The sequence below is a fragment of the Choloepus didactylus genome, chromosome 9 (assembly GCF_015220235.1).
Source record: "Choloepus didactylus isolate mChoDid1 chromosome 9, mChoDid1.pri, whole genome shotgun sequence".
In the NCBI taxonomy this organism is placed as follows: Eukaryota; Metazoa; Chordata; class Mammalia; order Pilosa; family Megalonychidae; genus Choloepus; species Choloepus didactylus.
Window position 1 is genome coordinate 112,932,275 of NC_051315.1, and position 72,089 is coordinate 113,004,363.

At 41.5% G+C, this 72,089-nt stretch overlaps 1 pseudogene; it reads right to left on the minus strand.

Moving 5' to 3' along the window:
* Positions 1–8,567: 8,567 nt before the first annotated feature.
* On the minus strand, positions 8,568–11,667 carry LOC119543834 (annotated as a pseudogene).
* Positions 11,668–72,089: the final 60,422 nt, after the last annotated feature.

The following is a 72,089-nucleotide window of genomic DNA, read 5'->3' on the forward strand; positions in this document are numbered from 1 at the left end:
CTATTGAAAAATAAAAATGAATGAACTATTGATATATACAACATGGATAAATCTCAAATGCATTATGATTAGTGGAAGAAAGGCTACATACATATGATTCAATTTATTTGAAATTCTAGAAAAGGTAAAAGAATACTGATAGAGGTCAATGATTTCTGGGGGCTGGCAAGTGGAAAGATGGGATTTACTGCAAAAGAGCAGAAAAAAATGTTAGGGTGATGGAAATGTTCCATATCTTGATTGTGGTGATGGTTACACAGTTGTAAACATTTATTAAAACTTACCTAATTGCACCCTTAAAATTGGTGAATTTTATCATACATAAATTACAGCTCAAAAAAGCTGATTTAACAAAAACAATTTGTCAGTCAACTTGTATTTGGAGAGATGCTAAATGTGCTGCTTTTGTTAGGTGCAGTGGCATGAAGCTTGGGTCCTTGTCAGGAAAGAAGGAACTTGCGGTCTTGTTGTGGGAAGACGACTTTCCCTCCTGTTCCATGAGAGAGCATGATCTTCTCTTAGAACATGACAACTTCATGCATTCATAAATCCATTTATCCAAAAATGATATTGAAACAATACTAAAGCCCAGCATTAACTAGAACATAAAGTATTTGCTAAATATACAATTGGTCTTCAAAACAAACTGAATTGAATTGAATTGAAAATTTAGGGGTTTTGTGAAAATAATGCACAAGACCCTAAGAAGTGGATCCTTCTTGGATTGCTGGCTATATTGGTGTTCTGGTTTGCTAATGCTGCCTTTTCGCAAAACACCAGAAATGGATTGGCTTTTATAAAGGGGGTTTATTTGGTTACACAGTTATAGTCTTAAGGCCATAAAGTGTCCAAGGTAATGCATCAACAATAGGGTACCTTCACTGGAGGATGGCCAATGGCATCTGGAAAACCTCTGTTAGCTTGGAAGGTATGTGGCTGGAGTCTGTTCCAGAGTTCTGGTTTCAAAACGGCTTTCTCCCAAGATGTTCCTCTCTCAGCTCCTGTGTGTTCTTCAAAGTGTCCCTCTTGGCTGTAGCAAGCTCGCTCCTTCTGTCTGAGCTTATATAGTGCTGTAGTAAACTAATCAAGGCCCATGCAGAATGGGCGGGGCCACAACTCCATGGAAATTATCCAATCAGAGTTATCCCCCACAGTTGGGTGGGGTGCATCTCCATGGAAACAACCCAATCCAAACATTCCAACTTAATCAACACTAATATCTCTGCCCCCACAAGATTGCATCAGAGATAATGGCGTTTTGGGGACATAATACATTCAAACTGGCACAACTGGGTTCAAATCACTGGATTTGGGGTATTTGTGATAATGAGAAAGCACTGACTGAACTCTCGCTTTCAGTTCCACTCTTAAGTCAGAGAAAGGAATTCTTCCCTGATTGCATTTCTCTCTTCCCTGTAGGAGAGCCATTCTGATCAATGACAGCATGATGTGGATGTATTTTCATGGTGTATATTCTTAGAACTTTCATGTTGGTTTGCAATGTGATTATATAATCTTCATGAAAATGCCATCTGCCTTGTTTGGCGCTTAGGATAAAATATTTGAGATATTTTATTCATTTTGCTTGAAAAACAGATTTGGAGAAACCAGACCACTCCCTTCCTGAGAACACAGCTCTGTGGAACGTGTGTATGGGTTCTTCCATGCATGACTGTGATTTCTGTTTTCATCCATGGCTTGGGTTGTATACTTGGTTTAAAATTTTAGTTGAAGTTTCGTTTGCCATTTTGGAGCCACAAATTTAAAAAATCAACTTTGAGGTTTACCTGCTTTTTGTTTTCTATTGAGTATGAATTTTTACTGTTCTTTTCAAAGGAAGTTTGCACATTTAGAATGATACAATGAAGATTAACTTCCATATTTAGGTGATTGACATTTCAAAGAACCCCATAATTATCTAGACAAAGAGAAAAGTGATTTCCCCCTACACATTTTGTCCCTGATTCATAAGCATTTGATTTTATAGCAACCAATGCATAAAATTATTGATCCAGTCATTCAAACAATTGTTGGCTTTCCCTATCCCTGTGTTATTTTCTTCCTCCCATTCTAGGGTCATGCTGGAGTTGGAGAGGGCAATAAACCCAAAAACAATGAGAAAAATTCCTGAATATCTTGGAGAACCTCTGAGTTCAGAAGTAGAGGAAGAAATGAAAAAGTCCACCAAATTAGGGAACAGGATCTAGGGGAGCTATCAGGCCAAGCTGACTTCCCCTTAGGGTGGATTCATGAAATAAGAATACTGATTTCCTCCACATTACCCAGAAGATTTTACTTCACTTTTACCCCCTACTGGTTGTAATTTTATAAATCAGGACAACTATGAATTTAATGAATAATAAGGGATCTGCTTAAAACTTTTAAATAACTAGAAAGAGCTGAGAGATTGTTAGCCAATCAGATATCAGTGTAAAATAGTTTCATTAGATTGCCTCCTATCCTCAACCAATTGAAGGTTTTTTTCCCCTCCTAATTTCCACATTTTATCCTGAAAATTTCCAAATATACAGAAAAGTCAAAAGAATTGTGTGGTAAACAGCCACATACCTATGCACGAGATTCTGACTGCTGCTCTAACAAACCACTCCAAACTTAGTGGCTTAAAAGAACACAAATTTACTATCTTGCTATTCTGAGACTTATGTGGCTATAATCAAGGTGTTGACAGGGCTGCATTCCTTCTAGAAGCACGAGGGGAGGACCTAGTTCTTGCCTCTTTCAAGTTCTAGGGGCAACTTTGGCTCAGGGCCACAGCACTCTGCCCTATGCTTCCGTGGTCACTTAGCCTTTACTGGCTCTGATCTCCTGATTCCCTCTTCTAAGGACAGTTTCAATTACTTTAGGCCCAACTGGATAATCCAGGATAATCTCCTCTTCACACAATCTTCACACTATCTGCAAAGTCCCTTTTGCTATGTAAGGTAACATATTTGTAGGTTCCAGGGATTAGGATGTAGGCATCTTCAGGGGACCATTATTCAGCTACCAAATTTGCCACCTACCTTCCTTCTACAATTAAATTTTTGCTGTATCACACATCTATCCATCTAGTCTTTCTTCTATGCATCCATCAATTCATCTTTTTTCTTTTGCTGCATTTTAAAATAAGCTGCGGTCATGACTACACGTCCCCCTAAATACCTCAGCATGCATATCTTAACTACTGTTCAATATTTTTAATGGTTCTATTTATTTTGTATGGTTCTTTTTATTTTTCACTATAAATTGGTACATAGTGAAATAGACAGATCTTAAGTGTACTAGTCAATGAATTTTGGCAAATGCATACACCTGTGTAATACAAGCTCCTATTGAGATATATAATATAACCATTCCCTCAGAAATTTCTCTCATGCTCCTTTTCATTCAAATCCTGTCCTATCCCAGTGTTGGAATTTTTTTTAATGAATGAGAAATATAGTGTCTTCTAGAACTTCACTCAGCATATTTTTGAGATTTATTTATGTTGTTGCATGTATCTTTACTACTTTTCCTTTTATTTTTTGAGTAGTATTCCATTGTATAAATATATCACAGGTTGTTTAGTCATTCTTCTGTTGATGTACACCTGGGATGTTTCCAGTTTTTGACTACTATGAATAAACATGCTATGAATGTTTTTGTGGAATTCTTTTTGTGGACATATACTTTTGTTTCTTTTGGGTAAATACTTAGGAGCAGATACCCATTTGCATTATTGTTATTTTTTTTAGTGACTACTTTAGGGTTTACAATGCATACCCTTCACTTTCCATAGTCTACTTATGAGTTAAAATTGTGCTATTTTGCAAAAAATATGTAAGAACCTTGCAACTTTTAAAGTCCATTGGCTCCCACCCCTCCATCTTTTATGCTTTAGTTGTCATATGTATTGCATCTCCGTATGTTATAAATCTCACAATACAATGTTATAATTTTTGCTTTAAATGGCCATATGTATTTCAAAGAAATTAAGAAGATAATTTAATTAATAAATTTTTCTATCCATATATTTACTATTTCTGGTAGTATTGATTCGCTCTGAATATTCAAGTTTCAATTTGGTGTCACTTCCTTTCAGTCTGTAAAGGAAAAATTTCCTGTAGCATTTCTTGTATAGAAGGTGTGATGGTAATGCTTTCTCTTAATTTCTATGTAACTGAAAATATCTTTACTCGGCCTCATTCTTACAGGATATTTTTTGTGGCACAAAATTCAGAGTAGACAGATTTTTTTTCTTTCTGCACTTTAAAGATGCTGTTTCACTGTATTTTGGCTACCATCTTTTCTGATGAGAATTCAGTGGTCATTCAAATTATTATTCCCTATATGTAATGCACTGTTTTCCTCCGGCTGTACTTAAGGTTTTCTCTTTATCTTGGTTTCAGCAATTTGACTACAGTGTGTCCAGGTGTTTTCATTTTATTTATTTATTTATTCATTTGTATTTACACTGCTTTGATTTTCTGGGCTTCTTGAATCTGAAAATCTATCTTTCCCCAAATTTGGGGAATTTTTAGTCATTATATTTTCAGTATTTTTCTACTCCATTTTTCTCTCTTCTTTCTCTCTAGAACTCCAATTACATGCAAGCTAGGCCTTTTGACATTTCAGTCATTTTTTTTTCTGTTCTTTAAATGGGATTATTTCTATTGATCAGTCTTCAAGTTCACTGACTCTTCATCCTAACATCTCTAATCTTTGGTTAAACCAATCTAGTGACTTTATTTCTGATGTTGCATTTTTCAGCTATAGAATTTTAATTTGGTTCTTTTTCTTTTTAAAAATAGTTTGTATTGCTCTACTGAAATTACTCATTTATTCAGTAATCATGAGCCATTTTTCCTTTTCATCCTGGAGCATAGTTAAAGAAACTGCTTTAAAATCCTTGCCTTTTAATTCTAACATCAGGATCATTTTGGGCTCAGTCTTTTGTTTTGAGTATGGGTCACATTTTCTTAGATCATCATATGGCTAGTAATTTTGGATTGTGTTCTGCATATTGTAAGTAACACGTTCTAGAGTTCTGGATTCCATTATGTTCCTTTGAAGAATACTGATTGTTTTGTTTTAGAAGCATAGTTAGACGGAAATTCCAAACTTCCTCTCCTCTGGTGTAGGCAGAGTTCTTTTAGCCTTAGCTGGGTTCCCTGGAGTCTGTGCTGTACATGTGTAGTTCAGGGGTGAGCCAGAGATTTGGGCAGCATTGAAACAAAAAATTTAGGGCTCCTCCTCTTTGGCTCTCTTTCCAAGAATTCCCTTCTCACTTTCTAGCTGCTGTGATTACTTCAAATTTTTTCCTATCGACTGTCAGCTAGTAGACCATCAGTTTTCTATCCTGTTTTTTTTAGCTGCCTGACCTAGCACTGTATTTTTTTTTTTTTAACTTTTTTTTAAAGCAGTTTAATTGAGGTAGAGTCACACACCATATAATCCATACAAAGTGTATGATCATGGCTCCTAGTATATTCACAGAGTTGTGTATTCATCACCACAATCAATTTTAGAACATTTTCACTACTTCAAAAAAGAAAATCCCTATACCCCTTTGTGCCGGTTTGAATGTATTATGTCCCCCAAATGCCATTATCTTTGTGGTCTTGTGGGGCAGATGTTTTGGTGCTGGTTAGATTTGCTTGGAATGTGCCCCACCCAGCTGTGGGTGATGATTGTGATGAGGTGTTCCCATGGAGGTGTGGTCCCACCCATTCGGGGTGGGCCTTGATCAGTGGAGCCATATAAATGAGCTGAGTCAGAGAGAGGGAACTGAGTGCAGCTGGGAGTGACGTTTTGAAGAGGAGCAAGCTTGCTAGAGAGGAACGTCCTGGGAGAAAGCCATTTTGAGGCCAGAGCTTTGGAGCAGACGCCAGCTGCCTTCCTAGCTAGCAGAGGTTTCCCAGACACCATTGGCCATCCTCCGGTGAAGGTACCCGATTGCTTATGTGTTACCTTGGACGCTTTGTGGCCTTAAGATTGTAACTATGTAGCGAAATAAACCCCCGTTTTATAAAAGCTTATCCATCTCTGGTGTTTTGCATTCTGCAGCATTAGCAAACTAGAACACCCTTATACTACCTTATTATGGATGTTTAGCATTGGTGTGGTACTTTGTTACAACTGATGACCAATCTAGCACAATGTTTAATAACAGTGGTGACAGTGGGCATCCTTTTTCCAGATCTTAGAGGGAAAGCTTTCAGTCTTTCACCATTGAGTATGATATTAGCTATAGGTTTTTCATATATGCTCTTTATCATGTTGAGAAATTTTCCTTCTATTCTTATTTTTTGAAGTGTTTTTATCAAGAAAGGATGCTGGATTTTGTCAAATGCCTTCTCTGTGTCATTCAAGATGATCATATGGGTTTTCACCTTCTAATTATTAATGTGGTGTATTACAGTAATTGATTTTCTTTTTTTGAACCACCATTGCATATCTGGAATAAAACCCATTTGATTATGGTATCTAATTCTTTTAATGTGCTGTTGGATTCGATTTGTAAGTATTTGTTGAGGATTTTTGCATCTATATTCATTAGAGAAACTGGTCTACAATTTTTTCTTGTAGTATCTTTTTCTGGCTTTGGTATTAGGGTGATGGCTTAACAGAATGAGTTAGGCAGTATTTCTTCCTCTTCAATTTTTTTTTAGTAGAGTGTGAGCAGGATTGGTATTAAATCTTCTTGGAATGAATTGGTGGAATTCACCTGTGAAGCCATGTGGTCATGGGCGTTTTTTGGGAGATTTTTGATGACTTATTCAATCTCTTTACTTGTAATTGGTTTGTTGAGGTCTTCTTTTTCTTCTAGTGTCAGTGTAGGTTGTTCATGTGTTTCTAGGAATTTGTTGATTTCATCTAAGTCATCTAAATTGTTGGCATACAGTTGTTCATAGTATCCTTTCATGATACTTTTTATTTCTGTAGGGTCAGTAGTAATGTTCCCCTGTTATTTCAGATTTAATTTATTTACATTTTCTATCTTTTTTCTTTTGTCAGTCTAGCTAAGGGTTTGCCAATTTTATTGATCTTCTCAAAGAACCAACTTTTGGCTTTGTTGATTTTCTCTCTCTTTTTTTTTTTTATTCTCAATTTCATTTATTTCTGCTCTAATCCTTATTATTTCTTTACTTCTGCTTGCTCTGAGATTAGTTTGCTGTTCTTTTTCTAGTTCCTCCGGGTGTGCATTTTGGTCTTTGATTTTAGCTTTTTCTTCTTTTTAAAGGGAGGTGTGTAGGGCTATGAATTTCCCTCTCAGCACTGCCTTTGCTGCATCCCACAACTTTTGGTATATTGTGTTCTGATTTTCATTTGTCTGCAGATATTTACTGATTTCTCTTGTGGTTTCTTCTTTGACCCACTGATTGTTTAACAGTGTATTGTTTAACCTTCATATATTTCTGAATTTTCCAGTTCTCTGTCTGTTATTGATTTCCAGCTTCATTCTATCATGGTCAGAGATAGTGCTTTGTATAATTTCAATCATTTTAAACTTATTGAGACTTGTTTTGTGACCTAACATGTGATCTGTCCTGGGGAATGATCCACAAGTATTTGAGAAGAATGTATATCCTGCTGTTTTGGAATGTGATGTTCTGTATATGTCTGTTAGGTCTAGTTCATCTATCATATTATTCAAGTTCTCTGTTTCCTTATTGATCCTCTGTCTAGATGTTCTATCTATTGATGAGAGTGGTGTTTTGAAGTTCCCAAAACAATTATCATAGAGACATCTATTTCTCCCTTTGGTTTTACCATTATTTAACTTCATGTATTTTGGGTTACCCTGGTTAGGTGGATGAATACTTATGGTTGTTATTTCTTTTTGGTGGATTGCCCCTTTTATTAATACATAGTGTTCTTCTTTGTCTCTTCTAATAGTTTGCATTTAAAGTCTATCTTGTCTGATATTAGTGTAACTACCCCAGCTCTTTTTTGGTTACTGTTTGTGTGGAATATCTTTTTTGCAAACATTCACTTTCAACCTATTTGTGATCTTAGGTTTAAGGTGAATCCCTTGTAAATAGCATATAGACAGATCATGCTTTTTTTAAAATCCATTCAGCAAATCTGCATCTTTTGTTTGGGGAGTTTAGTCCATTAACACTCAATGATATTACTGTACAGGCAGTACTTCAACCATTTTATTCTTTGGTTTTTATATGTCATATCTATTTGTCTCTCTTTTTACTCTTTTAGTTACCCTTACTGGTAACTTTCATTTCTACACCTTCCTGCAAACCTTTCTTTCCTGTTTTTTTTTTCTTTCAGCCTGCAGAACTTCCTTTGGTATATTTTATTCCTAGTTCTTAAAGTACATTTATTTACCAAGTTCAAACTGAGAGCCAGTGGAATACTCTTGCTTCTGTTTCCACAAAGAAAAGGGGAAGGGGTGACTTCTCTGAGAAGGCAGTTTCCTACAAATATGTAGTGTTTTGACTATTTTGCCTTTTTGAAATCACTGCTGAAGAAACTGTAGTTTCCTGGGGATGGGGCAACAGAAACCAAAGAGAAATTCCAAACATATCACGGCATATTTTCACTGACTGGTCCATGGGACAGGCTGCTGTTCAAAAGGTCCTGGGGCTGTTGCAGAGTGCCAACAGCCTTCTTTCAATACTAGATTTATATTTATGTACATTCTTGTAGAATCTTAGTGAGGCCTCCAAAAGAAGGGCTGCCTTATGATAGCAATACACAATATCTTCAGTCTGCTGAAACATCTCATCCGGGACTGCAGACTGAACCATGTCTACAGCAATTATACATGAGTTTCTCTGCAGTTAAATTGTTGATTTCATCAATAAATCTCTGTTTGTCAGAGAAGAAGCAATTCAACTTTTCTGTAAGTGTCTTGCACATGGTGATGCAGAATTTATATTGTTCATTCCATTTTTGACAACTTGTTTCACATCTATGGTTGGGCTCAGGTTCGCAGACTTGATCTGGGCTTTGGCGAGATGCAGAGAAGCTGCGAACAGCTGTGCTGCTTTCATGTATAACACCAGCTGTTTCACCCACCCCCAGTCTTTGCTCAGCTGGCTGATCTGGTTCATGACCACACTCTCCTGGATCTGGTAGAAGTAGACCATGCTCTTCTGGATCTGGTACAAGGAGAAAGCAGACGTGCACAGCTCTGGGTTCCTGGCCCACATGGTTGTGAGGTCCAGCACACACTCAGTGAACATCAGCATCACATTCAGGTGCCACAGGGTGTCTGTGTGTTCTTGCTCCATCAGTGTCTCCTCAGGCAGTTTGGGGGCTTCGAAGATGCCTGAGCCCCTCTAAGCTGGGGGGTGAAGAACCATAAAGCATGTATCTCAGGCTGGGAGCTGCCTCATGTCTGGAGGAGATGACCCTGAGCACAGGCTGGGTGGGGAGCCCACACACACTTGCTCACTGGCTGGGTAGAGGGAGACTCCAGAGCTGCTGGATCCCACTGAAGTTGTTCTTGGTCAAAGGACCATACGGATAAAAGTGTGGGATATCTGTGGAGGGGACCCCATGTTGAACAGGACAGCCCTAGAACTTGCTTCTGTTCTGACAGGAGGTGCCAGCACCATGCCACAGGCTCCTGCAGGAGCTATATCCTTAGGTCATTCTGTATTTAAACTCTCCATGCTACTGTGATGTAGCTGACCACTCAAGAATGACTTTACCTATTGATCTAAGTTCCCAGTACTGACAGATCCTGCCAAAGAATGCTCTGTGCTTCTCATACTGTTGCCTCTCACCTCCAGTGAGGGACAAGGGGTGCACTCCAATGCGTCACTCCCGTCCTTGGGCTGACCTTCAGCTGGCCCCTGGTGTGTAACCAAGGCCAGCAGGTTGGAAGACACCTGCATTTTAGGGATTTTGAAAGGATCTGTGGCCTTAGTGGGAGAGCCATTATTGTTTAGTAAAGGAGTTTTAAAGAACCAGTCAGAACTCTGTGGAGAGGATCCCATGTGCTTGGTGGGAGAGGTCCCAAGGCTGCTTGGCCAGCTGGGCTGGGGAGAGGGGCTGTACCTGGTCCCAGCATGGGAAGGACACACAGGGTCAGAGTGCTGCTTTCTGAGCTTCTGCTTGTTCTGGTAGATGTCGGTGAGGGTGGGGGCACTCCGCAGTCTAACATCCCACAAGAGATACTATGGTGACAGAGACTGTGGCACTGGAGAACCTGGGGAGTTCCCTATCCTGGACTCATAGCCCCGAGAACACCCATGGATGCACTGGGCAAACTTCTATGGAATGGCACCTACCAAAGGAGAAGGAGAGTAAGTCCTGGAGAACCCAGTGGAGAGCCTTCATCCAAATGTTCGTACTTTGTCTGCTGGAGCTGTGGAGTAGGATCCCAGTTGGAGGAAACCCATAGGGCTGGTGTTAGACCTTCATGCCACGGCAGATCTTGGAGAACTATGTGGATTTGTGCCAGAGCTGGCAGGAGATGTAAGATTCTGTTCCATGAGCTGATAGTTCCCTGAGTAGGAACTGGAATGGTGCTGTCTCACTGTGAGGCCACATGGTAGGCTGGCATTGCCCTCCACGCACCAAGAATTCATTTGAAGCATGTCTGCCGGCAGTTACCATTGGTATATTGTATGAGTGGTCTGAGGAGATGTGTGGGACCAAAACAAAGTCATCCATGTCACATGAAGAGTTCTTACTACTAGTACTGGCAGAGTCTTTGGACATGTGCAGATAGCTGGGAGGGCCCAATGGTGGGGAAGATAAGCTTTCTTTCTGGATATGCTGCATATCTGGAAGGAATGGTGGGGAAGCAAATCAACACGATGGAGAGCTGTCACAGGAGCTTCCAGAGACAGAACCAGCATACACGGGGACTGGAACTGGGCAAGATTTTTTTACTGGAAATTGTTCAAGAAAAGGATGGCTAAAAAATACTTGAAAGTCCATTCTATCTTTTTGATTTCTCTGAAGCAAACCCAAAAGAAGATTAACCAAATAAGGTGATGTTTCTCTGGGAATACTAGGCATTAAGATCCTGTTTGTCTCACAAATATCCTTAGGTCTTGAGGACTATGGGCCTGAAAAGGCGGTTTTCCAACCAGACACTGATATATCACTGTCCCTATGCTCCACAAGTCCATCTTGGCATCATAATGTTGAGATATTATAACTTCAGAAGCCATGTACATCAGGGAGCCACACAGCATTGCAGCCATCGTGTTACTATGCAGGTAATGAGAAAAACCAAAATCAGCTATTTTAATGTGAATACCACTGACACTTGACTTCCTGAGATTAGTGTAAGATGACAAGATGTTCTGAGGTTTAAGCTCCCTGTGGATGATACCTTTGCTGTGCAGGATCTTCATGGCAGCTGCAATCTGATACAGAAACACTGCTGGTATCCTCACTGAGAGTCCCCTTAGCTTGCAAAAAATCTGCCAGGTCTCCCCCATTGCAATACTCCATCACCAAAATGAAAGAGCTGGGTAATTCCTGAACTCCGTAGAGAGCTACAATACTTCCATGCTGAAGTTTCTTTAAGATTTTAACTTCCTTTCCAAGCAGTGATTGTGATTTTGACAAGTTCTTTTCATTAATACTTTTAATAGCCACCTCCCAATCAGTTTTCTGGTGGTGCTGCCCCTGGAAGACCACAACAAAGGCCCCATGTCCCACGAGGTTCCTTTTGCTGTACTTGAAGTCACCCACCACCTCCATGGTGGGGCATAGGGCGTGCGGGACTGGATCAGCACCACGGGCTCATGGGCCCTGAGGGTGCCCGTGGGCGGCTGGACTGGGGGCAGTTGAGGCCCCAGGCCTGGGCGCACACTCATGTCGAGAGGCTGCCACATGGGCCCAGGGTCAGTGAGGCCTGGCCCAGCCCCAACTGCTCCTCACGGCCTGTCCTGCTACTGGCTGTGGGCTCCCTGGCCAAGCGGCCTTGCTGCCACTACCACTGTACATCCCTGGAGTCGCACGCCCGCCTGGGAGAGGTGCGGATCCTGGACCTCCCCATGCCTGCCTTGGTGGCTCTCACTGCTTGGGGCGCTGGTGAAGAGGTGGCCACTGCCCTTGGACCAGCCCAACCACACTGCCTGGTCCTCCCTGCCTCCCTGGCCGAATGCACACGAGCACACGGTCTGCCCCGGGAGACTGTCCCCTTTGGTATTTCTTGTAGGGCAGATCTCTTGTTGATGAACTCTTTCAGTTTCTGTTTATTTGTGAATATTTAAAACTCTCCCTCATTTTTGAAGTACAATTTTATGGGATAAAGAATTTTTGACTGGCAGTTTTTCAGTGTCTTAAATATATTGTACCACTGCTTTCTTGCCAACATCGTTTCTGATGAGATATCAGAACCTAGCCTTATTGTAGTTCCCATGTATGTGATGAATGACTTTTCTCTTGCTGCTTTCAGGATTCCCTCCTTATCTTTGGTGTTTGACATTCTGATTAGTACGTGTCTTGGAGGAGGTCTATTAGGATTTATTCTGTTTGGTGTACATTGCACTTCCTGAACATGCATATTTACATCTTTCGTAAGAGTTGGGAATGTTTGGCCATTATTTCCTCAAATATTCTATCTGCCCTTTTTCTTCTTTTGTCCTTCTGGGACACCGATGAGGTGTTTGTGTATATTTGTGCAGTTTCAAATCCCTGAGACCCTCTCAATTTTCCCCATTCTTTTTTCTATCTGTTCTTCTGTCTGTAGGATTTCAACTCTCCTGTCTTCTAGATTGTTGATTCTTCTGCCTATTCAAATCTTCTCTTGTATGCCCCTGGTGTACTTTTAATCTCTTCTATTGTGTCTATCATTACCATCATTTCTGTTATGTTTCTCTTTATGTTTTCAAATTCTTCTTTGTGCGCACACAGTATTTTCTCAATATCCTTTACCTCTTTAGTCATATTTTCCTTCATCTCCTTGAATTGTTTTAGGAGACTTGTTTGAACATCTTTGACTAGTGTCCCAAATTTTGTGTCTCCTCTGAAGTTATAATTTGTTCTTTTGACTGGGCCCTATCTTCCTGTTTCCTAGTATGGCTTGTAATGTTTTTGCTGGTGTCCAGGCATCTGATTATCTTGATGGGTTTACTCCAGAGGCCAGTTTCTCTCTCTTGCCTAGGGCTTTCTTGTTGATTGGCTTTGTGACTTGCACTTCTTTGACACTTGGTTCAACTTTTTATACACCATTAGAATAACTTGTGTTTAACTGCTCAGATTTTTTCAGCTCTTACTCATCTGATCCTTGCTCTAGATATACAGTAGAATTTTTGAGATTGCACTATTGTGCATTTGTTTCACCCTCAGGAGGAAGCTTCCTTTCACCTGTTCCTTCTCTGGGAATGTTGATCTGTTCTATTTGTTTTTAATTTTCCTCTGCAGTTTTTAAATTTTTTTTAAATTTTTTATTTTTTAATATTCCTTCCATTGTCTCTAGCTTCTTTTGCCTGGAGGGCAAATTCTAGGAGGAAGGTCACTCTGGAGAGGACTTTCCCAAATCACTATTTCCAGTCAAAACAGGGCCAGAGACCCATGAAGGGGACGTAGATCCGTTCCAAAGTACCCTGGGGAGGACACCTGCAAGGAGGCCAGACTTCTCTCTGATGGCTCCCTGGATCTGGGCTTTCCAGGCCTGTCCAGTAGATGGCTCTGTTCAGCAAATTATACCCGGCAGTCCTAAGGAGGTACTGTGCTTTAAGTCTCATTGCCAGCTGCTTTTGTCTAGGGTGGATTGAAACCCTAGCACAGAGCCAGACCCACTGATCTGAATTTGCTAATCAAAAGCTGTGGACAGAGCTAGGTGTGTCCCACACACCCTCCCCCACCCCTTTTCTTGGGGGATGAGCTGCTCTTCAGCAAACTGTTCCCTGCAGCACCAAGAAGGCACTGCGTCTCTAAATTGCCCCCACTTCCACTCCTATCGGGGACAGGGTTGAAACAGAGGCTGCCAGATGCTTTTTTATCCTGGGCTGATTGAAACTATGGCCACCCTCAGATCTGGGACCCAGTGTTGGGATTAATCAAAAGCCATGATTGGTGCTCTGCTGTCCCCCCACCCCCATTCTTGGAGAAGGGGACTTTTATTTCCAGTAAGGGACGGGATCCCTGGGTGGCCTGCCGCAAGAGTGGGGGATGCACCAGCCCCCACAGCATGGAGAGTTTTACTCACAGCTCTTCACCACAGGTTATCTGTCTCTTCCTTCTGCTCTTCCCTGGATAGAGTACAGTGGCCTTCTGGTCTCCAGAGCCCCTAAACAGTTGTTTCAGACAGTTCCTGACTATTTAATAGTTGCCCTGGAGGACGAACTGATTCTTGAAGCTCCTTACTCTGCCATCTTACCTGGAAAATCTCTGAATATTGGTATTTTGTGTCTCTCTTCTCTAGGTGACAGAACTATAGTTTTCTCTGACTGAATCTTCAGGCAAGAAACTAGAAAAGCAAGTGGTGTTCTTCTCCTGTAAGAGACTTCTCTCACCCTCTTCTGGTTTCTAACTATTTTGGTTGCTTGCTAGGGGATTATTTTGTCAAGAATTTATAGTCATTATCTGTGGAAGGTGTAGTCTGATAGGAGCTCCTCCTCTATTCCTAATGGAGCTCTGATTTAAGTCAAGATGAGTTCTTAGCACTTAGTAGAGAGACTACAGGCCTCAGTGTTAACTCGGGGAAGTATTGGGAAAGCAGTTCAGAAAGCTCTCAGGTGGAGGAATATCAAACATAAATATTTATTAGTTTCGAATTTTGTTTCAGGCCAACATATCTCTCTCTTCCTCTCCACTTCCTACTCCTCCTCTAGCGCTATCTTCTCCTGTGGGTATCACATGTAACGTCTCTTATCCCAGGATCCAGACCTCAGCAAAGCTAGCATCTGTGTGACCCCTCAGGTACATTTTGGGTTAGATAAACATTTGTAGGCTGTCCAGGGAACTGAACAGTCATCTCTGAAATTTTGAGTTCTGCACATTTAGAAATCAGCCTCTGAATGAAGACTGCCTCGGCTTTTCATTTCACCTTCTCCTAAGGTTTAGCCCAGTGGCGGGGGTTTATTCTGTATTCCATCCCTTTCTTTCACCAGTAGCTCCTGAGAGGTTATCTCTGTTAGGGCCTGAGGCTGTCACAGCTGCAGCTGGTTGCTAATTTGTAGAATAAATTACTTTTCAGTTCTCTTTTTAAAGGAACATTCTGTTCTAAAGTTCTTTTCCTGTATTTCTCTGCCTATGGTGCTACCAACTAGACCATTTTCAGCTCATTTAGGCTTTTTCTGTGTTACTAACAATGGAGTACAGAACAATGAATTGAGTTTGAGATGGTCCATGCTATTATTTTAGCCAACCAAATCACCCCAGCCATCAGTTGACAGTTGGCCAATCTGCCACAGTGAAAGAAAATTGAATACAGAAAGGCCATTTAGAGATGGAGAGATGTGATCTTAAATCCTATTAGGTTCAGACATTCTTCTAAGAGGAAGGTAATACTCAAATTTTGCAACTGGAAATTGTAGAAGAAAGAAACAAAATTTCTTTATCATTCCTATTATTATTATTATTATCATCATCATCATCCTTATTTAAGAGAGCAGATTTTGGAAGGTTATTACTTCTACCCAGAGCACTTATTTTCTTAAATCTTCTTTGATTTACACACACATTCTTCGGAATATGTGTTGGAAACTGATTCAATCTACCGTGAGGAAACCAGCTCTGCAAAACACCTAAGTCACAAAACAGCTACATTACGAGGTCTATGTCTTTGGTACTAAAGGGTTATTTCTTTCAAAAAAGAAGTGTTTCCTAAAAATACCAAATTCCCTTAGGGCCTTTAAAATGAGAATCACATTACAAAAATCCTATTTAACAGAGCTTTTCGGGAACATACAAGGTGTGATTGTAAAAGATTATGGCTGATTTTAAGAAAAACTCCAGAACTTATAAATTCAAAGGAATGCTGTTCCCTTCAAAACAATCACCGGGTAGGTCTTCACGCTTACCTCATCTGAAACGGGGACAACAGCGCCTTCCTCGCAGTGTGGCTGAGAGGATTTAAATAAGATAACGAAGGAAAGTACCCCGAGGTAAGGAGTGCTCAAGAAATAGTAGCTTTTGGCTCCCAGCTCCAAAAAGGCTACAATTACTCAAGTCATTTATTACGAGAGCTCTAATGTGGAAACTGTTTTCTGAGTCTTGGTGATGGTTTATCTTGGGTCTATGGAGTGAATTTGGAGTCAACCGTGGAGAGTAAGGTGGCTGGTGGAGTGTGTGTGTGTGTGTGTGTGTGTGTGTGTGTGTGTGTTGCAGTGAGGCACAGATGTTGGGGTTTGTTTACTCATTTTTCTGAGCCCCTTAAATTACTGATCTCACAGGACTGACACACTCACACAGACGAACTCATTTACACACACAGATATACGTAGCCCATATAATTAGGTAGTTAATTATGTGTCTCATTTGTTGGGGTGGTGGGGTAAAGGAGGAGCAAATGGAGTATGTCTGTAGTGGAGAAATAAACTCAAATGCCTGCAATAATGGTTCTCAATTTTTGCTATAGATTCAATCACCCAGCAAACTATCAAATACCTGCTGCTCAGCCACTCCTCATACCAATTAAGTCTGAATCTCTAGAGGTGACATCAGTAGTTTTTTTTTTTTTTTAAATTCTGTTTTATTGAAATACATTCACACACCATACAATCATCCACGGTATACAGTCCACTGTCCACAGTACGATCACATAGTTATGCGTTCATCACCACAATCTATCTCTGAACATTTTCCTTACATCAGAAAGAACCAGAACAAGAATAAAAAATAAAAGTGAAAAAAAGAACACCCAAATCATCCCCCCCATCCCACCCCATTTGTCCTTTAGTTTTTATCCCTGTTTTTCTACTCATCCATACACTAGATAAAGGGGGTATGATCCACAAGGTCTTCACAATCACACTGTCACCCCTTGTAATCTATATTATTATATAATTGTCTTCAGGAGTCCAGACTGCTGGGTTGGAGTTTGGTACTTTCAGGTATTTACTTCTAGCTAGTCCAATTCATTAAAACCTAAGAGGTGTTACCTGTATAGTGCATAAGAATGTCCACCAGAGTGACCTCTCGACTCCATTTGAAATCTCTCAGCCACTGAAACTATTTCATCTCATTTTGCATCCCCCTTTTGGTCAAGAAGATACTCTCAGTCCCACGATGCCGGGTCCATATTCATCCCCGGGAGTCATATTCTGAATTGCCAGGGAGATTTACACCCCTGGGAGTTGGGTCCCACGTAGGGGGAGACATCAGTAGTTTTTAAAAGCCCCGGGTAAGAGAAATGTGCAGCTAAGCTTGAGAGCCAGAACCCTGAACAGGTATCCTCAGTTCTGCATGCACCTGAGAATCACCTGGGGAGCTTTTAAAAATTACCCATGGCTGGGCACCACCTTTCACATATTTTGATTCAATTATCTGGGCTTGGGGTATTTTTGGAAAGCTCCCCAGTTGATTACAATTTGTAGCTGAGTTTGGGAAACAGTGGCCTCAGGAACCTGGCTGGTAAGGTAGATTAGTGAAGTGGGTGCTGGTGGTGACCAAACTAAACTGGAGAACTACTCTCTGTCTTAGGGGACAGCTGCTGTACAGATCCCTGTAGGAATATGGGCTCAATATTATCAGACTTTCTATTTTTCAAAAGACAATGGGAGTCTATATATTTATGTGGGACCTTCTAATTTTTAAATGTTTGCAACTAATTCTAATTTAAAACCAACAAAAAATAACTAGTCTGTTGGATTGCTGCTTGGTGATCTTGAGAGTCTGATGTAATGCAACCTCTTTTCTTGAAAGGTTCGTACGACCACAGTCACTTCTTACTGGGCTTCAGTTTCTTCACCTGCAAGACGAAGAGACTAGACGGGTGTCCCTATGGTTTCGTTTTGCTTGAACAGTCCCTGATTTCTGAGTCAGTTAGATTCAGATTTGCCTGCAGTTTTTATTCTTGCTTATGGAGCTTGAACCTCAGGACCAGCTTTCAGCATTCTTGAGGTTAAAGCACAAAAACGCACATGATCCCAGCTGTCTAGATAAGATAGAATCAGACCAGACACATCGTTTGGGTCCAATCTAACATAAGAAGAATCTAAATCAGCCAAGATAAAACCTGTTTTCTCCAGCCACAGAGCAGTCAGTGTGCCTTTTTAAGGAAAGAATAATCTATTTTCCAGTCCCAACGAATTTCAAACACATTTGAACAGAAAAGATCGCATTTCCAAGCTGTAGGTAAAAGACTCCTGTGGTAGTAACATGATTCTTTGTGTATTTGTGACAATCTCTTAGCAGGAGCTCCTGCTTGGTTTTTGAGAGGAAGACGTAGGTCCAGGCTTTTGAAAGTTTGTTTACTTAATTTTATGACTACTTAAGTTACTAACCTCGCAGGACTAAAGATCCTAGCACACAACTGCTCCCAAAGTCCTTTGGTTCACCCAAATGCAGGCAGACTGTCTTTAAGTGTTCGTGTGCCCAAAGGGATTCAGAGTGTGCCTTAATGCTATTTAAACATAGGAATACAGCTTCTCCAACCTCCTGTTTTTCTCCCCCTTTCTACTCTTAACTGGACTCTGATTTTTTTCATAAAATTTTCACCAAGAGGAAACAGATTTTCATTCCCTTAAAAAACGCATAACAATTTATTGGGTGATGCCAGGGTTTCATGCCATTCAGGACTCATGTCCACAAATGATGTTGATTTCTATTGATCAGGGACTTGTTGATCCTGGAGTGGAAAGTGTAAGCCAGTAGACCTGGCAAGACTAAGTCCACCTAAGCCCTGCCATTTACTAGCTCTTTGGCTTTGAATAATGGGGGCCTTTGGCTTGGCATTTGTCAAATGGGGACTCCCCCCATATTCTAGGTAAGTTATGAAGATCAAATTAACAATATACGCATAGAACTTGGGGGAGCGGGGTTGACATATCACACGTACTGAGTAAATGGGAGCCACTATTAATAATATTTAACCCTTTTCTAGGTATTGAGAAAGAAACCCAGGGGGCTGGGTATTGGGAGACGGGCTGATTCTGTTACTAATTAGTTGTGTAATATTGGGCAAGTGAAAAACTCCCTGGGCATCAAATTCTACATTATTTATTTAATAAGCCCACAGTGGTTGCCTACCAGTAGGCAGGTTCTGCGGAAGGAGCAGAGGATAGAAAATGAATGGAACGCATCCTAGCTGTTTTGATTTGCTAAAGCTGTTGGAATGCAATATACCAGAAATGGATTGGCTTTTACAATCGGGATTTATCAACTTACAATTTACATTTCTTAGGCCATGAAAATGTACAACTTAAGGCATCAGCAGGACAATAACCAGACTCTGAAGACAGGCTGCCAGCATCTGAGATACCTCTGTCACATGGGAAGGCCCATGTTCAGCGTCTGTTAGTCCTTCTCTCACGGGTTTCATTGCTTTCAGCTTCTGGCTTCAGAAGCTTCCTCTCTCAGCTTCTGTGGGTATGTCCTTGTCTCTCAGCTTCTCTGGAGCTTTTTCCATGAGCTTCCCTCAGTTTCATCTCTCAGCTTCTATTTGTGTTTTATCCTCTTATAAAAGACTCCAGTAAGGGAATAAAGACCCACCTTGAATGTCATATCTCAGCTGAAATAGCCTAATCAATAGATCCTACTTACAATAGGTCTGCACTCACAGCAATGGATTAAAAGAACATGGCCTTTTCTGAGGTACATAGCAGCTTAAAACTACCACACCAGCTCTCAGGAGCTCACCAGCAAATTAAAGAAGACAGGCACCCAAGGTTGTGGACAGCAGTTAGAAGGTCTGGATGAAGCTTTAGGTGAGAGCATCAGGGACCAGCAGTGCTAAGGTGCAGGACCATTTCCCTTGAGTTATGACAATTTTAGGTAGAGGCAGTTATGGGGCTCTGGTGAGCTTTAGGACTTTTGTTACCATTTTCTAATTGGCATCATGTTCTGTGTGTACGGTGCATTCTACTAACCTCTCTAGTAAGGCAGAGATCCCCAACCCCCACCTCTTGGCATCATGGCAGAAACAGGGTTGTGTACACACTGCAATATATAAACTTCTTGTTGACTGGCTCTGAGAAGGAAATACTACTATTCCCCCAATGCTCTGTTATTTACTTTGCAGCAACTTTGCCACGGAGAGTGACTGGTGGGGTGTCTGGGGTTCATTTCTGCTCCTGGTTGAAAGAAAACAATTCTTTGTTAATCATTGTATTGTAATTGTGAAACACCATGTTTGGGGAAGAGAGGCAGAAATAGCCTTGAGGTCTAGTTCTCTTGTTTTTAAATTTAGAATGAAGGAAATTCTCTCACCTGAATTCCCTTATAGCCTACAGGCATTAGCATTCTAAGCAGTGGCACACAAGAAAACATATCACACTTAAAAAGGTCATCTTTCTCCCACTCCATTTACCCCTGTACAATTCAAGGGAATGTGAAAAAAGGGGTATCTTTTATTTTTTTATATGCCTTAAAAAGTAACATATTAACATCAGTCTTTGCCATTTCCCATTGCCTGGGGAATTGGCACGTCTTCAATGCTAAAAGAATGTTCTCTTCATGTTGCTTTGCATTGCAAATGAGCTTCATTCTTGGAAGACTTCTCAGAGAAGGGGTGGCCTAGTATTTTCCTGCTGCCCGGGGTGGCTGTCTGATAGGATACTTGGGGCCAGAAAGTGGTGGCTCACGCCTTCCCCTCCTTTTTAAGACCCCTGGAGAACTTTGCACTCACCACACCTGCAGGAAGCAAGCAACCAGGGCCAGGGTAGGGACAGGGGCCAACCACCCCCTCTAGGTCTAGACCAGGAAACTAAAAGGCAGGCGTGTTCCCAACAGAGAGATATAAAATACTTTGAAATCATCGGTAGCGATTGAAACATCAAGACATAATTTGTTTCTTGCATCATTTTGAAGTTATTTAGTTTCCAAAGGCCACTTCTCTATGGAGCCTTTTCTGAATTCCCCCTGACCTTCTAGCCCACCCTTCCTCTTGAGGTCTTTCCCCTTGTGCTCCTTTTGAGGGATGGACACTACTTGTGCTTCTGTTTCCAGAGGAGTGGCTGGGCCCTTAAACCCTTGTGGGGATCTGGCTGGAAATGGGCCCTGGCAGAGGGCTGCCCTGGGGTTGAGTGAGTGAACCAGCTGGGCCAGTTCCAATCTCTGGCTGTCTCTGTACATGTCTTCAGGTCTTGCTTTCACACTACTTCCTTTAACATTTTTTTCTTCAGAGTCCTAGCAACCGTCATGTCTACGTGATAACTTAAGATACATGTTGAAAAGGCATTGCCTTTGGAGCTGGGCTGCAGCTCCTCTGCTTCCTCCCAGCCCTGCCTTATGTTATAGTCATTAGTTGCCTGTCCAATTCCCCACCTGTGTGGCTTGGCTGCCTGACAGCATGTCCCAGTCCCATCTTTCCTTGTTATGTGTTCTGCAGGTCTGTCTGTCTCTCCCACTAGACTGCAAGCATCTTGAGCAATGGGCCCTGCCTTTAGCTCCCTAGTGCTGGCACCCCCCAGTAACAAGCCCTCAGTAGGCATCCGGTAAACACTTGCTTCACCGGGCTGCACATATGGTTCACGTTTTCTAGGAATGTCTGTTTGTTCTGATTATCTGCCAGCCAAGTGTACTTTTGGGTAGAGAAAGGGAAATGGACTAAAAGATGTGGTTCAAGGAGTAGTTAATAGCCGGCTCATAATTACTAGTGGGAATGGAATAAGCATAAACTTTCTTGCATAATTAATCAATATCTTAATATATCTCCATTAGTGAGGTTGTAGTTTGTGTTATTGGTATTAAATATCTACCTATTGTGTCAGAAAGGTTCGAGGTAAATGTTATTGTTGGTTAAAACTTGGTTGGCTGCTGAATGTAGATTTTTTTTAAATGGATGATGATTGGCCGAGATTTATTTTTTCTGTATTGTTAGAAGCCAGATTCTTCATTAAGCTATAAAATATTATGATACACTTGAAGCAATGTAATGTGATCCAAACACACAGTTATAACTCATTTTCATTATTAGTCATATGTGCCAATATATTAGCATAGCAGTTAACTAGCACTGGGATAAGTGTGGTGCTCAGGAATTTTTTTTAAACAATGCAATTGCATTAGTGCCAGTTGTAGTTTTATTATCTGATGATTATAATCACATGCCTAATGATAATTGGGCAACAGAATGACTACTGACCAGGATTTTTGAAGGCAGAATACCTATTTTAGCTGCACATATGAAAATCCAATCTAGAGACCAGTGCACTCTCTGCCATCATTTAGAGGGTTTCGGATTGTTAGATGAGCCTCCAGTTCATCTGAGTGTTGCCTTGTGGTTGGTAGTTACCTGAATTGTACCTATTTAGAGAGGGATTTCTGGGAAGGTTCAAATATTCTGTGCTGTTGTCATATCTTCTTGAACTGTCTCAGAGGTATGAAACCACATCAGCCAGGCTGTCTTTCATATCCAAGCATAGTTCTGAAATCCAGTTTGTCTGAGCTGTTCTCCTGATTTTTCTTTTAGGCACTCATTATTTCTCCCATGGAATGCCGCTGTGGCAAAGTATATTAATGGCCCTGATTCTTCAACCCCATGGCCATTTTGCAGTTTCTGCCTCTAAAGATTAGTGATGTTTCTCCCCTTTTTGACTTTGGTTTGGCCACATGACTTTCTTTGGCCAATGGAATTTTAGAAGGTGTTGTGTGACCTGCCCTCCACTTCCCCAACTCTCCCCACCTTATGTTCCAGCTGTATTAAATTCTGGGAGTTACAAGAATGTATCATGCACTCTTGCATTCGATATTCCCTCCATCTGGAACATTCTCCCTTGCACTGCCATTCTCCACCCCCACCCATAGGCCCCTTCTCTTTCTGGGCAACACGACTTATTTTTTAATCAGCACCGAGGTCAAGAGGAAACTTCTCTGGGAAGTTCCCTGCCCCCTACCTCCCATGTTCCCTGCTGGCCTTCCCTGTAGCTGTCCTACTATAGTTGTTGCCTTCTATAGTAATTACCAGCTTTTTTGACTGTGGGTTTCTGGACAAAAGGGATCTTCTCTGTATCCCCAGTGTCTAACACAGTACCTGGCACTTAACAGGCACGTAAATCTTTTTCCCATCTTTGGTTCTCACTTGCCTCATTCCAAAAGAAGATTGAGTCATGCTAAAGAAATAGACAAAAAAAAAAAAAAAAAAAAAAAAAGATGAAAAAAAGTGGGAGAGAAGGGAAATTAAGGGCTAGAAGAAATGATGAAGCCAAAGTTTGTCCAATACAGTTGTCATATTTACGTAATTTAGCATGAAGCTTCCAAGAAGTCAAAGCAAGTAGGAAACAGGAGTAGTTAATTAACCACAGTTTTAGACATTTCACAAAATATGCACATGAGCTAATAAATATGTGGTAAGACGCTCAACATCATTAGACATCAGGGTAATGCAAATTAAAATCACAATGAGATATCACTTTGGACCCACCAGATTGGTTTGAATTTAAGACTCACAATACCAAGTGCTCATGTGGCTATGGAACAACTAGTACTGCTGGTAAGAATGTAAAAATTTTGGCTGTTGCTTATGACGTTAGACATATATGTACCCCATGACCCAGGACATCCACCCCTAAGTATTTATTTGAGAGAAACATGTACACAAAAGACTTGTACATGAATGGTAATCGCAGCTATATTCATAATAGCTCAAAACTGGAAACAGCTTAATGTCAAGAGACACATGGATAAACAGATTTATGGTATATTCATATGATGGAATACTACTCAGCAATAAAAATGAACAAATTTCTGATGCATGTGGCAGCATGGATGCATTTCACAGACTTTACATTGAGAGAAGGAATCCAGACACAAAAAGACATATAGTATATGATTTCATTTATATGAAGTTCCAGAACAGATAAATCCTATCTATAATGATGGAAATCAGATCAGTGGTTGCCTAGGTGGATATATGGAATCTTCTGCAAAGAGAATTCTCTGGTGTGATGGTAATATTCTAAATCAAAAGGTCAGCTTTTTCTGTAAAGGACCAGGTAGTAAATATTTTAGGCTTTGTGGGTCAAACTACCTCTGTTGCAACCACTCACCTCTGCCATTGTAGCACAAAAGGAGCCATATGGCTGTGTTCCAGTAAAACTTTGTTTGTGGACATTGAAATTTTAATTTCATATACATTTCATGTGTCATGAAATATTCTTCTTTGGATATTTTATTAACCATGCAAAAAATATAAAAACATTCTTAGCTTGCAGCCTGACAAAAACAGGTGGTAGGCCAGATTTGGCCTGTGAGCCATAATTTGCTCATTCCTGTTCTAAATCTTCACTGGAGTGGTGGTTGCATGGGTATACTTGTTTATAAAACTAATTGTACTATACTCTTTAAGTCTCTGCATTTGTTTTATACTTAATTTTAAGTATAATGTACATTATACTTAATTTTAAGCATAATGTACATTATACTCAAGAAAAGAGTCACAGTTTTCATAAGATAAAAAAAAAATCTGTTAAATCAGGTGTATCTGTTAAAATAATCCAATTGTTCAGGATAAAGAGAAATTTCTCCTTTGGGTTCTAAGAATGGTGGGAGTTAGGTGATTGCCCTATAGTCACCCTGGGACTGGCTCTTGTCTGCAGGTAGGTTTTGCTTGGCCTATGGAGTGTTAAAAATTTACATCTGAATTTGACTAGACCTTGCTAGGATCCCTCTCAAGTTACATAGGCCCCACCATTCTCTATTTTAATTGGACCCTTTTTCATCCTTTTACTTTTAACCTCTTATTATTCTCATATTTAGGTTGTTTCCCCTGTAAGCATTGTCTATTTGGATAGTTCACTTACGTGTCTTTAATTTTATTGCATGCACTTTTTAGCATATTTAAGTCATTTTTGTAATAAAACATGAGGGTAGGGACCTTGTCTGTTTTGCTCATCACTGTTTTCCCAGAGCCCAGCAGAGTGCCTGCACATAGCAGCATCTGAGTGAGTAAATGAGTAAGCACCTACATAAAGAAATGTCCTTCAGCCAGTCCTTCACTCTGCTCATTTCTTGCAAGGAGTTTTGATAAGAACTGAGAAGTAATGCATTTCAGATGATATTTTCTGGCTGGAAATTAGAGTGTTAAAATAAGTAGTTGTACCCTGACTAGGCGTGGATGATGGAGAGTGTAGAAATAGCCCATGCTGTACACTTGCATTGTCCAATGCAGTACACATGTGGTTATTTACATTTAAATTAATTAAAATAAAAAAGATAAAAATAAATGGAGTTCTTCAGTTGCACTAGTCACAGTTCAAGTGCTTGATACCACTTGTGGCTAGTGACTACTGAATTAGATGGCACACATATAGAACATGTCATAGTTATCGAAAGTTCTATTGGACAGCACTGATCTAGATGTGGGTCAGTTGTCACCAACCATTACAGACAACAGAAATAATACAGTTAAGTAATTTCTACAGCTTCAATGTTAGATATTGATATACAGTCGGGATTGGCAAACTGTGGCCCCCCATCTAGCACTCTCCCTGTTTTTATAAATAAAGTTTTATTAGGACACAGCCATACTCATTCATTAGTGTATTGTCTATGACAGAGTTGAGTGGTTGCCACAGAGACTACACAGCTTTTGCAAAGCCTAAAATAGTTACCGTCTGGCTTTTCACAGAAAATATTGGCTGATCCCTGATATAAAGCATGAGATTATTCTATATTTATGGTGTTCTCATTTGTTTTAAGTGTCTTTTGGCACAAAACCTACCTATATACTGAAAAGGAAATAAAAATCACCCATAAATTTCAATCCAGAGATAACCACTGTTTACCTGTTTGTGTGCATCCTTGAGGTCTCCCACCAACCATGTTTCTATTTATTCTAGGCTCTAAAATACATAATGTATAAAATATTATGTTTTTAAAATTAGGATCACAGGGTGCACACTTTTGGAAATTTTCCCTCCTGCTTCCTATGTTTACATTTCCCAAGACAATGTATTCTAAGATGTGATTTTTATCTTCTCTGGAGCAAACTCTGGGTTTCATCTCTTAGCTTAGCATCCCCAAATGTCCTTCTGTCTGCATCTCCAAGCATCTCCAAGCGTCAGCATCTGTGTCCGCTCTTGAACTCTCTTAAGTACTCCAGTGAACTAATCAAGATCCACTCTGAATGGGTGGGGTCTACACTTCCATGGAAATAATTTAATCAAAGGTATCACCCACAGTTGAGTGAGTCACATCTCCATGGAAACACTCAATCAAAAGGTTCCATCCTAAGATTGTGTCAAAAGATCATGGCTCTTCTGGGGTCCATAATAGTTTCAAACTGGCATGGGCAATATATAATTATACCCTCTAAGAAATATTTTATGCTGCATTTCACATAAAAGACAAATGGGTTATTCTCCTTAGAACTCTGTGGACTTTACTTAATTATTTTCTAGGAATTAGTGGTATAGAAGAGAAGTGACTCATTTATTTATTTTTATAGGTAGTCTGTTGTTTTCTATTTGGATGTTTAAAGAATGCTCTCTTTATTCATATTCTTTTTAAAAATTGCCAAAAATTAATCTAGGTGAAACCTTTTCATTGATTTTTAAAATTTTCTGATGTGTGATAAATCTTTCAAACTAAATACAGTATAACCACATATTTTTTTCAGCCTAAGATAGTTTCTCTTTAGCTTTATTACTTTTGTTTCATTTACTGTGGTGTTTTCTTTAGAGGCACTAATTACTCATATCTTTACTTTTCCTTCTTTATTTTCCCTCTTCCATTTTTTTCTTCTATCTTATCTCACATTGTTTTTCATCTCTTTGTCCACTGTATTCTGAGAAAGCATCTCAAGTTAATTTGGTGATTCATTGATTTTACTTTTTTGATTTTACTATTTCTGTTCTGTATTACTATCGTTGTGAATATATTCTCACTGTCAATGTATTACCCTGCAAGCTTTCATCACCTCACCTGTCTTTCTCTTCAGATCATTCTGTAATGGGCACCTTCACATGCTTTCAAACAGAAGCTTTGTCGTATAACTGTATGAATTTCAGCTTTCTTTTTCTTCTATATCTTGAGGTAAAATATTTTCAGAGTCATATCAGATATTTTCAGAACACTATCTCTTAGTATTCATGATGCTAGCCCCTTTCTCTTGGCTGGCTGCATTTTCCCGTAGATCCTATATTTATTTTCTTTCCTCTTTGAATGAGCCAAGATCCATACAGACTCAGAATTTGCTAAATGACAGTTGATTCACCTGCCATTTTCTCTGTCCATTGGCAGAGGGTGAGCAGTCCTCATTCTTCAGAGTGGCGGCATGCTAAAGGGAAGAAGTCTGAGAGCAAATCCCTGAAACTAGCAGGCAATTCAGCTCCAGTGAGTTCTCTGAGGTCAGAGCCTGGTTCTCTGATGCTTTTAAACAACACAGGGCAGGAAGAAAATGACAATTCCCAGAACACTCTATGTGGGCTCCTCTTACCCTTTCCCTCCCCCATAGCACCACTTTACCTGTGGAGATACACTTCCAGGATGCAACGCACCACAGGTCCGTCTGTTGTATTATTTGAAGGGGATATAGAAAGTCAATGTTTTGGAACAGAATTTTATTAGCTTCCTAGAGCTGCCATAACAGAATACCACACACTGGGTGGTTTAACAGAACAGAAGTTCATTTTCTCAGTTTTGGAGGCTAGAAGTCTGAAATCAGCCTGTCAGCAGGGCTGTGCTCTCTCTGAAGGCTCAAGGAGAGGATCCTTCCTTGCTTCTTCCCAGCCTTTGGCATCCCTGGCGATCCTTGGCAATCCTTGGCAATCCTTGGCAATCCTTGGCAATCCCTGACTTGTGGCTGCATCGCTTCAGTCTCTGCCTCTGTTTAACACACTGTCGTCACCCTGTGTTGGTCTGTGCTTGTGTCTCTGTGGCCACCCTAACCCAGTATGACTCGTCTTAACTAAAAGGCCTATTACCAGATAAGGTCCCATTCACAGGTATTGGGAGTTAGTAGTTGAACGGTCTTTTTGGTGGACACAATTTAACCTGCAGCAGGGACATAGAAATTTGTGAGAAGGCCACACTGTGGCCCTGTGAAGGAGCTGTACCTACACAGTTTTCTGGGTCATACAGACCCATGACTTATGAATGGGGGGGAAGATATGGAGTGTTATCCTGTATCTTTTCAGGCAGCCCCTTCCTTCTAATCCCTAAAGTCTCTCGTTTCACAGAGGTGGATCCTGTGAAAGTTGGGTGTGTTTCCCCCATCAGTCTAGTCTCACACACAGTGAGACTCTTTCTGTATTCTGGACTGTGGTTGCCCTCCACCTTGGTTTGTGCTGTTGGGAGTTTTGGCGTTTCCCAGTGCCACTATAGTCTTCTAGTATGCAGTTGGGAGAGGCTGCCCTGGCTGGGTGATTACTCGATAACCATTTCAGTCAGATGCTTGACTTATTTTTCAAAATTATGGTTTCTCAGGCAGCTGTGCTGTTTATCACTCCATCGCCCCTTCCGATGCCAGCAATAGTATTGCTGAGATGCTCCGTGATTTCAGCTTTCCTTTCCCTGGGCCTCGGCCTAGGTTTGCCTCTAAAGGGGTCACCCATTTCTTTCCGCTCTGAACAATTCAAACCACATTTGAAAGGAACATTTAAAAACAGGGTTATATAGTGATTTTCTGAAATCTATGGTTCTTGGTGAGGAGGTATAAAAGAAACCTTAGATAGTAAGTGAAAAAGCAAATCTCTCTTTCCTTGTATACTTTGGCTTGACAAAGGGATTACGAATCTATTGTTGGTCCCACTGGCAACTCACAACTAAGAATTTTCTATTTGTCCTGTCGAATTTTTGAAGGACTTACTGAATCAGAAAGGTCAATTTTGCATTGAGGCCTTGCTATTTATTTTAGAATTTAATTACACAGTCTAGTGACATCTTGGCTCAAGAGATCTAGGTAGGTATAACCAATTTTGAATAAAGTGGGAAACCAGTGAAGAAGAAAAAAATATGGTGTGAAAACTGAACTTGCAGCCTTTATTTCATCACTACAGAGTACTTAGAAGAAACCATTTTCTCATTGAGGAACTAATGGTGGGAGATGTTAACATATGGCTGCCAACAGAGAGATTCCAGTGAGGCTTAGTATTTATGGAAACATATATTATTAATGAGAAATTTGAAGTTATTCACACATAGCACTACTTACTGAAAAGCCTTAATGGTGGTATGATACTTTATTTCAAAGTGGAGATGTAAGTCTAATCAGTGGATATGCTTGCTGTTCTCATTTTACCTGCAGGCATTTATTTTGTGGTTATGACAGAAACAGGGCAAAAATAAGTTTGAACCTAACATCCAACTCGCTGTGCTGCGCTGGGAATTCACCTCGTCTCTCTGGGCCTCCTTTCCTCACCTGTAGAAAAGGGCTGTCTCTAAGGGCCCTTTCAGCCGACCTTGTCTGATTCCTTGTTCAACATGCTTTGCACACACAAGGTGGCTTTTTCATTAGGCGGAAAGTTTTACTTTTATGTGGTCAGTCCCCGTTAACCAGCCCATGAGCAGCAGGGATCTAGAATTATTTGTTGTGCTTGTTCTCTGGGGCATTCTAATGAGCTATGGCAAATTGGAGCTATTGAATCTTTTAGACAAGTCCTGTTCCCCCAGTTGTATGTCCTGAGCTAGCACATTACAGAAATGAAGATGTGTTCGCATGAACTCTATGCTATAAAATATTTATGCTCTTCCTTTGGTTATATAAAGGATTTTGCAGTGTAGGTCACCTCAGCAAAATGTTCTGCTACGAGAACAGCTCTCTCAAGCCCTGTGGTTCTTTAGGGCAGGTGCCTGAGACAGCCCTACAGAATGAGAAACTGTCAGCTCTGTTGCCTGAATATAAATGGATCATGCATGATTTAACCCTAAAAGAAGATGTGGCATGAATAGAATTTCAAAGATATATAATTAACTCTTTTATATTAATGAAAAATATAACCTCCAAAGATGTTAGCTGTCTCAGGATACATTCTACTAAAATTTAACTCATTCCTTCCTCTGAATGGAGGAATGCTCCACTGTTCAAATTGCTTAGGTATAATGGGGGAAGGAAGGGTTAAACTTTCTGCTCCCTTTGCCTTGCCCTCTGTCTTCCTCCGTGTACCTGTTATGGGATGCTTTGATGTCATAACTATTTATGGGGTGTTGTATTAGTTAGGGTTCTCCTTGGAAACAGAATCAATGAGAGATGTGTCTGATTATCAAATTGTAAAAGTGACTCACGCAACTGCGGGAGCGCATGAGTCCAAATTCTGCAGAGCCGTCAACAAGCTGTCAACTCCAAGGAAGACGTCCGACGAACTCCTCGGGAAACGAACCGACAACTTTGACGAACTCCTCAGGAAATGAACCGGCAACTTTGACGAACTCCTCAGGAAAAGAACTGACAACTTTGATGAACTCCTCAGGAAACGAACTGGCAACTTCGACGAGCTCCCCAGGAAATGCTTCACTGAGCAGCTGAAGAAGAAGTGAAGGTTCTCTAACCGTCCGGCTTATAAGCCTCCAACTGATCACCCGGACCAAATCCAGCCAATTGCATTCTCTCACTGTGGAAGCACGCCCCTTGATGAGTCATCAGTCAGCCGCAGTCAATTGACTGATGATCCGACAAACCAGCCCGTTGGTTTATTAACTAGCCTCAAATATCCTCACAGCAATCATCAGGCCAGTGCCTGCTTGACCAGACAGCTAGGCCACCTAGCCAAGTTGACACATGAACCCAACCATCACAGGTGTCTTCACTGAATTTGCCAATGTTCTCATGACCATGCTGGAGGTGTGCAGAAAAATATAACATGATTTATGCCTACTAAAGGCTGATAATTTAGTTGGTGAGTTAAGACATGTCCTAAAGAAAGAAACATTTTAAAACAGCGTAAGTTGGGATATAATGTGCTCTGTGCAATATGGTTGATTTCTAATTTATATAATAGTAGTAAATATGCTAATCATGATAATAAAGAGTAAAGATTAATGCCCGCTGGGGAAGTTAAGGAAAACGTTTTGGGCAGTTGGGGTTTTAACTGGCTTGTGAAAAATGGGAAGGATTTGGGTCAATGGGAAAAGAGGAGAGTTGATGTGGCTCACTGGCCGAGGAGATTTACCAGCTGCTCATGTAAAGGAGAGACTCTAGTTGGATGCACCAGTCAGGCTAGACTGAGTTATGCTGAGTAACAAACAACGCTGAATCTCAGTGGCTTCAGTTTACCAAAGATTATTTTTCACTTGAGTTACAAATCCATTGCAGGTTGGCTGAGGACTCTCTGCTCATTGCACTGGCCCAGGGATGCCGCTGACAGAGCCGCCACCATCTGGAATGTCTCTGGTCACCGTGGAGGAGGGGTGGGTGAGCAAAGGGCAAATCACACACTGGCTCTTAATGGCTTCCAACTGGAAGTGACACATGTCACTTCTTTTATTTTATTAGTCAAAGTAAATCAAACATGCATGCTTAACTTCAAGGGCACACGTGTTCTTCCTGTGTGTCTGGAAGGAAGAGAACAGGAAATATCAGTGTCCAGCTCTAAGCACACCAGTCACGTGCTGAGGACAAGAGTGGCTCTGTGGAACAGTGGACAGCACAAGGATGATGGAGACAGATGCACCCAAGTTTGAATGTTCTTTCTGTCGCTTACAAGTTGGGTGACCTTTGGCAAACTCCTTAACCTCTCTGTAAGAAGAGATCTAGCAAGGTTGTGGTGAAGACTATATGTGCAAACATGCCCTTGTAGCTCGGTAACTGTTGATTTATTTAGTTATTGCCTTTCTCTCCTGGAAGTGTTCCATGTTTTGTTCTAGTTCCACATGAATTCACTGCACCTCTTGCCCTTGGTTTCCAAGAAATATACCTATAACCTCGCAACAAATTGCATAAGCCAGTTCAAGTGAGTTCGTAGGATGCTTTTGCAAAGTAGTAGAAGGCACCTCCTCTAAGTGAGGCTGTATGGCTCGCTGGAATATGGTGCCTTCGTGTAGATTAGAAAAAGGTTTCCTTCCTTTCTCTGGCCCTATGCCAGGTGCATGGCTTGGTTGGAGAGCATGGGCCAGATTTCAGTCCCAAATCTCTTTTTGGTGGTTTCCCTTGTGCAGTGAACATTCTGTACAGCCATATCTGACTAAGTAACCCCTGAGTAAGACAGTAGCCCATTTATTGTCTGTTTTCCCTTCCTAAGGGGAGAGAGACTGTTTAAATGGTGTGTCTATCTATTCTTCGAAAAGTGTGCTACACATAGATTCCCAATACATGAATTCCCAAAGAAAGAAACTAAGAAGCATTATGCTCTTGTACTCTTTGAATATCCTCACTTATCTGTGATGTTTCAAATCAATGGTATCGTTATTTATAAGCAATTCCTACTGATTTTAATGAGTTTAATGAATAAAGAATGAGCATAATAACTGAGCTTAACGTCCCCAAGAAATAATTTCTTGGACAAAAGAAGTTTGATATTAAACTACCACCAAATATAATATAATTAGATCACATTAATTCTCTTAGGTATAATGCAATTGTCTGCACTCTGCATAGATAAGAAGCTCAAAGCAAGTTTCTGATATGCCTTTGAGGAGAATTTGTGTAACTTTAAAAATAACTCAGAGGAAAACAGGGTCAGTATTGAGAGGGTTTTCTAAGCTATAGGAGTTATTTTCATTTACATTTCTTACTGGACCAGTGTCTAGGCTGAGGTTAGAGGGAGGATGTGAAAATACTAACCTGAACTTCCCCTTGCTCTGTGGGGGTGAGGTGGGGTACTCCCACAGGAGGGAGTGGGGAGGGGGGATCACACTCATTGTGTAAACACAAGGTCCATGTACTGAGTGGTAGCACCTTCTCTTGCACGCACTGATGATGGGAAAGCCTGAAGGCCACTGTGGCTGGCTGAATCATGGCCCCCGAAGATGTCCATGTCCTAACCCAGGAACCTGTGATCATGGTACTTTACATGGTAAAAGGGACTGTGCAGCTGCGATTAAGGTAAGGCACTTGAGATGGAGGGACGATCCTGGTTTATCTGGTGCACTCAATGGAATCACAAGGGTCCTTATAAGTAAAAGAAGGAGGCAGGAGAGTCAGAATCAGAAGACATGATGACAGAAGCAGAGATGGGACTGGTGTGGCCACGGAGGCCAGTAGCCTTTACAAGTCAGAAGAAGCCAGGAACAGATTCTGCCCTGGAGTCTCCAGAAGAGCTGGCCCTGCTGCCACCTTGATTTTAGTCCCTTAAGACTCACGTTGGACTTCTCACCTCCAGAACTGAAGAGAATAAAGGTGCATTGTTTTAAGTCACTAGGTTCACGGCAATTTGTTACAGCAGCAAAGGAAACTAATGCAGGGAGCAAGGATAGAGGCTTCATTTCCTAGGACCGCTATAACCAAGAACCACGCATGGAATGACTTAAAACAACAGAAATGATTGTTTCACAGTTCTGGAGGCCAGAATCTGCAATCTAGGTGTCAGCAGGGCCCTGCTCCACCTGGAGCCAGTCGGGGAGGCCCCTTGCCTCTTCTACATTCTGGTGTTTGCTGGCAGTCCCTAGTGTTCTTGCCTGTAGATGCAGCACTCCAACCTCTGCCTTCTCCATCTTCACATGGCCTTTTTGCTGGTGTCTGTCTGCTGTGTGTCCACATTTCCAAACCCTTCTGATTAGGACACCAATCTGAATGGATTGGTGTTCTAGTTTGCTAATGCTGCTGGAAGGCGAAATACCAGAGAAGGATTGGCTTTAATAAAAGGGGGTTTATTTGGTTACACAGTTACAGTCTTAGGGCCATAACGTGTCCAAGGTAACACATCAGCAATCGGGTACCTTCACTGGAGGATGGCCAATGGTGTCCAGAAAACTTGTTAGCTGGGAAGGCACGTGGCTGGCGTCTGCTCCAAAGTTCTGGTTTCAAAATGGCTTTCTCCCAGGACATTCCTCTCTAGGCTGCAGTTCTTCAAAAATGTCACTCTTAATTGCTCTTGGGGTGTTTGTCCTCTCTTAGCTTCTCTGGAGCAAGAGTCTGCTTTCAATGGCCATCTTTAAACTGTCTCTCATCTGCAGCTACTCTCTCAGCTTCTGTGCATTCTTCAAAGTATCCCTCTTGGCTGCAGCAAGCTCTCTCCTTCTGTCTGAGCTTATATAGTGCTCCAGTAATCAAGGCCCATGGTGAATGTGTGGGGCCATGCCTGCATGGAAATTATCTCGTCAGAGTTATCACCTACAGTTGGTTGGGTCACGTCTCCATGGAAACACTTAAATAATTACAATCTAATCAACACTAATACATCTGCCCACACAAGATTGCATCAAAGATAATGGCATTTTGGGGGACACAATACATTCAAACTGGCACAACTGGACTCACCTTAATCTAGGGTGGCCTCATTTTAACTAATCACAGCTTCAACGATCCTGTATTCCAATACGATTGCATTCATAAGCCTGGGGAGCAGGACTATTGGGGGACATAATTCAACCCACAGCAGGTACCATGAAAGTAAATCAGTTTTTCTACTTATTTTGGACCCAAGTATTCCATCTGCCCTTCCTTGTGAGGTTGTGGTGAACATCTAATGAAAGACTATGTGAAACTATTTTTTAAGTCAGAGAGTGTTATGCCAATATAAGACTTGGATTAGATTATACCAAATAGAGTATATTCTTATTTCAATGAAATTTATTTAGTTCCTTACAGGTTCTTAGCTCTGTGCTCTGGATTCCTGGAGGACTATTAAGTAGCACTGGCAAGTACTACAAATTCTCTTTGCTATTGTTCGTGTTTTTGTTTTTCTTGTATGATAGAGAAATCATATTTAATGTCACTTTGGCCTGACTTTGCTGCTGAGTCTGGTTCATATATTTGGGAAATGTAATCTAGCAAAGGGAAAAGCAGACATTTGTCTTCCTGAAAATTCTGTAGGTTTGAGGCATTGCTCTGAGCAATAGTGGTGGAATTTCCAAATTCCTATCAGTGAGGAACAACTTGGGGAGAAAAAGAGACTGAAACAGAACACAAATTCTGCATGTCTTTACTACAGCTCTGCTGATTTGTGCCTGAGAAGAGTAGAAGAGGATTCTTTGTAGGGACATTGCTTTAGTAACCTGGTTTTGAATCCCAGCAAATAAGATCATCCGTCCAAAACAGCAGCATCTGGCTTGACCCGGGAATTGAGGCATATTAAAATATTTATGGGATGTTTAAAGAAGAAAACAGATGTAGTTCTAAAATTGGGATGGGATCCATTTGGTGAATTACTGTTTACATGGGTGTGGTCAAATCAGACACGCTTGGAAGGTTTGCTTTCTATAATTCACCACAACTTATTAAAGATGGCAGGGCTGGGCCAGTATTGGTATGGCTTGCTTTGAGAAACTCTAATATTTATAAGCCCACACATTTACAACCAGATGATTTAGGGGATGAGTATTTCCATTATAAATGGACTAACTTATGGGGTTCTTTTCTAGAATATTTAAAATTTGAATTGATTTACAAACATGGTTTACCTATGGCTTTTCAGAAATACATCTGGGGAAAGTAAGAATACACCACACACACACACACACACACACACACACACACACACACACACACTCTGCTGGGTTTAGATTCTTCATAGAGTTAGGTAAAAAGGTCGCTATGTCTCAGGTTGATTATACCTGCCAAAGGCTTCTCCTTTCTGCAAATAATCAGCTCCCTTAACAATCAAGGACTAGCTGTTATTGAGAAAGATAATCTGCCATGGGCTGTTCTTTACCTGGGCCATTTCTCAGAATGGTATTTATGGTGATCACACTTGAAGGCTGAGATCCAGTCTCTGGGACAAGTAACAGGTTTGCTTACTGCTGACTCTACCATAGTAGGCTCCCCAAGCTCCATGTTTCTCATCTGTGATGCAGAGCCCCTGTATGCACAGCATCCACCTGGGCCCATGGCATCACTCTGACTGGGCTTGGGGAACCAACAGACATGATGATACTCAGACTTCCTGCTGTGTCTTGAGTACTAAAGTCCACTGTCTTTGACCCAAGAGTCTCATGTTTTCAGTCACCATCCATGAAACTGTAACCAGCTAACTTATTACCTTGTATGTAGAGTAAAATCAAATCCCAGCCGTGACACTTATTTCAATTAGATTGTGCTGGGCCTAGATCTGTGAATTTTAGGTTATCTTAGTACTTTATTGACTTGGCATGAAAGACATTGACTGCTTCATTTTTCCATCTTTTCTTTGCTTAGGCTTGCATGCTAAAGTAAATAGTAGTTACTGTTTTATTGTCATAGGTCTAAGCTGCAGCAGCTGGTATTTGGCTTAGATTTTTGTTGTTGTCACATAGAAGGGGAAAAATCGTTGGTACTATTAAACTCGCATCATACTCTCCAAGTGCAACTCTTGAGTTTACATGGAAGAGGGGGACTGGTGATTATCGATAAATTTGCACACTGAGGGAGAGACATGGGAAGAGAAATGGGAACTGAGCTTGTATATGGGATTTACTAACTGACTGCATATATAGGATGTATATTTAAGAGGTATCCGTTGTGTACCTGTTGGGTACATGAGGTGTATGTTACTAGGATGTATCTACCTGGACCATGTTATAGACAGTGCTTTGAGTTCTGAAAATTTGAATTCTAGCTCCAGGAATAGGCTTCTCTTTTGCTCCTTTGACCGGGGTCAGGTGCCTCATTTCTTAGACTTCTCTGCTACCAGAACATCTGGGAAGCAAAAAGACACTACTTTAGGGTTATAATGCAAGTGTGGGTGTATGGATGGGTGAGTTTGTAGGTCTGAGTTGATGCCTATATTCATGAATGGACATGAAAACGAGCTGGATTTGTTTTAAGCAAACTTATATGAAGTTACCCAAATGACGTTTTCCCCTTGAAATTGTAACCTTGGAAGTCTGCATGTTATTTCTAAGTTATCACAAATATCATGGCTCAAACTTTTCTGTAACTCCTTTTATGGAGGTGTATTCAGAGTCTGAGGCACATTCTTTGGAATATGTCCAGTAGTGATAAAACTTAGTGTTTTTTTTAAAAATTGACAAATATCATTTAGAAACAACTCTATAAGTAAAGTGGGTGGTCAAATGGGGTTAAAAACTAAGACATGTAAAGTAATGAAACTGATTTTCTTATGTAATTTGCAAACAGACCACAAAGGCTCCTGCCAAGAGAACTTCCAGAAATTCCTTAGGTGACGGCAATCTCAGGAATGAGTGTATGGCTGCCCAAAGTGGTGAGCATGAAGGGGCTAATGGATGTGTTTATCCTATCACATTGAACTTCATGACTCAGCCTACTGGCATGCCAATCCCGCCATGGGTCAGTGTGGGCTTGGGGCGGAGTGTGCGCTCCACGGCCAGCTGTACAACCTGATTAGGATTACTCTCAACCAGTTCATTTTTACTATCCAGAGCTGCCAGCTCTGTGAAAAGCCAAGTCCTTTAATGCCATTGAAGCTATTTTAATGACTGATGATATGTCGCTTTCAAAATTCTGCCATGTTTCTGGTGACATGGCCTGTTTCTCACTTCCATGGCTGTCAAGCAGGCACAGGAAACTTGGACATCATCTGGTCGAGTGTTTCCCAAAATTCAGTCATTTTGTGTCATGATTTTGCAATAAATGTGTTCTAACTGTGCTATTATTTACTTATTTTCTTGAAATACACTTGAAAAAACATAAATTTATTTTAAAAGGAAACTTTGTATTGTTATTATAAATGAAAAACCAGTAGCACTTGACATGAATAGAAGATAACCATAAAATACATGGAAAATGAAATAAAATTGTTAAAGTATAACTAGATGCTGACCTTATGAACCTGAGATCTGCTTTTTATTTCCTAACAAGGGAGATTAGCAAGTGCTGCGGAGAGGTTTGATATATTAAGCCTGTGATGGATTGTTACACCACAATTTGTTCACACCTCCCTGTAGCCACACTTTTGGATAATCTCCTCCCACACTGAGTCTGGGCTTGGCCACATGACTTGCTTTGGTCAGTGAGTCAATAGCAAATGTGATGCTAGCAGTGACTTGAAAACTGCTTATATTTTGGGGCTTTCCCTCTCTTGCTGTTCTTGAACTTTTGACTGTCATATGAACAAGCCCAGTCACCCTATCACCCTGGCCAAAAGCTGTCCAATCACAGCACATGTGATTGATGCCAACATAGACCAGTTATGAGGAGTCAGTCTGCTAGCTAGCCCCAGCTGCAATGATGAGCTCAAGCAAGATCATTTGAGCTCGGCCCCGGTAGGCAGAACCACCCAGAAGACCCAAAGACTTGAGAGCTCTAAAAAATGATTACTTCTGTGCCACTAAATTTTGGTGTAGTTTAACTCATGCAAATCCCAAATTAAGAGTTTTCATTGACCCAATAATCTTTGTGCCCTGCAATTCATAGCATGAAAGTTTTCACTACAATTCTTCAGTGTTGAATATGAATACAACTACCATGTCCACAACTAATGCTACACATCTCATACTTCAGGAAACACTAATTTAGTCTAAGCCCTTTAAGATTTGAGAATTGAAGGCACAGAGAGCTGAAGTGACTTTTCAGGGCCTTATAGTTATGCTACTGACAAGGATGGAGCTAGACCTCACATCTCGTGTGTGCAGTCTGAGTTTTTCTCCAGACCATCTTGCTGCCTTCTTCAGGACTGGCACGTTCAAGCATATAAAAGTGACGAGTAAGGCTTTAGGAAGTTATTGTGTCATTATCTTTCTTTATCTTTAAGCACTCATGAAAGCGAACAGAGATGAAGATAACCAAAGAATTATTAAAAATTCTTCTAAAACTTTGGATTATAAAATTTTGAATTATCTGTTGTTGCTTAAATAATGTTCAATGTACATTACATCCCAAATAATATGGGCAGTTGATAAAGTGAAAGACACACTTGGAAGGCCAGGGTTTCAAAAACAAAAGCCAACCCCTTCCATCTCCTACAAATAAGCCACCAAACAGAAAATGTCTTCCTGTCTGAGAGCTGAGTGTGTATAGATGATATAGATGATATAGATAGGTTTCTTTTTATTTCCCATTAACAAAGGAGGCAGTAGGCTCATCACATTCCCTTTGGTGGCTCTGTCACAGACTAGGTCTATCTCAGACCATCACATTCCCTTTGGGTAACTCTATCACAGACCATGGGCAAAAAAGCAGGATCTTTCCCGAGTTCATAAAAAATGTAGACTTTCAGTCTTTGTGGGGAAGTTTACATTCAGTGAAGCATGCCCTGTAAATTCATTTCATGTGGGGCATGTGGTGGGTTGAATTACGTACCCCATGTATCTTAATCCATTCCTATGGGTGGGAACCCATTGTCAACAGGATCTTTTAAAGATGCTATTTTTAGTTAATGTGTGGAAAACTGAATCAGGATGGATCTTAATCCTATTACTGGAAACCTTCTAGAGAAGGCCACAGAGAGAAAGGCATGGGGAGGAGCAAGAAGCTGGAAGTTAATGGAACTCAGAAGAGAAAGAAGAGGATATTACGTATAACAGAAAAACCAAGGACCAAGGATTGCTGGCAGCCAGTCCTGAATGGCACAGTCTTCAGGAAGAAATCATTGCCTTACTGATGCCTTGATTTTGGACTTTTAGCCTCAAAACTGTGAGCCAATAAATTCACCTTGTTTAAGCCAGCCCACTGTGTGGTATTTGTTTTAGCAGCTGGGCTAAACTAAGACAGGGAGCAACCAGCATCTATATCTCTGTCAGTGAAACCATCCTTTAGGAAGGAAGACACACATTCCAAAAGTTGACATTCCCTCCCTTCTTACTCCTAATTATATTCTGATCTTAATGCTGGTGTTCCCACATAGGACTAAGTAAGGTTAGTGCTCAGCGAATATCTACCTTCTTCTCTTTCAGCAGACAGAGCAGCACCTCCTTTTCTTGGTTGCATTAGTCATAATCCATTAATAGTCATTTGCATTTTAAAATCCTTATCCTGCTACATCAAAGTATTAATGGGGATTCAGGGCAGCGGCCCAAGGCAGTTTGCTTGGCTTCTGAAAGCCTCCTCCAGATAATCCAGAAAAATCCCTCAGTATGAGGACCCCAATTTGTCTGATTACATTTTTCGAACAGATGCTAGGCTCATAGACTTAGACTTTTATTTTTGTTGCTCTCATTTGATTAATTCTGTTAGTGGCTTACTTAAGACATGAAAGTCATTTGCAATTAAAAACAACTGTTGTCATCTCAGAAGGAAAATCTCAAGGCCTTTTTTCCTTCTGATTTCCCCACAACAACAGAGTTGGTGTTCAAATCAAAAGCATTGCATTAATTGTCTTCTATCCACCCATAGCTCTTTAATATTTTGGAAAAATGACTCAGAGTGAAGAAGAAAAAGAAGTCATGATTAACACTGGGGGCACAATGAAGTCAAAACAGTCTCTCTGGACCTGAATGGCAAAAACAAATCTGAAAATTTGGTTGGTGAGCTTGTCAGCGACTGCCACCTGCCCCACAAAAGCCTTTCACCCCTTCTTCCTTAACAACAGAACGCTAATTCATTGGGGCCAGCAATGTGCTCTTCTAAGAAGCTACATTTCCCAGCCTCCCTGCAGGGAGGTAGCCATGTGACACAGCTCTGACCCGTGAAATGGAAGTAGAAGCCTGCTGGGGATTTCTGGGAAATTTTGCTTTTTGAATACAGGAATCCTTCCTCCCACCTTCTGACCCCTTTCTCTTTCTCATTTCCTGGACAGCTGATGCAATGTCTGGAGATGGAGTAGCCATCTTTGACCAATCAGGAATTTTCTACCTCTGGACTTCTTCTCTCTTGAGGAAAAATAATCCCCATTTTATTATCACTGTTAATTAATTGGGCTATTTCACGCAGCTGAACTCAATCCCTGGCTGATACAGTGGGATTTCCAGGAGCCCAGTTCTCTGGAACCGGAAGGAAGTGTGAGTCAGCATTGGGATGCAGAGCCCAGCGGAGCAGAGAGCCCTGGAATTCCCTGCATGCTTGTCAGACTGAGCTCCCAAAGCTCTTCTCCTCTGTTCAGTTCACCTAAGGCCTGAGGGCTTTACTGGTGCTCTGGATAACTTGTCGGATGGATTCCCTGAGTTTCCATGCCCTTTTGGGGAATTGCATTTAATGAACAACTGCCTTGTTTATTTCTTCACTACTTTTCCCTTGCTTGAGAGAAAAAGGAAGTTTGGACTGAGATGACGATATCCTAGTGCCCTTTAGGAAAGAACTGTGCACCTTCAAATAAATTGGGGGCATGGAAGCAGGATATATTTTTGTGAATTGAAAACGTCAATTTTTTACACAAGAAATCATTCCAAGTAAGGGCACACATACTCCCCCAACAAGAGATGTGGCTTGACTGGATCAGCTCTTTTCTCTGAAAAGAAAATGTTTCAGAATGTTCAGGTAATTGCTTACCAATGTGGGCTGAAGACTGGGTTCCTCTGGGCCCTCTTGAAATAGTTCTGCCTATCTCAGAATATAGGCAGAATATTCTGTGGGGCTGGGAGTTCCAGTGGGGGTGGGGGTTAGTTCTGCTACTGCAAGGTGCCTTGGGGAAGCTTCCTGTCTTTAGGAAGCTTCTGTGGAACTCCCTCAAGACCTTGGACCCAGATTTAGAGAATGAGAGCTGGTGTGGGCAGGACTTCTGGAATGTTGCCGTTCATGCCTCACCTTGAGAAGAGCAGGGAGTTTCTCTCTGAATTCACACTCAGCATCTCTCTGGCCAGGCCCAGAGACTTCTTGTTTCCTTTTTTTTTGTTCTGGCTATTCTCTTCACACAGCTTGACACACACTTTCTCAGACAGCAAGTAAGAGGCAGGAGAGTGAAATGATTCAGAATCTAGCCTCAAGTTTCTGGAAGATCTGGGTTCTGCCCTAATTCTGCCATTTATATGCTGGTTCACCTTGGGCAAGTTACTTGGCTTCTCTCAGCCTTCGTTTCCCCATCCATACAATTAATTTTCAACAGTACCTACTATTGCTGCATGACAAATACCAACAAAAATCTCAATGGCATACAACAAGCATCTGTTTCTCACTCACAGGGCTGCAGGTCAACTGAGGCAGTGTTGCTGCAGGTAGCAGAGTTGCAGGCTTGGGTTCAGGCTCTGGGTCTGCTCCATGTGTGTTACACTGGGGCCCAGGCTGGAGGTCAGGGGCTACCCAGAGCATGTTCTCTCAGGGGAGAGTTCTGAAGCTTGCAGATGGGTGAGTGGGAACCTGAGGTGCTTTTTAGGCTTGGAACTTGCACACCACCACTTCTGCCCTCATGCTATTGGTCAAAGCAAGTCACATGGCCAAGCCCCATGTCTAAGGAGTGAGAGGAGTATTCCTGCCTGGAGGGAAGAGGGAGTGAATGCTTACTGAACAACACTCTAATTACTACACTCAACTTAAACAGATGTTTTGGAGACTTAATGAGATAATGAGAGGCATTTAGCATGGAGCCATGCACATAGTAAGTGCTTATTAAATGTTAGCTGCTTTTTGAGCTGCTGTTGAGTTGCTGTTTCATCTATTACTACTATGCTCCCATCTTCAGCATGGAGAGATGGGAGCTCTGGAGAGGAACACGTGTGAACAGGTGCTTCATGGTTTAAGGCCTTGCTGGCATGAAGAAGCAAAACTCTCTGGCCTTAACCCCAGCATGCACTGTTCTCCTTTTTACCTCAAATGGGCCCATGGAAACTTCTGTAAACTTCGGGCCATTGCAATGCTCAATTACTTTTGTACATCCAATTACATTTAAAGCATGTTCATGCCCATTCTCATTTGACCCTTTCAATTATTCAGTGAAGTAAATTGAGAAGCCATTGCTACTGCCATGTTATGGATTATGGGGAAGGAAACAGGCTGGGTTTATCCCAGGCACCATCTGTCCCTTAGGCCTTCCAGTCTTGAGCTCAGATGGCAAAGTGTCATTTTGATGACAAGGAATCAACCATAAAGATTTGTAACTTCAGCATTTATTTCTTCATTCATTCATTCATTCATCCCTCATTTCTTTCAGTCCTTCATCCCCTTGTTTAACAGAGCAGACATTTATGGGCCCCAGTCATGTGCTCCAGAAGCACTGTGGTGAGTGCCTTAAATATATTTTGTAAGGAGTGGAGGGCTCAGCAGACTCTGGTAACTCTAGGCCCATCTGGGAATCAGATATTGGCAAGGATTTGGTGGGAGGGCTGGAGTTAGAGAGCCTGAGCTTGCTCATCACTCTGCAGGCTGTGTCTTATGAGTAATATGCCATCTCTTCCCATGTCTCCTTAGCCTAGACTAGGTCCAACTAAACCAGCCCTTCAGGATGCGCTGGAGAAGTTCCAAGTCTCAAGAGGGTCCCAGACATTTCTTGCTCCCTAGGACCATATATTGGCCTACTTGGAGGTGCACAGAGCCTGCTAGTCTAATGAAAACCCTGTGATGATAGGGGCAACAAGGTCTGATGGCTAGAGTTGTCACTATGACTCTGTGGCCAACCGGGAGCTTGGGCAGGCCATCTACCCTACCACTTCCCACTCTCTTCCCATAGAACTTAAATCCCATAGAACCCAAATCCCACAGAACTCAAATTCCATAGAACTTAAATCTGTGAGTTCAATAGGGACTATTTACCCCATTTTACTAGTGAAGAAATGGGCTTAGAGAGAGTAAGTGACTTGTTGACTGTTCTATTAAAATCCCAGCTGAACTCCCAGATCCCTTCTAGTCTTTAGATTCCATAATTCTTTTTAATCCACAAACACTTTTTGTGTGTTGTTCTCTGTAGTAGTCTGAGCTTGCCAATGCTTTACTGTCTGTGGTGCTGTGAGGACTGCTAAGATAGGAGGGGCAAACTAGGAAAGAGACTCTTCCCTTCTCCTTCCCAGTGAGTCCTTACCATCCATCAGAACGTCCTTGGCTCTCCACTAGTCCCACAACTCTGGATTTTGCAGGGGAAGAAAGGACCAATCTAGAATTTAAGCCCACTGAAGTCAATCGAGTCCTGGGTTGGCCCAAGCATTGACAGAGCATGGCCACTCTGTGCTGGGAGGGCAAACTTACAGAGCCTCTTGGCCTTCAGTCATCTTTGGCCTTGGCCTGCTGTGGGCCTGGGGTCTTCCAGTTGTTTTATCAGTTCCTCTTCCACCCTCTTGTTGAAGGTTTTGACATCTGTAACGTGTTGAATAGTGTTGTTTCCTCCACCCCCATTCATGTTCACCCAGAACCTCAGAAAGTGACATTATTTGGAAATAGGGCGTTTGCAGATGTCCTTAGTTAACATGAGGTCATACTGGATGAGGCTGGGCCCTAAGTCCAAGATTGGTGCACTCAGAAAAAGAGAAGAGACCCAGACACAGAGGGAAGATGTCCAGGTATAGACTGAGGCTGACAACCCTCAAGGATGGCTGGCAACCACCTGAAGCTAGGAAGAGGCAAGGAAAGCATCTTTCCTAGAGCCTTCAGAGGGAGTGTGGCCCTGCTGATAACTTTTGGATTTCTAGCTTTCAGAACTAAATTGTTTAAAGCCACCCAGTTTGTGGTAATTTGTTCTGGTGGCCACAGGAAATGAAGACAACTTCAGTGGCTCAGGACTGTTCGTAAATAATAAAGGTATCTGGGCTGATGGGGTGCCCAGTCTTTGCCAGCCCTCTCCAAAGCACTTTGCATCTGTTATTTGCTCCGATTGAATTTATTTCCTCTCTTCCTATATTATAGAGGGTAGTTTCTTCATTGTGCAGACAAGGAAACTGGAAGCTCAGAAAGGTCATTTGTCTTTCTCAGGGTTACACAGCTGGCAAACGACGCTTGCTCCTATCACATAATTTTGTCTCGTCAATAATAGCTGCTGATCTGGGCTAGAGACTTGGTATGCATCATTTTCAATTCTTATAACAACTGTGCCTTTTCATTCTCTCTTTTTATAACCAGGTGGTAAAAACAGACACAGAGAGGTTGAGTAACTTGCCCTAGGTCACACAGTTAATAAGTTATGATTATATGATTTAATTCTGGACTTGTCAGTCTCCCAAACTCCTTTTATTTTCATTCTTATTGAGACCTATTGGACTCCCCCATTTTCTCACTGAGCCCACTTCAAACACCTGTGCGTGGTAGAAATCTGGTTCAAATAACATCAAGGACAGAGGTGAAGGGAAAATGCATCTCATTTAAAGGGCAGCCTGAGTTTTTGGCTAACAGCCTTTTCCCCCAAGGACTGGCTGTCTCCTGGCTGCACCCTCTGACCTCCACCTTCCCTCTCCCAAACCATTTGAGCATCTGCTTTATCCAGTAAACCAGCAAATCCTTAGAAGAGAAGAGGATCAGCCCAGGTCTCTTACACTACCAGGAAGTGAACCAGTGTCTTGTCTGGACCCCAGCCCAAGCCCAGAATATATGGCCAAAAGGCAATCACTGGAAAAGGGTATTAGCTCATTGCAACCTAGGGTTTCTCTCCTACTTTGGGAAAAATTGCCTATGTTTTTCTGTCTGTTCTCCCCTTCCCCCATCATAAACTGAGATTGGCCCAGGGCCAAAATCTATCAGGGTAAAACACACCTGGCTCAGCCTGTGCTGTGAGCACTGCTAGACTGTGTGCATCTTCTAATCTGATTACATTTCTGGTCCAAACCACCCTCACTTCTCACCCCCTAATTGATTTCCTTGCTTCCGCCCCTACAATTTATTCTTTACTCAGCAGCCACCCTGATTCTTCTAAATGGTGAATCTGATCATGTCACGCCATTGCTCAAAGCCCCTGATGGTTTCTCGTATTCCTCAGAGAAAAGCCAAAGTCCTTACAGAGCTCTCTAATGCTCTAGGGTTGGGGTCAGCATACTTTCTTTTCAAAGGGCCAGATAGTAAATATTTTCGGCTTTGTGGGCCATTGGTCTCTGTGGCAGCTACTCAGCTCTGCCTTTGTAGCATGAAAGCAGCCACTGACAGTATGCAAATGAATGGGTACGGCTCTGTTCCAAAAATCTTTATTTACAAAAACAGGCCACTGGTTGGATCTGGCCCAGGCGCCATTGCCTGCAGACCCCTGCTCTCGGTGATTTGGCCCTGGGTACCTCTTAGCCCTTATCCCTTCTGTTCTTCCCTCTCATTCTTGATGCTTCAGCTCCACTGACCTCACAAACGCCCTGCAGTCTTGCTCAGCCTTTGTGCTAGCTGCTCTCTGCCCTCACTATTCTTCCCCTATGTCTCCATGTGGGTCACTTCCTTCAAGTTGCTATCTAAAGTCATTACCAGAAAGCCTTCCTTGGCCACCCTATCTAAAATAACCACCCTCTTCATTTTCATGGCATCCCTGTCCTCTGCCCTTCTTTGTTTCGCTCCATAGCCCTTGTCATCACCTGCCATGTTTTTTATTGAATGAATGAACGATTTCTTCAGCAAATCTCACCGAGTGCCTCCTTAGACAATCCTCTGGGTGCTGGAGTTCCATGAAGAACCATCACTGAATTTAGTCTAGTTGGGGAAGGCGGACAACAAAAGTAGTAAACATAAATATAAACATGGCAGATGGAGAGAAATGCAGTGGAGAAAACTAGACTGGGCAAGGGGGCAGGTCGCAGGGTGCTCACCTCAACAGTTACCCCTGTGTTTGTCTTCTTCCTGGCACCATCAATAAGTTTCCTAACTGATACGGTGCCTGTGATGTTAACTCACCATGCTCAGCTTAGAGCCCAATTTGCAGAGCTGGAGATGCTGACAAAATCCCAGCGCCCATAGGGGGCGCCACAGACTGGGGAGAACTGGCCATGGACCGAGGTACGATCCAGGCCAGGGTAGCCATGCTTCTGAACAGAGTGAAAGGGAGGCCGAGGCTGCAGCAAAGTGTCCGGGAAGTTGGAGGTTGTGGGATGTATCAGGATCTGAACACAACTGCCTGCAGCACAAGTGTTTTGTTTTGTTTTTTTTTTTTTCTCCCTGGAGCGCTGCCTAAACTACAAGGCATCGTGGAACAAAGTACTTCTAAGTCGGATGCTTAATAAATCAGTTAGGCATGCATTATTATGCTGCAGTGGAGCACTTGTGTGTTTTAAGACTCAGTTATACAGTAGAGAATCTGGGTCAGGCTTTCTATCATATTGGATATGTGGCAGGAACCAGCCTAGGTTTAATTGCTCTGCATAGGAATGGATTTATTTGGTTCTCAGCAGAGTGACTCACACTGACTGACATTTAGGTTGAAGGGGCCTTACCTAGAATCTCAGGCCCAGCAAATTCTATCTAGTCCTTGAAGAGAACTTAGAGGTGATCTTAGTGCATCCAGAGCCTGCTACAGCTAGGGAAATTGAGGCTCATAGAGGGGAATTGATTTGCCCACGTTTGTAAGATAAGTGGCTGCTGAGGCCACAAACCAGGCTCCTGATTCTGAGTCAGATATTCATATCACTATCCAGAAGGACTCCCAAGATAGCCAACACTGCCCTTTCCATGCCTGCAACAGATGATGTGGGCAGTGACGTCCTTTTCCCATTTGACTGTCAAGCTAAAAATCAACCAGAAGAAGCCATGCCTCATTTAATTTGAACAAAAATGGACAACCAGTTAAAAAAACAACAGACTTGGTATTTTACGGATCTTTAGGGACTCAGTGAACTCATGCTCCCAGATTAAAAGAAAGAGAAAGACCCTACCCTCCTTGCTGAGCTATGCTGCCTGCTGGTTCCGCTGCGCTCCAGTGTTCTTAGGAATGGAGATAGTCATGTATGACAGCTGGAGACCATTATTGCTTGAATGCTTGCAGTCTGGCTTTTATATATGTTTTACATAGATCTGCATACTGTATGCTCTGCACATTGATTTCTGTCTCATTCTGTCTTCAGGGCCTCTCTTTTCCAAGCTTACTTGGTATTTTGGCTTTCTCAGCTCCTCTGGGTGAGAAGAGTGGTTGGCCAAGAGTTTGTTCTGAAGCAACATCTGGAAGTTCTAATTTAGGGAAGGAGACTGGAGCAGACAGTGGCTGCTGAGGTCAGTATTATGTTGGAGTCCCTTGGCCTTCAGTTTCCTTAAAGTTCCACGATAAAGATGTGCTTATGATAGACTTTATCTGTCTCTCATGTCCGGGGCTGACTGTAAGTGTAAGCAGACCATGTGACCTGAGAGAGTCTCTGCATGCCAGGGGGAAAGTGGCACCTTCAAGATGCCGTGAAGAAATGGCCACCTTTTGGGCACCTAAGTCAATTCTGCACTAGAAATAGTCCCAGGTGAAGAATGCAAATGAAAATCTTTATGAACTACTTCTACCCACCTATTAGAATGGCTAAAGTTAAACAGATGGATAATACTAAGAGTTGAAAACGGTGTGGGTCAAGTAGAACTCTCATCATAGCTGGTAGGAGTGTAAAATGGAAACAAATACTTAAGAAAACCACTTGACAGAATCTTCTAGAGGTAAACACTTGCCTCTCATATGACCCAAGCATTCCATTCTGAGGTCTTTAACCAAGGGAAGTGACTATAGATGTCCCCCAAAACACATGAATAAGAATAAGAATGTTCATTGCAGCTTCATTCATAATAGAAAAATATTAGAAACAACTCAAACGGATAAATAAATTGTAATATACAATGGAATAGTATATGGCACCCAAAAAGAATGAACTCTTTATACAAGCAACAACAAGGATGAATCTCTTAGAAGTAACGTGCAGCAAAAGAAGCCAGATGCAAAAGAGTCCATGTGCAGGATTCTGTTTATATGAAATTTGAGAACAGGCAAAACTAGACTATGGGAATACAAGTCTTGGGAAGTAGGATTAACTAGGCAGGGCCATGGGGGGAGCTTTCTGGGGTGATGGGAATGTTGCATATGCAAAAATTCACCGAGCTGTATACTTAGGATGCGTGCACTTCACTGTGTGTCTATTATATGTCAATAAAGATGTAGGAAAAGAGAGACTTAGGTGAGAAAGCCTCATTCTGTTAGCATGCCCCATGGCTTTGACTTCCAGGACTTGGACTCTATTTCCAACTTCTGATGGTAGCTTGCTTGAAGGACTGTGCTTTCCAGTATCTTCTGAAATTAGCTTTTCTACCTACCTACTGGCTTGATTTTCAAACATTCTCTAAGCTATCTACAGCCTCATTATTTGCATAATACAGAACACCTTCAGGGTCACCCAACTTCTAGTTGAGCTGACACAGTCAGAATTTGCCTCCACCAAAATAGCTCTTCTGTGGCCTGCCATCCCCACCCTCCACCTCCCTTAATCCAACACTTAGTAGTCATGATGAGATCAGCTGCCCCTACCCCTGCCATTTCCAACAGGCATCTGCAGAAGGAACGCTCCAGGTCAATGGACACTTTTGTAGCTGGCTAATAAACTCTGAGTAGCTGCACAGAGCCATATGGACTCCTCTGGGCTAAGCCAGAGGCTGGCTTAAGACCTAGACTAAAAACAGACCCTCTCTACCTGGACCTTCTCCTCTAGGTCAGGGATAGCACACTTTACCTGTGGGTCAGTTCATCCTCTTCTGGCTCCTTCCTAACCTGTGCAGACATTACTGATCAATCATAGCACTTTTCCAATAAGTCAGGATGGAAAAACACTCCAAAGAAACGGAAGAGGGAAAGTGTGTGCTTAAGTCTTTGGAGAAGAGCTGGCATCTAGAGGAGCACCTCCTCCCAAACAAAAAGCACCCCTAGGCGTATCTCACCATGCCAGCTGCAAGGGGATAAGAGACAGTTGATGTCCTAGGTCTGGTTCCCTAGAAGTAGACACTGAGGGGCGAAACTGCCTGCAAGAGACTTATTGCTCCCAGGTGAGGGACAGGGATGAAGGCAAACAAGGGTGCAATCTCAGGCTAAAGTTCCCCCAGTGTGGCTTCACCCTGATCAGTACAGGCATTCTGGGGTGTAAGTTATACTCGGATTTGTCCAAGGGAGCCAGGATTGTTTACCTCTGCCCCTGCCAGCCATCAGTCAAGTGCCTCTGGGGAGAGGAAAATTCCCAGGCACCCCTGGTTCTGTGTGTGTGCAGGCAGGTGCTCCAGTGGCCCGAGGGTGGTGCTCCTCCAAAGAGCCTCAGGTGTGGGTGTGGGAAGCCAAAGTGCACCAAAACTGAGAGAGCACTGCAACAGTAAAGCAAGCCCTCCACTGCTGAAGGCAGTTCAAAACAGACAAAACTGGTGCAAAGATTTTGTGCTCCTGGCATAGTAATCCGTGATCCCTCTCCATCTCTGGCGGAGGAGCGGGGAGGAAACAGAGAGGTGCTTTGAGCTCCTCCTGGTGGATTCCTACCTAATCCCCCACCATAGTTGTCCCTAGCGGATGGAGGAGGGAGGAAGGGGCAGGGAGGCCTCTAGCTGTCACTGTTGCAAAGGCTTAAAGGGGTCTCCCAGGGAGAGGCTGCAGGCTTCTCATTCTTCTGCAAGATCCTCTGGTATCAGGATTGCTTCCATGTCACAGCACTGCATAGTTTCAGGGTACCGTCACATGCAGGACTGTTTTTTTTCATACCCCGTTGAGGTGGGGCAGAGACTTTGATTTCCATCAATCACATAATATAAAGAACTGGTGTTCTTTCTAGTACATTTCTTTGTGCTGCTTCTCCAATTTGTTTTTATTTTGCCTAGAGCTGACCCTGATTGTAATACCTGCAGCTGAACTGGGGAGGGTAAGGAGTGTGGGTTAATTTCATCCCTTTAAACAGTTCTCTCCTTCTTATAAATAGCAGAATTATTTTTTTCTATTGTGTAAAAAGATCAGGACTCTGGAGCCCAAGCCCCTAGTGTTGGCTTAACCACCTGTTAGCTGTTAACATTCTTTAACCTCTCTGAGCCTCAGTTTCCTCATTTGTAGTATAAAGCTGTTGGCCTAGATTGCAATTCCAGTCCTCGCTCTAAAATTGCTTGCACATATGGCTCCAGGTTCTGGGAGTTGTGTTTCTTTGTTCATTAGGAACAAAGAGCAGACCTTGTATTTTATAAGTTGCCACCATATTTTGGCTCTAATACCTTAATTTTTAGGTAACATATTTCTTTAAGAGGAGAGAGCTGGCTGATACAAAGGGGACCTGTTTTTTCTTTTCTTTTCTTTTCTTTTAAACATTAAAACCCCTGTCTTCAGGGAAAAAGAGGCTGTTGGATGTGTTTTGAATGTTTCAAATCAAAGCCTGCCAGGGATGGAGAACTCTAGGTTTCAATAAGCACCTTTTTTCAGTAATTTAAAGAATTTCACTTATGTGGATAATGAAGTCTTCAGAAACCCTAGGAGACATACCAGAAAATAAACGTGATCATCAATGGAGTTTTCCTTAATACTCTCTTCCTGATCCATTCGTGTATCAGGAGTGCCTCTCTGCAGATTCTGAGATCTTCTGTGGCCTAACTGGATCATTTGGGAACTTGAGAACCTCTCAGTCTCTGCCACCCTCTTGTCCCCCCACCAGCATCCAGGCCTGCTGTTGACCACCCTCGTTCCTGGGGCCTGAGTTATCACCATGTGTTGGTATCCACTTGTGGCAAATGTCTCCACTGGAAGCCCAGGCCATCCATAGCATCCATAGTTAGGACAAACCTAGACCAACAGAATGGGAGTTGCTTTAAGAAAAACAAAGGTGCAAATGACTTTTTTTATAAGATGCAGAGACTTCTTTTTCTACATCCCAGGATTCAGTGGCCTCAGTTGGGTGTTGAATGCCCCAAATTCTGTGTGTGCAGATCCTGACACGTAGAACATATCCCTGCTTTCAGCTGGGACAAGGATGGGTAGAGCTGACTTCTTCCTTTCATTGATTTTCTTGAGATTTTGCCAAAATTCATTCTGAGCTATTTAAAGATTAAGAAAAGAAAAGCGTTTTGAGAACTTGATTTGATGTAATTCTTGGAAAAGACACATGCATTTAGAAAAGACAATGTAAAATCCTAAAAGACCAAGTTGAAAGAACAAGTTGATGTTTAATTAAAAGCAGTACGCATGAATGGATTCAGCACATTTTCAAGGATCGAGTTACCTGGAAAGAAAGAAAAATTTGGGGATGGGTATAATATAAACAAAAAGTAGAGTTCAAATGAGGACTTTAAGAAATTAATATCAAAAAGAATGCTTCAAAAAGACTGTCCATCTTTGGTATTAACCTCCAACATTGAAATAAAAACAATTTTGAAAAGCTTAAAGAAATAAAGGCAACCCAAATTAGGGCATGCCTCAGATCTCTTGGCCTCCAGTTTTTTGTAGGCTTGCTGGGTCTTACCACAGATATGGAGGACATTTTGTGCTCATATATATGAGTCCTCCATAGTCTGTGAGTTCAGTGTAAAAGTTAAAAGACACTGAACAATAACCAGGAGACTTAGGCTCTTGGTATTTTTCTTTGTTTTTAACTCACTGCATGACTTGGAGAAAATTACTTTCTTTTTCTGAGACAAGAATCCTTCTCAGTGCTGCCCAAAAGAACTTTCCATAATGATGGAAATGTTCTGTATCTCTGCCATCCAATATGCTAGCCACTAGCCACTTGAAAAGTGGCTAATGTGATTGAGGAACTCAAGTTCTAATTTTAGTTAATTTTAAGTAATTTAAATTTACATGTAAATAGCCACACACAGCTCGTGGCTAACATATGGGATGGGACAGTTTTAGATGATCATTGGAGTCCCATCTAGTTCTAAAATTCTACCATTCTGCAGTCTGGTGCACAGGCTTGAATTTCTTATCAGTCACAAGCATTCATCAAACAGTTATTTGGGGCCTTGCCTGATCCAGGCACACTTCTAATTCCCAGGGAATTAATGATGAATGAGGAAGAGTTCTTGTTCCTTTAGAGCTCAGTCTCATGGGAAAGAATCACAAATGTCTAGAAACTGTAGCTTGTTAAGTCTTAGGACTCTTTGGAAAATGAGAAGTGGACCCAGCCTTCTTCAATAGTCACATCCTGTGGGTCTTTAACATTTGCAGAGCAAAAAGGCACCAGCTGGCAGTTTGTTATATCTAGGTCTGGCCCACTTTTCCTTCTTAACCTCAGAAGAAGCTAAAAGTAACCTGGGGTCAAAACCTGGTTATTTTTAGATTTGGGAGCATTGAAACTTACTTAGGACAAACCTAGACCAAAAGAATGGGAGTGAGGAATTCGTTCGTTCAGCAAATAGGTACTGTGTGTATTTTGAGTGTCAGACATTGGACTAGGTGTGGGGGCACAGCCTTGTACAAAAAGGGAACAGTCCCTTGCTCTTGGGGAGATGCCATTCTAGGGAGGAGGCAGACAATGCACAAGTGAATAGAGAGGATGGTTTTAGATAGTGTCAGGAAGAAAAGAAGATCTTGGCAACTAATGAAAAAAAATACATCATTTATGCCAACCCAACCCAATCTGCTGGTCTCGAACTTCTGGTCTTTGGGTAACTGTTGGTATGGGGATAGTGGACTTGGAGTAAAAAAGAAAAAAGAGTTCCAGGCCTGGCTTTGCTGCTCACTTTTGTGTGAACATGGGGAAGCACAAACTTGTTCTGGGATTGGAATAAGATAATGCGTATGAAAGGGCGTTATAATCTGTTAAGCACTCTACAATGGCAAGATTTCATTATTATTGCCAAGGCGACAAGATCCACTAGAAATCTACTAGTTGAGGACCTCTAGTTCAGCACACAGGGAGGGAGACCCAGGAAAGGGAACGGAGCTTTGGGCGAAGCATGTGGGGGATGGTGAGGGTCAAGGGTCTTCAAATCATGCTCTTCAGAGCCCTTGGCGTCCACTGAGGGGCTTCGGCTGCTGTAGAGCCCCAGAGGCCAGCCCAGTTGGTTGGACCCTCCTTGAGCTAAAACCACCTGATTGTAACTATTCTATGTTTTGGATATAAATGTGTTATTGATAATATCTTTTGGCAAATTTTGTTTTGGAGACCAGTTGGGTGGGTGCTGAAAGTGCGAGGGAAGCACTGAGGGGGAAGGGTTGTGGAGCATTGAGGAGCATAAGCAGATCACCCCGCTTTGGGACTTTGCTTCTTTTCAGGCAGGCTAAGTGAGGAAAGAGGGACAGAAGGGGTGTGAGCCATGTGGCCAGGGGACTTGGGAGAATCCTGGGGGTAGGGTGAGAAGGAATAATGGCTACACAAAGCATCAAACTTTATTGGCAGAGTACCTCCAATTCCCACCATGTGGCCCAAGCCATGTAATTCATCTTGCATCCAAGAACAAACAGAGTTGGTAACGACTGGTCATAAATTGCTTTAAACTCTGTGTAATCCTTGAATCACAGCCCATTAGATTGGAAAAGGCCTGAACATATCTGATCACTAAAACCCTGATGTAACGGATAAGGAAACTAAGGTCAGAGTGGGGGAAGGAACTTGGTCCAGGGTTGATGATGGGGCCATGATGATTGGATTCTAGGTCACCTTCCCTGGGGCAGAAACATCAGAGCCAGGAGGAGGTGAGGCAGTCTGTGCTTTCCCTTCTCCAAAATACCTTATCTTTGCACCACTGACTAGTAATTCATACTATTGCTGTTAATGTGTATAAAATGCATGTTCTAGGCACTGTGCTAGGCACTTTACTGCATTTGTCATCAACTTCTTGGTGCTCCATGTCTTCCGTCTGCCCCTGTGGATTCACTATCCACTCTTCTCTTACTTTGCTCTGTGCTCCAAAGGCTGACCCGTGTGGACTGGATCGAGGGGCTTCCTTGCTCTCAGGCTTTTTTTGGTTTCAACCAATGGGAAGCATCGGCAGTGAGTCCTGAGGGAGAGAGGGGAGGAAGGTCAGTGCATTTGTTCATGCAGCTCCTTCCTGGGAGGTTGCTGCCAGCTGGCTGCTGCCCTCCGTGGAAGGTCACAGCTCCTCTTTGGCAGCCTCTTCCCAGAGCTCCCACTTTCTCTGGTGCAGGCACCTGCTTTTGCCCCGTTGCCCCTTCAGGCCTCAGTGTGGTAATGGCTCCCACTGCGGCTGGCCTTGAGGCACTGCACTCTGCCTGGTGGTTTTTCTACCCCCCCACCTTTGTAAATAGTTATTTTTATTAAACTCCCCTTGGATTATCCTAAATTGTGTGCACTGTCCATTTCTTCCTGGGACTCTGACACAACTGTCCCGCGAGGTAAGTGCAATTATTATCCCCATTTTGCAGATGAGGAAATTGAGATACAGAAAGGTTAGGACATGTGCCCAAGGTCACACAGGTGATAGGTGAGCTCAGAGGATTGGAAACCAGGCAGTCTGATCCCAGAAGCTGAGCCCTTGGACAACACAATTCGATGACACTTAGAGCAGATGTCGGTGGGTGGATGGGTGGGAGGGAGGGAACGGTTCAGAGCCTGACTGAGCTCCCTGCCCTTCGTCGAAGGTCCCTTTGAGATGTGGCTTCCCCATGAGCCCCTCCTGTTTCTGAGTCGGTCAGGGCCAGTGAGTGCCTGGCAGGCAGCCCGCGAGAGGCGACAGGGTGGCGAGGTCAGGGATGAGTGGACGACAAAGTTGGTTTCTGTGGTCAAAAAAAAAAAAAAACAAAAAAAACACAAAACAAACCGAGACAACCCCATAATTAATTAAAGGAGCAGAAAATAGCCTCTTGGATGCGGCAGGGACTGACAGCCTCTCCTGGATGATTTCATTCGGGTCGTGATGGTTCTGTCAATAAGACACACTGCCCAGAACCACACACAGCGTCTTTATTCTGTCTGAGAACATCTTTTTTTTTTTCCCCTCTGAGCTGCACAGGCACAGGCGGGGAGTGACAGCAACCAGCCTGTAACTTCGCTGACCTACTTCCCGCCCGGCTCTCCAGCCAGCAGACTGCGCATCATCCATTTTAACCAGCTTTTCAAGGTCAGGACTTTTCAATGCAGAGACTGGCTTTTACTTGACACAAAGCCAGGTACCATCAATTGTCCTGTTTAGTAAATTCTCAATGTTCCCTTTCTTCAGCTGAGTGAAAAGTATGGGTTTGGCTCCTGTTTAGGACAGATAACACATGCTTTGAACCTAAATTGGCCACTTGGTCTATACTTCAGGTGCTTAAAAGGCAGGTTTTCCACAATTATGGAGCACCTGAGCCAGACCAAATGCAAACAGCAAAGGATTGAGGCCGTCCCAGTAGAGCCTCACGCACCTCTTTTTTTGTGTGTGACACAGACAAATGTATGCTCCACATAAACACAATGTCTTATTTTTCACTTTTGTGAAAGAATCATATGAAACCAGCTCTTCACAGATAAAAAAAGCCACTGCTTTATGTATTTATTACTGTACCTTTCACATTACATGGCTTTGTGAGAAACTTCCAGCTGGAGCTACGTTCTTTTCCGGTTTGATAGATAAATTGTATTCAATTAGAGAGAAAGGGGGGAAATTTTCATGATTATTCTCCAAATGAAAAATGAGGGGAAATCTAATTTTGACCAATACTAGTACAGAAAATTAGCCCTCCTCAAAATGACCCCAAATTTTCTTTGCTGCTCAGCGTAGCGAAACCGTTTGATCTTAAGAGAAGCTTTTTATATATGGGTTACTGGGAGCTCATTAGAGAATAAAGAGGACACCAAGCTTTCAGTATTAATATCTGTTAATTATTAACAGGTACAGAGCATATGGTGTATTCATCTACAGCTTTGCAATGGAGTTGAAGTCTCAGCTTTTTCCCTTGCTGATATTATGAATCTGAGTAAGTTATTGAAGTTCTCTGTGACTCAGTTTCCTCATTTAGAGAAGAGGGATAATATTAGTACCATCATAGGATGCTGAAGTAATTGAAATAAACATTTAAGGTGTTTAAACAGTGCCAGGCACATGGTGAGCGTTCAATAAATGTTAACAATTAATGACCACCACAAGCAAGATCAAGAGTCAGGAGGAGACCTATTCAAGTGTGTATGTGAATGATTGTGTGTGTGTGTGTGCCCATGAATATACAATCAAGTTGCTATTTGCTGGGAGAAGAGAGCCTGGAGAAACGGGGCACAGAGGGTGTTCCAAAAAGGGCAACATGACAGCCAAGTCAGCCCAAGACATCCTGAGGGCTGGTTCCCTTTCTCTGTAGACTTTCAACCCAAGAAGGAAGACAGAAGGGACCAACTGCCTCTCGGTCACTATCCTGGCCTGGGTAGTGCCATCTAGAGCTGTGAGCAAAGTGATTTTGCTTTTAGCAGAGCTACCAGACATGGGGCTTGGAATCTCCCGAAGCTAGTTGGAAGAGGGCAGGCAGGGTGGGATAGATTTCTGATGCTGGGGTGTGCTTGGAGCCAGTTACAGCACAGGACTGAGCAGGCTGCAGTTACTTACGGCCTCATGGTTTTGGGATCCAGAATATTTTGGCTTTGCCATTTTTACTCCAAGGACATGGTGAATACAAACATTTTAATAGAATCATGCCTATATTAATTACTTTTGTTGCAAATGTATTTTTCTTAAGCAATTCCATTATTCAGTTTTGTTTCTTAATTAATATCCTAAATAGCAAATAGATAATTTTTAATTTTTTCTTTTTCTTTTAATAAAATTATTTTTATTTGAATCAAATCCAGAAAGAAATGAAGTAGAAGGGAAAAGGAAAAAGAGATTGAGAAAAGGAGACAGAAAGAGTGGAAGGCTGAGAGAGGAAGTAGAGAAACAGAAAAGAATACCTACACAAATATAAATATATAAAGACGCAGAAAAATACAGAAACAAAGATATAGAATCAGAGCAACTGGGGGATTTACAGAAGCAGTCAAACAAAGAGAGGGGGAGACAGAAACACACCATGCATAGACAGAGAGCAATATAGGAAAAGCATTCCCAGATGCCTGCACACACACATGCACACACAATTAAACAACCACAGAGAGAGTCAGAGAGAACACACACACACACACACACATCCCACAAACCAAGGAGGCCAATGTTGTTCTGATGTATTGACTGCTAAAATTCTGGATACTGCAGGATCCAAATGCTATTGGGACCAGATGGCAACTGAACTATCATCACGATCAAAATGGCAGGACTAAGACCAGGTAGGTAAAGTCACACAGTGCTTGATAAAGAGAAGTTATTAATTTTAAAAGAATCCTCTTTTAGTCCAGATACTGGCAGCAGAAACCACTTTCCTGGGTGGAGGACCACTTTTTTTTGTGAGCTCCCAGACTTTTTCTTTCCTGGATGCAGTCTGGCTCTAGGTCCTCTTCCCCTCTCGGCATGGCCTGTCTCCCTCCTGTTTTGCTCTTGGGGCTCATGCTGGACAGACAAGATATGGCTATTACTCCCTCTCTTCTAGGAAGCTGGCAAACCTTGCAAGAATTGAGGGATGGGGGCTGGTGGGCAATGGTATTTGGTAGGAGGAAAGACTGAAATGAAATGTCCATGACTGGGAGCACCACATACCGTGAGACTTATACTAAGCAGTGTTTTATACAGCTGTTTCAAGATCTCAAAATGCTATGGTTTCTTAAATCCCAAGGAAATGGGCCTGAAGACACAGAGAATGTAAACTAGATCTTTGAAATTCCCTTCGGTTATTCTCTCGAAATTTATTTCTGTAGAAGTGCCTTCTGATTGACAAAAGCTCACTTTTATGTTCACAATATCACCCTGTCAAGGTCTAGTCTAAAATCACCCTCAGAGAATATTGTGCAGTAACTTCTAAAAAGCCCAAATCCTCTCGATTTATGCATTTAATTTATTATTTTTCCCTTTCAGAGCTTTCCTTTGTACATAACCAAGTTCTAATTTTGAGTCTCTTTTGCACTCCACTAAGCCATGATGTTGGAAGGCATTTTTTAATTTAGAGCTTGAAATTCCCTTAGTTTACTTTCAAGTCCCTTGTCTTTTGGAAATTTATATAAGATTTCCCACCCCCTCCCAACCTCTTACTTTCTGCTCCCTTTGGAAGCAGTTAATTAATTTCATTTCTCAAAGATGCTTTGTTTCCTTAAGTAGTTCAGTCTGGCTAGTCTTCCACCGGGTATCACTTTTCGCCAGCACTTTACGCAAACACATTCAGAAATAGCTTATTGTGGGACAGTTGTCTCAGTACGACAGTTGCTTATGGGGTCGAGGTCACAGGCTCAGTCCCCTGCATTCATTATTCAGTTTTTCAGCAATCATATGTGAGTGTCTGATATGAGCCATGGACTGAGGATTAAAAGGCACAACCTCTGTGAATCCCAACCCCTACCCTCATACAGTCCCCAGTAGATGTGACTGGAGCTGGGTGGAGATTTTACCAAAAGTAGAAGACATGAGAGCTGGTGAGCAAGACTAAGCCAGTGCTCTTGACAGCATGTTGAGAGACGAGGAGAACACGCTCATCTGTCAAGCCAACAGGAATATAAATGGGAGACAGTACCAAGGGTCAGGAACCAGACAAACAGCAGATTAGAAAGGGATGAGGGAGAGTCAGTTCCAGGATGACTGCCATGAGCTTTGTTGGAGTGTTGACAGCACAGATTTATGGTCCTTCAGGTACACAACATGTGGATGTTTCTGGCTGGATTAAAGGTACAGGATCTGGATGGGGTCTTCCCCATCCCTGCACCATCCCTCAGATCAGACCTTCCATGCACTATGGGCTGGTACAGGGGAGCCCATTTCATTCAGTGAAAGAATGGAGATATATTCTGTGCCTGATTACTTTGACTTCTCTTCTGGGTTCTTCTCTTTTGCATGTTCTCTAGGGGTGCTGGTTTGGATGTATTATGTCCCCTCAAACTCCACGTTTTTCAATGCAGTCTTGTGGGGGCAGATGTATTAGTGTTGATTAGGTTGGAATCTTTGGATTAGGTTGTTTCCATGGAGATGTGACCCACCTAACTGTGGGTAATACCTTTGATTAGATTATTTTCATGGAGGTGTGGCTCCACCCATTCAGCATGGGTTTTGATTAGTTTACCGGAGCCCTATAAAAGCTCAGACAGAAGGAGCTCAGTGCTGCTGCAGCTTAGAGAGACGTTTTGAAGATGGCCATTGAAAGGTGATGCTGACATTTTGGAGAGCGCCATTTTGAAATGCAATGTGGGAGCAAGCAGACACCAGCCATGTGCCTTCCCAGCTAACAGGGGTTTTCTAGATACCATTGGCTATCCTCCAGTGAAGATACCTGATTGCTGATGTGTTACCTTGGACACTTTATGGCCTTAAGACTGTAACTTTGTAACCAAATAAAGCCCCTTTATAGAAGCCAATCCATTTCTGGTATTTTGCATAATGGCAGTGTTAGCAAACCAGAACACTAGGTATTGGAGCTGGGAAAGTTATCTGTGATAACTCTGTTTCTTATATTGCCTCTTCAGCTTCCTATCTTGGGCTAGAGGCCTGGCAGAGGGGGTGTGGGGAGAGCAAAGGTGTGGGTGGGCAGGATATGGCAGGGAGCAGTGGAAGATAAGGTGAATGTGCATAGCTTGGGGCAAAAGTCAACACCATCTGTCGTCTGTCGTTTGCTGCTATGACTTGGGGTGAGCCTAAGAAGTGCCTGTGAGTTTTGGGCAGCACACATTGTGAAGACTGAGACTTAGAGAGTAACTGGACTGATGGAAGTGATGCAGGCCAGTGTAGGAGGAGTTTATCATTTTGGTGAGTGTGTCCACTATCATCAAAACCATATTCTCACCTTAGAAGGGTGGTATGCCCAGTATAACATCTAAAATCATGATTTCCAAGGAATTTACAGAATTGAGAGTCAGGGAGCTTGTTCCTAGAGGGTGTTCTATTGGTAAGAGTTGCATTGGATTTGGCCTTGTGTATTGGCCTATGGGAACCCCCTGCGCTTGCTCAATTCCTGCCTATTGCCATTTCCTGTTGTAGCCAACTGTCCCCTGGCACCAGGAGCCAGATGTTTGGATAGAATTGGGCCTTTTGGTAGAGGAGACCCACCCACACTCAGTCTATTTGGGGAATGTCCAGTGTGTTTCAAGCTGTGCCAGGCACAACTGGGCCTAACTAACACCTGCCTGTCACACAAAATTACCTTAATTAGTTTCACCTGTGGCTAAACTCCACACAGTTTTCTGGGCAGAGTAGTCTACTTGGCAATTTGAATGTGAAGCATTAAAAATAATACCACCTCATCTGAAGGTTTAGAGGTAAGAACATGGGCATTCTAGAACAGGAAAATATAGGGCACAGATGACAGAGGTCATAGATGACAGATGACAGCTGAGGTGTTTTATTGGTAAAATGTGGTGGAAATGATGGTTCTGAGCCTAAGCTTAAAAAAGGGCAGGAATTTTCCACTTTTGCACTTTGAGGAGTCCTGGTTTGCCATGTAAGTAGTGAGAGAAGAAGCCCAGCAGCTGGGACCCCGCTATTTCAGTGTTCCAGCTTAGTACAGCCTTCCGGTCATCCCTGCCAAGGTGTCAGACATGTGAGTGGGCCATCTGGAATTTTCCAGCCTAGTTGATGCTCCAGATGCCTGCAGCCCCAGCCAACATCACACAGAGCAGAAGAACCTCCCAGCCAAGCCCAATCAATGCACAGAATCATGAGACATAATAAAATGATTGGTTTAAGTCTTTAAGATTTGAAGTGAGTTGTCATGCAGCAATAGATAACCAAAAACAGAAGCACATCCTTTATAATTTGATCTATGAAAGGGGTTGGAAACTATAGCCTGCTGGCCAAATCAAGCCTGTCACTTGTTTTTGTAAATACAGTTTTATTGGAAAATAGATCTATCCATTTGTTTAAGTATTACCTGTAGCATTTGTCCTGTCATGTCAGAATTAAATAGTTGTGACAGAGACCGTCTGACCTGCAAAGCCAAAAACATTACTCTCTGGCCTCTTGCTGACCCCTGATCTATTATACTAATCTACAAAAAGGTGGGAAATAAGCAGACTGTTCTCTTTTAAAATAGTATGCAATACCCAGTAGATGTGGCCTTTCTCTCTTTAAGCCCAACCTGGCAAACAAATTCATTAACCTCCCTCCCCTATGTGGGACATGACTCCCAGGGGAATGAATCTCCTTGGTGACGTCGATACGACTCCCAGGAATGAGCCTAGCCCTGACATCAAGGGATTGAAAATGCCTTCTTGACCAAAAGGGGGAAAAGAAAGGTAACAAAATAAGGTTACAGTGGCTAAGAGATTTCAAGTAGAGTCCAGAGGCTTATCCTGGAGATTACTCTTATGCAAGCTCCAGCTAGATATCCCGAATGGCCATCATATGACAAGTCTAACCAAGAGTAGTTCTGAAATACCTAGGTCCCTTTCTGAGATTCTATAAAAATTTTACTCACTAAGTTAATCTCTCAGGAAAAAAAAAAACAAAACAACAAACCAACAGTAGAATATATTACTTAGGAAATAACTGTCTCAATATGGAAGTGATTGGCTCCTTTGGTTGGAAGAAATAGACTGATTGAAGTTAATTCCTCAAAAATAGAGGAGACTCATTGGAAAAACCCGTATAGGAATAAGGAATCAGAAATCCTAGTCTTGCAGTCAGGTCCTACACAGGTCCTCAGGGAAAGATGAACCGAGAGGCATTAGGAAGAGCAGAAACTTGGAGCCAGATTGCATGGAGACTAAAATCTGGAGATTGTTTATAAAGCAAAATTCTAAGGCCCTTGGCAGCTAGAATTTATGGATTCTCCTTAGTACTCTACTCTGCCATTATTCATTCATAATACAAATATTAACTATTGTGTTGGGGATCCCCAAGACCACCCCGGGTTTGATAATTTGCTAGAAAGCCTCATAAGACTCAACATATAGTTGTAATCACGGCCAAAATTTTTTACAGCAAAAATATATATATAACGAAATCAGCAAAGGGAAAAGGTGCATGGAAAAAGTCTGGAAGAAACCTGGAGCAAACTTCCAAGAGCCCTTTTCCATGGAGGTACACAGGATATGCTAAATTATTCCAGTAATGAGTTGTTAGAATATGTAACAGCAACCACCAGGTAAGCTCATTAGAGACTTAACACCCAAGGATTTTATTGGGAACTGGTCATGTAGACAGCTTCTGCTGATACCAAAACCAGACAATGATATTATAAGAAATGAAAGCTGTGGACCAATAGTTTTATATTGTATTCCTAAGGAATACAGACATAAAACTTCTTAACAAAAATTAACAAATGAACCCTTCAATATATAAAAGGGATAATACTTTATGACCTAGTGGGGTTTATCCGAGAAACGCAAGGTCGATTTAATTTTTGAAACTTAGTTAATGTGATTTACCATATTAACAGACTAAATAAGAAAAACCATATGATCATCTCAACAAATTAAAAAGAAATGTACTTGACAAAATTTACACCCATTCATGATAAAAACTCGCAGCAAACAAGGAGTGGAATAAAATTTCCTCAACCTGACAAAGGCCATCTATATACTACCCATAATTTACACGGCACTTGATCATGAAAAATTGAATGCTTTTTCTCCAAGAATGGAACAATATACCCATTTTCATCATTTCTATTAAATATTATACAGGATGTCTTAGCTAATGTACAACTAGGCAATAAAACAAAAAATAAAACGCATACAGATTGGAAAGGAAGAAGTAAAACTGTCTTTATTAATAGATGGCATAATCATTTATACATAAAATTCTACAGAATCTATAAAATGACAAGATATGTGATCAATATAAAAATTTTTTGTCTTTAAACCAATAATGAACAAATGGAAATTGAAATTAAAGAGCAATTCAATTTATTGTAGCATCAAAATAGGAACTATTTGAGGATAAATCTAACAAAATATGTGTCTCACCTATATGCTAGAAATTATAAGACACATTTGAGGGAAATATAGGAAGATATGCCATGGAAGACTCAATATTATTTACATGTCAATTTCCCCCAAATTGATCTATAGATTCAATTTGCCCAGTAAAAATGCCAGCAGGCTTTTTTTAGAAATTGACAAACAGACTCTATAATGCATGTGGAAATGCAAATGATCTAGTATAGCCAAAACAATTTTTAAAAGAAGAACAAAGATGAAGGACTTACACTATCAAATTTCAACTTACTTATAAAGTACATTAATAAATTCAGTGTGGTATTGATATAAAATAGACATATTATCAGCAGAAAATATAGATAGTCAAGAAGTGATCCACACAAACACGAACAATTAATTTTTCACTTTGAAGTCAAGGTAATTCAATGGGGAAAGGAAAATCTTCAACAAACGGTGCTAGAACAACTGAATATCTCTGGGAAAAATGAGCTTCGACCCTTTCCATATATCATCCAAAAAAAAAAAATTAACTTAAAATGGATCTTAATGCTAAATGTAAAAGCTAAAACTATAAAACTTTTAGAGGAAACATGGGAGAAAATCTTCTCCATGTTGGGGTTAGCAAAGACTTCTTAGATGGGAATAGCAAAAGCATAAACCACAAAAGACAATACTGGTAAACTGACATGCATCAAAATTATAAACTTCCACCATTTGAAAGAATTCATTAAGAAGATAAAAAAGTGTCACTACATAACTTAGCTATTTCCTCATGAGCACTTCACTTTTCCTGCCAACACCTGAGTGATGCTTTCCATACTTTTCCAGTTGAAATTACTGAAAGTCAGAGCCTGACTGTCTTACCTGCTAACCGTTTTCCTTACTTGGGCAGAGGATTTTGAGTCAGGTCATGTTAGAGGTCACTGGCCAGCCAATGGATGACTTGCCATTGTGTGAGTCATTGTCTTTGGTCCAATGAGCTCTGTCCAGGGAGTAGGACTATTGGGTTAAGAACATGGCTGCTCAACTTGAAAGGTGAAATCACTGCCCTCCCCCCTACGTGGGATCAGACACCCAGGGAAGTGAATCTCCCTGGCAACGTGGAATATGACTCCCGGGGAGGAATGTAGACCCGGCATCGTGGGATGGAGAACATCTTCTTGACCAAAAGGGGGATGTGAAAGGAAATGAAATAAGCTTCAGTGGCAGAGAGATTCCAAAATGAGCCGAGAGATCACTCTGGTGGGCACTCTTACGCACACTTTAGACAACCTTTTTTAGGTTCTAAAGAATTGGGGTAGCTGGTGGTGGATACCTGAAACTATTAAACTACAACCCAGAACCCATGAATCTCGAAGACAGTTGTATAAAAATGTAGCTTATGAGGGGTGACAGTGGGATTGGGAATGCCATAAGGACCAAACTCCACTTTGTCTAGTTTATGGATGGATGTGTAGAAAAGTAGGGGAAGCAAACAAACAGACAAAGGTACCCAGTGTTCTTTTTTACTTCAATTGCTCTTTTTCACTCTAATTATTATTCTTGTTATTTTTGTGTGTGTGCTAATGAAGGTGTCAGGGATTGATTTAGGTGATGAATGTACAACTATGTAATGGTACTGTAAACAATCGAAAGTACAATTTGTTTTGTATGACTGCGTGGTATGTGAATATATCTCAATAAAATGATGATAAAAAAAAAAAAAAAAAAAAAAAAAAAAGAAGATAGGGAGTGGCCCTGGCATCATGGGACTGAGAAAGCCTTCTTGGACCAAAACGGAGAGAAAGGAAACAAAATAAAGTTTCAGTGGCTAAGAGATCTCAAATACAGTCGAGAGGTCATTCTGGAGGTTATTCTTATGTGCTATATAGATATCTCTTTTTAGTTTTTAGTGTATTGGAACAACTAGAAGGAAATACCTGAAACTGTTGAACTGCAACACAGTAGCCTTGATTCTTGAAGATAACTGTGTAACTATGTAGTGTACATGGTGTGACTGTGTGATTGTGAAAACTTTGTGGCTCACATTCCCTTTATCCAGTGTATAGACAGATGAGTAGAAAAATGAGGACAGAAAGTAAATACATAATAGGGAGGGATGGGGGGTATGGGATGATTTGTTCTTTTTTACTTTAACTTTAATTCTTATTCTTTTTTGCGTGTGGTAATCAAAATGTTCAAAAATTGATTGTGGTGATGAATGTACAACTATATAATCATACTGTGAACAAATGATTGTACACCGTGGATGACTGTATGGTATGTGACTATATCGCAATAAAATTGAATTAAAAAAAAAAAAAAAAAAAAAAAAGAACATGGCTGCTCAAGGTTGCCCTAAATCCACAGGGGCAGAGCACAGGACAGTTTTCCTTAGAAGCTGCTATGATTATGGAAGGCAGTGCCACCAACAGCTCTAATATTCAGGACTCAGTGTGGTAGAATCCTATTCTAAGGATTCTGTAAGTACCTACTCAACAGCCATTTCCCATTATTCCTTCCTAACAGAATTCAGATTCGGTTCAGGAAAGCAGTGGACCCATTTCTTAAGGATAATTCATGATTAATCTAGCCTGACAGGGCAATTCTGTTTCTATTCACCAGGTATTTGCCTTCTCAGCAAGGTATTTCCCTTGCAGCTTGAAATGACCATTTGTCCTGACAATGAGATGTAAGGGGAATTGTGCCAGTGGGCTTCTAGGAAAGTCATCTCTGATTGAAGGGAAAATGAAGAGAAGCACAGAGACACCAATTCAGAATCCGTATTGTTGAATCACTGGATAAACATTGCAGGTGTTTACCCGCAGATTTCTCGTTAAGTAAATAATTGCTATCTTTACAATTTAAGCCATTGGTAGTTTATTTTTCTGTTACTTGCCACCAGACATTTCTTCATTGACTCAGGCATATAGCTAGATTGTACGTACATTTTGATATGCGCAGGACAGTCTTCGTTTATGCCTGTTGTCCTGGTGTAATTATTCGTTGCACCCCTTTTCACGTTTCTCAATTCTGGTTTAGAGATTAAATCATATGTGACCGTAAGTATTGTGCAGTCTAGCTTAGGGCAGCGAGACATTTTTCAGTTGAAAAAAGGCTTTTCTACTGAATGAAAATATGCTCTATGATCTTACGTCCTGATTTATGTCAAATAACCTCCATGGCTATAGATGCTTATGTATTGGCTATTTCACCATTTTATACTTGATTTTGCATGGTACTCTAAAGGGAAATATTCTAAAGGGAAAGAGAGAGCTTTGCCTAGTGGGGATATTCTAAAGGGAAAGAGAAAGAAAAAGCTTTGCAAAGCAAACAGAAGAGTATGAGGTAAAGGGAAATCTTGAGAGGCAGGAGGTATGTAGGAACTGGGGTTTTAGCTCTGTAATCTGATTGCAAAATTTAACCTTCACCCCACCCTTTTTCTAATATTCCCTGAACAGTAATAGTGGTAGGCTTTCCCTATCACAGAGTGTCATAGAGCAGGCCTGTGGCAGTTTGTGCCACTGGTAAGCACAAACTCAGTCTTGCTTCCCCACCTCCATGGAAGGACTACACTTCCACACCCCTTTGGAGTACTTGGCTTTGAGTCTTTGGTTAGTGGAAGGTGAGTGGATGTGACATGAGCAGAGGTTTTAAATGTGCTTGCGTGGTTTGACATGAGCAGGAGTTTTAAATGCATTTGTGTAGTTTGGCTTAACTTCTTACGCCTCTGCTGTCTGCCATGAGAAGGATATGGTCCAGGTAACTGTAGCTGATTCTGCCTGGGTCTCAGAATGAATGACAGATATAGTAGAACTAAATTTGACCTGGAGTCTTGATGGTAAGCGGATCTGAATCTAGTTGGGTCCAGGAAAGCACAACCAATCTGCAGACCCATGAAAAAAAAATTTTTTTTTCCCTCAATGACCTGAAACAGTGACCCTGCTGCTGTTAGTTACAGAAATGTTTGCAGTTGTTTGTTATGCAGCAGTTTTGCATTGAGAGCTAACTAATGCAACACCCAAGTACATAGGCAGAAAAGGAATTTTCTCTACATAGGGATGCTGCTAGACTGTATATTACCTTTGTGAAAATCAGAAAAAGGTGGCCCTCCATCAAGGTGCTTTATTTCTTTTATCTGTCAGAAAATTCCTGTATGCTGTAACAAGACACTTCTCATTTTTAACTTGAGATATAGTTATAATAGATAAATGATGTCATAAGTCCATGATGGAAATGTCATCCCATCACATGTGTCACCTGTGTGCAGCGCACAACATATTCAACCAAAGGAATGCAATGAGTTAGGCCTTCCTGAGTTAGCCCTTGTTACATTAGAAGTGATCCAAGGATGGGTATCATTCAAGATGATAGCTTGCTGTGTAATATTGTTTTTGAATGTCAGAAGTTGTAAGTTATTTTGCATATCTCTTTGCATCCCTGCAGGGACAAATTCTAATCTCTCTGCTTATGGATGGTTGCAAAGGTGGACGAAGGCAAAAAGTAGTCTACTCAGAAAAGGAGAAAAGACAAGACTATTAAAAATGTTAAACTTTTCCCATGGTTAGCCTCGCTAGTCCTTCCGTTTAGGCAAATACAAGAACAAAATCTCTTTTCTTTGTCCTCTTTCTCTTCTTTATTCCTTTCTAGGATGAGATGGGATAAGTAGATCTTAGTTTACTGGAGAGTCAAAACTGAACTGTATGTGATTGGATTAGTTTATTCTGAGTGATTTACCTAAATTAGTTCAGGCTGACATGTGTAACCTTCCAAATTGCTTCAGTTATCTAAACTTAAGTCTGTGCATCCTAAAGCCCTGGTGGCCGCAGGGTACCTGAAAAAGGGGCAAACCCCTAGGTTTTAGAGTAAAAATCATGTGCTTTGAATTCTGGCTCCTCAATTTATTAGTGACCTGAGTTTCAGTTTCCCATTTATTAAATGACCAAAGTAATTCTTACTTCAGAGGACTGTTCTGAGAATTGTATGAGATAACGAACAAGAATAATCTAGAAGCATGTGCTACATAGTGGGCCCAAGGAAAAACATGTAAAGTGAAAAGCACGTGTCCTTGTCCCTTCTTGTCTCCTTTTCTCATCTTCAGTCACAGTTTCTCTTTCACCTCCTTTCCTGCTGCCATCTTTTGAGTGCCCAGGTTTTTGTTTACATAAAATTGTAGAAGCAGGTATATGATTGTAACATGTGTGCTCCTTGCTCAGTTAGATCCCAGGAACGTCTCCTGCACATTTGTGTCTCTCATGATTCTAAGAGATTAGAAGCTCCCCAGGGCCGGGGCTTCTGAATCTTATTCACACTGTATGTGTAGAGCAAGTGCCAAGCCCATTGTGAACAAGCAATGATGCTTATCGAGTTGAAATTGTATCGTGCAATAGTAAGTGGCAAGTGACTGTGTAACTACATCACACTGCGATAATTCTGTCATCTGTTCATTTAATAAATATTCATTGCTCGTCCATCTTCTGTGTGTCTGGATTTTATGGCTGGGAGTAGTAAATGGTGATATTGTTGGGGATTTAACTTGGAAAGCAATTTCTTCTAGCACTCCTTCCTCTTCAAGCTTCTGGGTCAGTTTAAGGTATCCTGATAAAAGCTAAATTGGAGTGTAAATTGTACACCAGCACTGATGTCAGACTGGCACTATGCCCTAAAATCTTCTGTTCTAAAATTTTGTTTGAATCAAAGCTACCTTTCAAAAATCTTATTGATAAAATTTCCAATAAGTAAATGTTACAAAAGTTTGGCCAATAAGTAGATGTTTTAAATTTAATAAGTAAATGTTCTAAATTTCCAATAAGTAAATGTTACATAAAATGACCAATATGTGATGTTATAAAATGCAGTGCTGATAATATTGACTTTTTTGCTGTTTTGTATGCGAGGGATCCTGACAAGATTCAATTTGAGAAAACACTACAACTGCTGAGAAAATCACTCTAGAGCAGAGGTCCCAAACTTTTTCTACAAAGGGCTAGGTAGTAGATATTTTCCATTTTGCAGGCCATGTGGTCTCACTGCAATTTCCTAACGGTGTCGTTGTGGTGTGAAAGCAGCTGTAGACAACATGTAACTGAACGAGCGTGGCTGTGTTCCAATAAAATTTTATTTACCAAAGTAGGCTGCTGGCTGGATTTGGCTTGTGAGCTGCCATTTGCCAACCCTTGGTCTGGAGGACAGAGTGTGGGCTTTGCAACCTGTAGACTGGGCGGGTTTCAGTGCCTCCACCTTGGTGGTCATTTATTCACCTTCATTCTCAGTGTCCTCACCTGTAAAAGAGGGCTAAGCAAAACTACCTTGCATGGTGTTGAGAAGGTAAGTAAGGTAGGAGATAAAAGCGCATAGCATTGCCATAGTTTTCCTTGATTTTCTTTCCCAAAATAGCCAATGCCGCAATTCTTTCCTCCCTTCTTATATTGCCCTGATCAGAACACCTGTATTACTTTGGTGCAGCTACTTGAGCCAGGCATGGATATGATTTAATATTTCACAAAAGAGAGAACTACTGACAAAAATGACTTAACACTTCCAGGGGAAATATGTGTTAGAAACAAGGATTTTCTAGCCTAACTGGAACTTTAGGGAGAAGATTCTGGAACCAGGGCCCTTTGCATTCACCCTTAATATCCTTAGTTCGGATGCCAGTTACTCCTTCACTTTTGTTCACTAGGTCTGTTCTCCCCCATTACAATTAATTAGTCCTTCAAGTAGTAAAAGATGGAATCAGAATTGCTTTATGTCTGCACAATCCAATAGTACCCACCCGATTTTTTGGTGCTGAGCTGAGAAAAAGCTTGACTTGACAGAGCTCCAGTTTGGGGACAGATAAACCTGAGATTGAATTCTGCCTCCTGTCCTATTACGTGCTGTGATCTAGGACAAAATAATGAACTCCTCTGAGCCTTTATTTCTTCAGATAATAACACGGTGTTCCGGTTTGCTAATGCTGCTGTTTGCAAGACACCAGAAATGTATTGGCTTTTGTAAAGGGGATTTATTTGGTTGCAGAGTTAGTCTTAAGGCCATAAAGTGTCCAAGGTAAGGCAACAACAATAGGGTACCTTCACTGAAGAAAGGCCATTGGTGTCCAGAACACCTCTGTTAGCTGGGAAGGCACATGGCTGGCTTCTGCTTGCTCCCAGGTTGCGTTTCAGAATGGTGTTCTCCAAAATATCAGCTTCAGCTTTTAACGGCCATCTTCAGAATGTCTCTCTAAGCTGCAGCACTCTGAGTTCCTTCTGTCTGAGCTCTTAAAGGGCTCAGGTAAACTAATCAAGACTCATGTTGAATGGGCGGGGCCACAACTCCATGAAAATAATCTAATCAGAGTTATCACCCACAGTTGATACATCTGCCCCACAAGATTGCATTAAAGAACATGGCATTTTAGGGGACATAATATATCCAAACCAGCATACATGGTAATAACAATACCTACCTCACAGGGTTGTTGAAATAACCAAATGAAATAATGTGTAAATAAAAGTTTAGGACAAGGACTGGTACTTGGGAATTCTGTGCTTCTTGTCAATGTTATCTTCCCCAAACCTACAATTGTGTCTGTTACATAAATATGGTTCAATAAACAAATGATAATCACTATCATCATTATTATTTTTATTATGGCACATAGAGAAACCGAGATCTTAACCTCTATTATCAGCACCATTAACTACTGCCTCCAATCTTTCCCTTTTATATTACTGCCATCTCTGGAAACAAGTTATATACATGTTTAAAGCATTGCCATTTGAATCCCAGTTCCAAACCTCAGGATTTTCAGATTGTCTGAAGCTGAAAAATGAATGAAGTTCATCTGTCACTTCAAGGAAAACAACTGTAAGAATTTGTTGCCAATGATAAAGTTGGAGTTTTAAGCAAGAACTAGAATTTAGGAAAACTTGTGATTTTTTTGTGTGTGTGCTTGAGAACACCCTCATACTTAAAAAGCTTTCTGTTGAGTTCAGTGGATATTACCAAATGTGAATTGTTGATGTTATACAATGAAATGTGTCAACAATTGGCAGATCTATATAACTCAGTGAGTCAATATTTTCCAAATGGCCAATGTGTGATGTTATAAAATTATGCATGGGTAAAAGATTCATGCAAACTGCAAGACAGACTAATGAATTTTAATGTAAGGGTGTGATGAGTTCAATGATATGACTTCGGATTCCACATTTCAATAACCTTTAAGAAATTACCACTTGCTGAATTTTAGTGTAGTATCAAAGAATATCCACAATTATCTGAGCTGGCCATTAAAACACTTCTTTTTCCAACTAAGTATCTGTGTAAGGATAGCTTTTCTTCATGTACTTTAACCAAAATGACATATCACAAAAGATGGAATGCAGAAGCTGTTATGAGAATCCACCTGATTGTATTGTCAGACACTAATGGGGCTTGCAAAAATGCAAAACAATCCTGTTCTCATTATTGCTTTGGAAAATATAGCTGCTTTTCATAAAAATGTCATTTTTGTTAATATG